The sequence below is a fragment of the Pinus tabuliformis genome, chromosome 5_1, assembly GCF_031772625.1.
Source record: "Pinus tabuliformis cultivar Carrire ecotype Pingquan chromosome 5_1, CPIR1, whole genome shotgun sequence".
Classification (NCBI taxonomy): Eukaryota; Viridiplantae; Streptophyta; class Pinopsida; order Pinales; family Pinaceae; genus Pinus; species Pinus tabuliformis.
The window spans coordinates 251,258,454-251,330,542 of NC_142305.1; the positions used below are offsets into that span (position 1 = coordinate 251,258,454).

A 72,089-nucleotide genomic window follows, 5' to 3' on the forward strand; every position below is an offset into this window, starting at 1 on the left:
AGAACAACGGCGGAGATCGACTTGGAGGAAAATTTCAGGAGGAAAAGGGAACGAACAAACGAGAGCCGTCAGATCACTGGCGGACAGATTCGACAGCGGGGAAGCGATCGCAGTATCGCATCGACGGGAGACAAAAGGGGGAAGCCTTGATACAACTGTCGGATTGGGCGATTTGCGATTTGCGATCAGATCACATCGCGAAATCGCAATCGGCAGAAGACACGGTGAAACTTTAAGACACAGATGGCTGCGATTTGCAATAACGATCATATCGCATCGCATCGCAACGCTACATTGCATCGCAATGCTACATCGCATCGCAATATCGCAGTGCGGAAGACGAGGACGAAGATTTAACATGCCTGGCTACGATATGCGATAGCAATCCGATCGCATCGCAATATCGCAGCGGCGGAAGACATGGACGATAGGAGGCAGCGAGAAAATGTGCGATAGCGTTCAAATAGCACCGCAAAGGGAAGAAAACGGAAATAGCAGGATTATTAAGAGTATAATGGGCATGAAGGAAAAGGAAGAGAAGACCGCTGCGATCTGTCTTTTCTGAGCATAAACACGTGGCCAAGCTGATATTCGATCCTCCCAAAGGCTGAAGTATGTAGCAGAGCTAACACTGGCTCCTTCTGGGGATGAGATCCTCCCTGTGAGGTCTTCAAGAACCTGCAGACCAATGCCTTCGTACAAAACGAACTTAAAAACACTTGCCTAGTGTCCATTGGGCATGGAGTCAACTAAGCATACAACAGAAAACTAAATAAAAACAAAATATTTACAGCCTTTAAGGCCAAAGACCTTAAACAACATAATCTTTCAAAAACCGCCCATTAACTGGGCCATCAAAAACTGTTTCACCTCCCATACTTTTCAGCATGAAGGTGTTGTTCCCTTGAACCTGTGAAATGATGAAAGGCCCTGTCCAGAAAGCATCAAATTTCCCATGATTGCCTTTCTTTTCCTTCAGTGCATCCCATTTTAAGACCAAGTCACCAATTTGAAAACTATTTGTTTTTGCCTTCTTGTCGAAGGCTTCCTTGGTCTTTCTTTGATGTGCTGCAGCCTTTTCAACCAGTTGTTCTCTAATCTGATGCAGCTCTGTTAAATCAGTGATTCTGTTTGCCATATTTTCTTCTTCATTCTGTTCTTCTTGAAGAAATTTTGCCACAGGGAGAGTTAACTGAATTGGGAATATAGCCTTAGTGTTGTATACTAGCTTGAATGGAGAACTCCATGTAGATCTTTTAATGGTCACTCTATCGGCCCATAGTGCATGCTTGAGCTTTGAATCCCAATTCCTTTTATTGTCTTCTAACAATTTTTTAATTATCCTGATCAGGCTTTTATTAGAGGATTCCGCTAGACCATTTCCTTGTGGATACTAAGAGGTGGAATGAACAAGTTTAATGCCAATTGCATCACACATTTCCACCAACTCCTTTGCTCTGAAAGCTGCTGCATTATCTGTGACTAATTTGTGTGGACAACCAAATCTGCTGAAGATATTATCTGTTAAAAACTTCATGACCACATTATGATCAGCCTTCCTTGTAGGGACTGCTTCAATCCATTTTGTAAAATACTCCGTGGCAACTAATATCCACCTGTGTTGGCCACTGGAATGCGGATTGATTTCACCAATGAAGTCCAAGCCCCACTGCTGAAAAGGTCCTTTTGCAATTATTGGCTTCAGGGGCAGGGATTTCAGCTACTGCTTTCCTTCAAATCTTTGGCACCTGTCGCAAGCTTTAACAAAAACCAATACATCAGAAAATAACGTGGGCCAATAGTACCCAGCTCTGAGAATTTTGTGAGCTGTAGTTTTCCAATAATGATGCCCTCCACACTCGCTGGAATGAAACTGCTGCATGACTTCTCTTGACTTCTTTTTGTCCAGACACCTTAGAAATATCCCGGATGGATCCCTCCAGTAGAGCAGGGTATTATTGATGCAATATCTTGCTGCCCTGAGTTTCAACGTTCTAGCTTGACTTGTGCTTAAACCCGAAGGGATTTCTAGTTTCAACAAAAAACTAATTATTGCAGCATACCAATTACATGAGGCCAGATTCTCGACCACCGACTGTTTTTTCCTTGTTTCAATTGCGCTTTCCTCTTCTTGTACTTGACCATCTTGTGCAATCATGCCCAAGAGATCAATGTCTAAATGTCTGCAATTTTCTTCAGCCAACAACTTGGCAAGCCCCTGACCTCTTACCAGCTTGGTGGGCCTCAAGTCTATGTTAAACTCAATCATTTTTGCAATCCACTTAGCCCTTCTTCCATCAGCATCAGGTTGCGTTAGGACGTCTTTAATTGCAGCCGAAGGCACATATGCAATTATCTTTGAATGCAAGATATAAACTCTGAAAGCTTTTAAGGATTTAATAAGAGCATATGCCTGTTTCTCTATAATTTCATACCTTAGTTCGGCATCCCTCAAATTCTTGCTGAAAAATGCCACTGGATGTTCTGAACCTTCTTCATCTTGCTGCAACAGAACGGCTGCAATGGTATCCTCAGAGGCAAATGAAAATAGGTGAAACTCCTTACTATAGTCAGGACTTATTAATGTGGGAGCTTCCATAATAGCCTTCTTGATGGACTCAAAAGATTTTCTTGCTGTCTCAGCCCATTTTACCTCTGCTCCTTTTCTCAACATGGAGGTAACATGCTTTACCAGCTCAACAAAATTAGGAATGAACCTCCTTACAAAGTTAATTTTGCCCAGAAAAGATTGAATATCTTTCTTTGATCTCGGAATGGTCAACGCTTGAATTGCCTTGACTCTTTCTGGGTCAATTTGAACACCTGCAGCAGACACGATATGTCCTAACAGCTTGCCTTCATGCAAATAAAATTGTGATTTCTTCGAATTTACTGAAATCCCAAACTCCCTGCACTTCAAAAACACTTTTTTCAAATGCTGTAAATGATCATGATGGCTGCTGGAATAAACAGTTATATCATCAAGGTAGATGAGGACAAATTTGTCCTTCTCTCCCACAAACGCTATATCCATAGCCCTCTGAAAAGTGGCTCCAACATTCATCAATCCGAATGGCATTTTGGCATACATGAAAGTACCCCAAGGAGTGGTAAATGCAGTCTTTTCTTGATCATCTGGGTGCACAACAATCTGATTAAAACCTGAAAATCCATCTATGAAAGACATGACTTTAGCTCCTGAGACCTTTTGCAGCAAATGCTCCATCTTTGGCAAAGGATAATTGTCTTTTTTTGAGCATTTATTCAAATTTCTAAAATCAATGCACAGTCTGATTTCTCCATTCTTCTTCCTTACCACCACCAAATTAGCTACCCATTTAGAATACCTGAGGGGCACTATGATCTTGGCAGCCAGCAATTTTTTAATTTCCTTTTCAATTAATGGAAGAAGCATTGGGTTTATTGGCCTCAGCTTCTGTTTAAAAGGAACTGAATCTTTCTCAAGAGGGATTTTGTGCTGAATTATGTTCTCGTCATATGTTTTCAGATCACTATATTCCCAAGTAAACACATCAGCAAATTGCCTTATTAATTTACAGTATTTAGAACTTTGGTCAGCTGACAAACGAGTGAACAAATTCACATACCTGGGCTGACCTGGGCTTCCTATATCATGCTTACAAACTGCAGATTGATCTTCTTTTTGGGCAGCTTTGTAAGGCACATCATTTTGGTCAAACAGTCTCTCAAGAGGAATTAAACATTTAGGAATATGGTTACTAGGAAGTTGGACAATGTTGCTTTTGCCAATCTTACTTCTAAGCTGGGATTGGGTATTTTCTAACAAGGCATCATTTTCTTGGTCAATTTGCATTTCAGAAAACTCATCAATGACTTGGAGAAATCCGTTAATCTCACCATCATCATCGAAAATTTTCTGATGCAGGACATTGTCAGGCAGGGATGGTCTATATTTCATTTGTACTTCATACACTAGTTTGGGAGGCATTGGGGGAATAAATAAACTAGCAGAAACAGCAAGAGAATCAGCAAGCTGATTTTGGCTTCTAGGAATATATGAGATACAGAAAAAATTGAAAGAATCTCTCATACTCCATACCTCATCTCTGTATGCTCTTAGCCTTGGGTGCTTTGCTTGAAATGTTCTATTTACTTGCTGGATAATCAAATTAGCATCTCCAAACACCTTCAAGTTATTGATTCCTCTGTCTTTTGCTGCATTGAGGCCTAATAGCAGTGCTTCATATTCTGCTATATTGTTCGTCACTTGAAAAACTAGCTTAAAAGACAGTTGAATGCTTTCTTGTTGTGGAGATACTAGCACCATCCCTGCTCCTGCAGTCTCCTTGGTGCATGCTCCATCAAAGAACATCTCCCAAATTTGACTTCCTTGCTCTTGCTCAGCGTGAACAATTGGTTTCCTGATTTGCATCAAGGCCTTTTGAGATTCCTCTATTTGGAGAATACATTCCAAAATCAATGTCCATTGCATATATAGGATGATTTGCAAGATTCTTCTCATCACTGATGATGTATGCCAATTGTGCTTCTCTATACAACCTCCTGCTTTCTCCTCCAAATACTGTGACAGTTGCATAAGATAGGTCATTCTGTAATGTCCCACCCAGTCTCTTAATCCATCCTCTAGACAACAACATGCCAAACTTAGGAGGGACATCTGCCACCACAATATCCATCATCATACTCTTCATAGGCAGTTGGGTAATGGTAATGGCCAGATCCTTAATTAATCCAAGACATTTCACCTTCCTTGAATCAAAAGAAAATAAATCATGATAGGGTCTAGTGATATCAAGGCCTAACTCTTCCATGACAGTTTTAGGCATTAAATTGTGGCTGGCCCCTGTGTCTAGCAGACAATTGTGGAGGATTTTATCATGGATGGTTAATGAAACATAGAAAGATGGAGAATTATTATCAGCAGGTTGAATCATGGGGCTAAGCACAACAGCAGGCTTGTCATCTTGCAAATTGACTAAGTCAATGGAGATTTGTTTGGTCTCTAGCTCAATGGCTTCAAGGATAGGCTTTCTAAATAATTTACTCTTCACCAACTCAACCAAAGGCATAGATATCTTCAATTTTTGGACCTCTGACTCAAAGCTGAACGAAGAAAATGATTTATCAGCAATTTTTACCTCTTGAACTGGAGCTTTGATGGTGACAGGATCAGCTGATGGTCTTCTTTGCTTGATCCTCTGCGGTTCTACTTGGACGGCAACACTTTATGCAGGATCCTCCTTGGAATTTTTTACATTAGATCTCAGGTTATATCTCTGCTGTTGTTCACTAGATTGCAGCACAACACCCCTGTCCCACATCTGACTGTTTTTCTCTTGCAGCAATGACTCTTCATATTCAGCCAATGTTAAAAATGCAGCGCTGCCTTTATCTTCCATGCAGTGAATTTTATCTTCATCCTCCTCAAATTGTTCCTCCTCCATGACTACATTCTGGAAAGGAGCCTTAACTTTCTGATCTTCTTTTGACTCTTCACCCCTTTGCATTATTTGTAACTGATCATTTACTCTTCTGAATGGATTTGGATTTCTTGGAGCAAATGTGTTCTGCTGCCTTGTTTTGCCTGAATTCTGCTCAACCTTAAGCTTAGAAATTTCAGCGGCCAACGACTCTATTACTTTAGTCATTTTATCTAATTTAGGCTCTGAAGTTGAGGCAGAGGAAGAAGAAGTCTCACTGGCCCTCTTTCTTCTGTCAGCATGACCTTTAAGTTTTTCTGCTGCCATGATATTAGATTCCACCTCTAGGGCTGCATCTTGCATATCAGCCAAGGTAGCACAACGTCTTTCTCTCAACAACAAGCAGAAATCAGCATCAAAAGCATTAGCATATGTGAGTTTGGTAGCTGTGGGAGTAGGCTTTACCTCAGCTGGTATTTTACTATACATCCTATTAAATCTTTTATTAAAGTCAGGAAAAGACTCACCCTTCTCTCTTTTCAAGTTTCCGAACTCAGTATGATAATACAACAAGTCCTTCTTATCTCCCCATTGCTTCAAAAATGCATCATCTAATGCTTCTATATCAGTTATTGATCTCTGGGGTAATTCTCTAAACCACTTCCTAGCCTCCCCATCAAGGCTCTGGACAAAAACTCTCATCCACACATCATTCTCACTTATATCCAAATTGTCAGCATAACTGTAAAAAGATTCTAAATGTTCTTCTGCTGTTACTCCCTCTATTCCAGTGAATTTGGGCATATACTTCTGATATTCTCCCACAGGCATAGGATTTAAAGGCACAGGCAACACCAACGGTCCGTATCTAGTAGCTACAATTCTTTCTATTCTCGTAGGTGCTTGTTGTCCTGCCATGATTGGAGTATTTGGAAGGATGCTAACAGATGGAGGGGAAGGAAGCAATATGATGGATGGTAATGAATACGGGATGTTTTGGATTGAATGGGAAGCTTTCTTTGGACTGAGATTCAAAGGGGAACTAACTGAACAAGGGGCTGAACTAATCTCTGAAGGAACTTGCTTATTAACAGTGCTGATTTTTAAATCTTGAAACTGTAAATCTTCAGCAACAACTTTATCTTTCAGAGAAGAATTAGACTTCTTAGGCTTACCTGATCCTGATGCCCCTTTTTGTGATGATTTCTTTGATTTAACAGTCCTCTCAGGGTCAAGCAACGGTTCAGCTGGAGACTTCTGAGGATTTCTTCGGGTATGTCTCACAAACTGAGCCAGAACTTCAGTGTGGAGTCGCCAAAGGATAGTCTTCCACCAATGGAGTCGCCAGACAAATGATTACAACTGAAATACTGCGTTCAAACCTTGTCTGTCATCAAAGCTTGAAACTATGTCGTTCTCCCAGGGAAGCTGAGCTTCGATTCTCCTCTCCCCGGCAACGGCGCCAATTAATGTTATCACCCCAAGAAACTCACCTAGGTTGTATATCAGTGATGCTCGGGAACATTACAAACTCAACAAATTTTTGTTGGATAAAATGATGGATGAATGGAAGAAATGTTGTACATTCAAGCCAGACAACCACTCCTACTATGATTTACCCCAGACATGGGTGAACACCCCCAAATTACAAGGCTTTTAACCACCAATTACTCACAGCTTAAGAATAAGGTGATAATGGAGAAGACTGACCACACCGGCAGATGCACAGGACCCTCTGATGGTCGGTTGTGACCAGTTAAGAGGTCTGTATATCTATTATCTAATACACAGACAGGATGAAAACTCTCTGGTATTCAACAACAGACATCTGCAAGAAATTTCAATGATACAATTAAATTCTAACACAGAGGTTGGATGATAGCCCCTCTGATGCTAAACATTCATAGACCATCAAATACATGCAAAGCAGACACAGCCTAGAACATAGAAGAAGTGAAAAGTGAGCAAGTAACAGCAAAAGAAGCTTGTATTGGTTGGGAATGAAGACCAGACGCTGCAGGTCATATAGCAGTTACAGTCTCCAAAAGTTGAAACTCACAGCAAACTCGCACTCAACTAACACTCATCAAACTGATTACATCGTTCTTCTCAGTATATATAGAGTTTGTCTACAAAAATCTCTGCTAGAGTATGCGTGGAGGTGTCTTAATGGATGACCAACCACATTTATAATTTGATATGGGTTTTCTAATTCATTCTGATTGTTTTAATGGATGAAGATGGCCTCCTGCTGTTCTACTGTACTTCTCGAGCTGGTGGAGTGGAATTCCATAACTGATACATGTGTTGATCTGCTCGAGGCTGGTCCTTTTTGTCCTTCGACCATTCTGTCTTTAAATGCAGTTGGTGAGGAGTAATGGCGCAGATAGATAACCATCGTTGAAGCACAGAGAACAACGGCGGAGATCGACTTGGAGGAAAATTTCAGGAGGAAAAGGGAACGAACAAACGAGAGTCGTCAGATCACTGGCAGACAGATCCGACAGCGGGGAAGTGATCGAAGTATTGCATTGACGGGAGACAAAAGGGGGAAACCTTGATACAATTGTCGGATTAGGCGATTTGCAATTTGCGATCAGATCGCATCGCGAAATCGCAATCAACAGAAGACACGATGAAACTTTAAGACACAGATGGTTGCGATTTGCGATAGCGATCATATCGCATCGCATCGCAACGCTACATCGCATCGCAATATCACAGTGCGGAAGACGAGGACGAAGATTTAACATACCTGGCTGCGATATGCGATAGCAATCCGATCGCATCGCAATATCGCAGCGGCGGAAGACAAGGACGATAGGAGGTAGCGGGAAAATGTGCGATAGCGATCAAATAGCACCACAAAGGGAAGAAAACGGAAATAATAGGATTATTAAGAGTATAATGGGCATGAAGGAAAAGGAAGAGAAGACCGTTGCGATCTGTCTTTTCTAAGCATAAACACGTGGCCAAGCTGATATTCAATCCTCCCAAAGGCTGAAGTATGTAGAGAGCTAACAGATACAGGGTACACTTTTCCGTCAGCAACACCTATAGATTCGGCTGGTAAGAAGCAATATGAAAAAAATGCAAAGGCTGTCAATACTCTATTAGGATGTCTATCTCAATCAGAATTCATCAAGGTTATGCAATATAAATTCGCAAAAGACATATGGGACAAGATTGTTCTGACCTATGAAGGAGATGAACAGGTAAAACGAGCAAAACTTCAAACCCTCAGAATTCAGTATGAAAATCTCAGAATGCACAATGATGAAAGTGTGGCTAACTATTTCCTTCGTGTAGATGAGATTGTTAATTGTATGAAAAACTTGGGTGAAGAAATAAAAGAGGTTTTTGTGGTTGAAAAAGTTCTAAGATCTTTGTCTCCTAAGTTTGAATCAAAAGTTTCTGCAATAGAAGAAAAGGAGAATCTACGGAATCTTACCGTGTCACAGCTGCACGAAATTCTAATTGCTTACGAAATGAGGAAAGGAGGACCATCAGACAGGAGAGAAGTTGCATTCAAGGCTTCAGGCAGAGGAGATTACTATGAGTCATGACATCTATAAGAATAAGAAGAAGAATCAAATTTTGTCAAGAACCTTCAACGAGGTGCTGGAAGATTCAGAGGTAAGTTACCCTTCAAATGCTTTGCTTGTGGAAGAGTCGGTCACTATATTGCAAAGTGTCCTCATAAAGATAAGCTTGATAAAGGTAAGGAACCTGTCAGATGGAACAAGAAACATAATGTAAATAAGAAAAGTTATTACACTCATGAAGACAGTGATGGACTTTCAAATAGTGACGAAGATGAACAAGGTAACAATTATAGACTCTTAATGGCTTTTGAAGATGATGATTTCATGGATGCTATAGATGAAGAAGGTCTGTATGAAGAGATTTCTAAACTCAAAATTTGTTTAGAAGAGAAAAATATGATTATTGATACTCTGCAATTCCAACTGGCTGAAAAAGAAAAACTTCATGAAAAGTTAGAATGTGAAATTGTTGGTCTTAGAAAAGAGATTGAGAAAACAAAAGCTCTTAATCTTAAATTTGTTAAAGGATTTGAAACTCTGGATGAGATTATCAATGTGCAGCGTTCTCCACTAATCAAGATAGGTCTGGGATATAATGAAGAAGCATCTCAAGCATCCACCTCCAAAATTTATCTTGATGCAGCAAGGAGGAGTGAGCAAAGGCCTAATAGAAATCATCAGGTAAATCAGGGACAGTTTACCTCAAGAATGAACAAAGACTATCAGGTAAATCAGGGGAAATCTACCTTAAGGAAAAACAGAAGCTACAACCAGCCTCAGGTAAAACCTTCTCAATTTGCCTCAAGAATGGATGTCAATAGAAACTACAATCATTTGGCTGGTAGATTTGATAATCACAGGAGTTTCTTCAATGGCCAATGTTTCTCTTGTCATAACTTTGGCCACAAAGCAGCTCAATGTGTTTCCTATAAGACAATCATGACTAAAGAAGCTCAAAAACAAAAGAGCATGACTGGGATCGTGAAAAGAACCTACAATAACTTTTCTTCTCTTGAAAATGAAATAGAATGCTCTATTTGTAACAACTTCAGTCATGAAGATTCTGAATGCAGGAGCAGGTTTCGGCAGACAACTCAGAAGGAGCAAGCCTCAAGTGTCAAAACATGGAGAATGAAGGAACCACAACCAGAGAGATGTGGTATAGCTTTATATGCAGAAGGGCAAGAATATCAATGGTACATTGACAGTGGTTGTTGGAAACACATGACGGGTGATAAGGAAAAACTCCAGTCATATAGTTCCTTAGAGAAGGAGAAGAAGGTCTCTTTTGGTAATGACACCCCTGCGCTCATAAAAGGTAAAGGTTCTATTCAGTTGAAAGAAAAGGTCAAAGATGGAAATGTTATGTATGTTGATGGGTTAAAGCATGATTTATTGAGTGTTAGTCAAATGTGTGATCAAGGAACGGAGGTAATATTTCGATCAAATGGATGTAGTGTTTGTGATCTTGAAACAGGAAAAACAGTGATCAAAGGCATAAGGACTCCAAATAATTTATACATATTCAAAGAAGGACAACATCAATGCTATCTAAGCAAGAACGATGAACATTGGTTATGGCACAGAAGATTGGGGCATATTAGCTTCTCACAGATAAGGAAAGCATGTAAATACTAGGCAGTTCGTGGTCTTCTAGACATCAGAATTCCAGACAATACAATTTGCAAATCGTGTCAATTTGGTAAGCAAACCAGAACTAACTTCCCTAAGAAGGAAGGATCAGCTCGCAGGCCACTTGAACTTGTCCATACTGATGTATGTGGCCCATCTAGGAAAAGGTCACCTCGAGGAGAAGAATATTTCATATTATTCATTGACAACTTTTCCAGGATGTGTTGGATAGGACTTATGAAGCACAAAGACGAAGCCTTTGAAAAGTTCAAATCATTCAAAACCTTGGTGGAGAACGAATCAGATCACAAAATCAAATGCCTCAAGTCTGATAGAGGTGGGGAGTTTACCTCGAATGAATTTTTCGACTTTTGTGAAGAACATGGAATAAGAAGGGAATTCTCTACAGCTAGGACTCCTCAGCAAAATGGAGTAGTGGAAAGGATGAACAGAACGGTTCAACAAATGGCTCGTGCTATGCTTGATGAGTCTGGAACTCCCGCAACCTTCTGGGGTGAAGCCGCATTTTCTGCAGTTGTTATTCTCAACAAGACAAATATTTGGGTGAACAACACTCAAACTCCTCATGAGCTCTAGTATGGTGAGACTCCTTCGGCAAAACATTTCAAAAATTTTGGAAGCAAATGCTATATTAAAAATAATGATGAAAATCTTGGCAAGTTTGAACCTAGAGCAGATGAAGGCATTCTCCTTGGTTATTCTCCTCACAGCAAAGCATACAAATGTTACAATAAAAGGCTTGGAAGAATTGTCGACAGCATTGATGTAGTGGTGGATGAAAAAGACATTCCCAAGCAGGTAAGATCTGAAGACTCCGAAGATGATGAGGGCTATCCATCAACATCAAATCAGATTCATGATGAAGAAGAAACCCATGAGGCACCAGAGGAACAGAAAAGGATAGAAGAAAAGACTCCATCCAGGTATGTTCAAAAGAATCATCTAGAATCTCAAATTTTGGGGCAAAAGGAGGCATGCATACAAACAAGAAGAACAATTGCAGAAGCTTCAAGCTATTTGGCATTACTTCCCTCTACTGAACCACAAAATGTAAGAGAGGCATGCAAAGATGAATGCTGGGTCAAGGCAATGGATGAAGAACTTGAACAGATTGAAAGGAATAACACTTGGGAATTGGTTCCTAGACCAAAAGATAAGAATGTCATAGGGACAAAGTGGATTTTCAAAAATAAACTAAATGAAAATGGAGATGTGGTTATAAACAAGGCAAGACTTGTTTGTAAAGGATATGCGCAACAAGAGGGCATAGACTTTGAAGAAACCTTTGCACCAGTTGCTAGACTTGAGGCTATAAGAATGTTCCTTGCTCTCTCTAGCTTTCAGAAGTTCAAAGTATTTCAGATGGACGTAAAATCTTCCTTTCTGAATGGAGACTTGAATGAAGAAGTGTACATTGAACAACCAGATGGGTTCATCCTTGGAAATGATCCAAATCTTGTATGCAGGCTCAAAAAGGCTCTCTATGGTCTTAAACTAGAGCGTGGTATTATCGGTTGGATAAATATCTTCATCAACAAGGTTAATAAAAGGATCAACTGACAGCAATCTATATATAAAGGTTGAATATGAAAAATTGCTAATACTTGTTATGTATGTAGATGATATCATCTTTGGCAGAAATGAAGAAGACATGAGTCAAAAGTTTGCCTTGGTGATGCAAAAGGAGTTTGAAATGTCCATGCTTGGTGAGCTCACATATTTCCTTGGTTTGCAAGTCCAACAAAACAAAGACGAAATTTTTCTATCACAAACCAAGTATCTCAAGCAGATCTTAAATAATTATGGGATGGAGGATTCGAAACCAGTATGTACTCCTATGGTAACAGGATGCAGCCTCAGCGCGAATGATGAGTCGGCAGCAGTACATCAACCAACCTATAGATCCATGATTGGTAGTCTGCTCTATCTAACAAGTACCCAACCAGACATTATGCATGCAGTGGGAATAGTTGGAAGGTTTCAGGCAAATCCAAAGGAAACTCATCTTCAGGTAGTTAAGAGAATCTTCAAGTATCTTCAAGGAACTCAAAACTATGGCTTATGGTATCCTAATGGTACAGACCTCACACTTCATGCATACACAGATGCGGATTGGGCAGGGAGCGTGGATGACAGGAAAAGCACTAGTGGTGGTGCATTCTTCATGGGTCCTAGATTAGTATCTTGGTTCAGCAAGAAACAAAGCTCTATTGCATTATCTACAGCTGAAGCAGAATATGTAGCTGCTGCATCTTGCTGCACACAACTCCTTTGGATGATGCAAACATTGCAAGACATGCAAATCACTTGTACTCCACCTATCTCCATCTTCTGTGATAATACAAGTGCAATCAGTATTTCAAAGAACCCAGTCATGCACTCAAAGACCAAGCATATACCTATCAAATATCATTTTCTTCGGGAACAAGTGCTAGAACAAAAGGTCAAATTGGAGTATGTTCCCTCTAAGGAACAAGTTGCTGATATACTCACCAAACCGCTGCCCAGGGAGACCTTTGAATACCTCAGGCAAAAGTTGGGGGTAGTTGATGCATCATCCTGCTATTGAATCTTGTCTGTTTCAGAGATTGTTGGTTGTACGCAAGTTTCATATGGGGAATACGCGTACATTCGCTGGTTTATGGATTGGTCAAATACCAAATGGCGCAAGTTCAGGGGGAGCATATATTCTTCTAATAATGCATTGTTGGCATTATTGTAGAAGATCTTGGAGGAGCAAATACCGAAGGAGAACATGGAAGCTGATCTGAATATTGTTGCTAATGTTTTGTCTCTATGTCTTATATTTCTTTTGTCAAGGTCATGTAACGGCCTATGTCTGGGATGAATGATATAATGTACTTGGTTGTCATATGTAAATTTCTGATGTAACCCCACTAGGTTGGGAGGATGATCCCCACTTGATTGGGTGATGAATGTATGTATAGAGTCTTTTGGTGATAGGAAGGTCATTTATGATGCATGGTGGATTATGGTTCTTCTTGAAGAAAATTTCTTTTGCAGATCTGGCCTACAGTCAAGGGGAGCACGATCAGTACAGCAGAGCAGAGTTTTCAGCATGTTCTCAGGGGGAGCATAACCCTTTGCCCTTGATGACAAAGGGGGAGAATGACTTTGAGGATCTTGGGGTTGCCATCAAGTCCAAAGGGGGAGATTGTTGGCATTATGACTCAGGTTTGGCGTTATGGCATAGGTGTTGTCCTTGATGGCAACTCACTCAAGTGGAAAATCATTGTTCAGGCTCTCAAAATCATAGAAAATGAGATACCCGCAGGTGAGCCTAACAAAAGTTGCGGACCCGCAGGTGCCCCGAACAAGAAGTGCGGGCATACCCGCAGGTTCTCTGAACAAAAGGTGCGGGCGTCAAATTCACTCACTTCAATGCAGAGAAGCGTGCACACGTGGGAATTTTTATGATTGATCCATGGTATTTAGTCCCACGTGTTTGATCCTATGGTTTTGGTTCGTGGTATAGCATCTAAAATATTGAACCCCGGTTTTGGGTCCCTTGTATTGGCTTTCTATGGTTTTGATCCATGGTTTGTGTAAGGGCTTACCTATAAAAATGAAAGGAGATCATTTGGCTAGGCACTAATGTGTTGAATATCTTAAGTGGAACAAGATCTGAAATACTTGTAATCGGTTAATACATAAAATTAAACCTGAGCATGAGAAGACTGATCAATTGAGGGGTTGTGATCTCTTTGGCGAATGATCAGATCTGTGGATCTGACAGTCAGGGGTACAATTGAGGACTGATAAAGTGTTTATATACAGAGATCTGCAGGCGAGATACGGCTCAGGTGCGGAGGTGCGCAGTCCAGTAGACGGCGCAGTTGCAGAGGTACGCAGTCTAGTAGATGGCACAGGTGCGGAGGTCCGTAGTGTAGTAGACAGCGCAAGTGTGGAGGTGCGCAGTCCAGTAGACGGCACAGGTGCGGAGGTACGCAATCCAGTAGATGGCGCAGGTGCGGAGGTCCGCAGTGCAGTAGACGGCGCAGGTGCGGAGGTGCACAGTCCGGTAGACGGCGCAGGTGCGGAGGTGCGCAGTCTAGTAGACAGATCAGGTGCGGAGGTGCGCTGTCGAGCAGACAGAGCAGGTGCGGAGCTACGCAGGCTAGACTCAGCAGAAGTGCGGATATCTCGCAGGTTTCTATTGGTGAAGTTGCGGACTTTTCTTGAAATATTTGTTGGCTGCCTTTTGTCTATTGTTGTAGAGTTCTGCATTTATATTACTGGTATTGCTTGAGGCTATTGGTTGATTCATTAGTTGATTGTAAAAGGAGATTAGTTGATTCACATGTACTTGATGATTATTTGATGTTCATGGATCCAGTCTGAAAATTGATGAAACGTGGTCCCTGGAAGAAAAGAAGTAGGTCAACACCTACGTACTAGTAGCTCAGCTAGTACAAGAGCTAAGGGGGTTGTAGCTCCCTTCTATGAGAGTTTGGAAAACGAGAGAGGGTTGTATCTCTCTGCAAGTTGCAGCCTGCCTACTGGTAAAGGACTGCACCAGTACAGAATCATTGTAAAAGAAGTTTCTAATTGAAAGAAGATAGAGACGCATTGCAGCAAGTGGTTTTCACCCACATTGGTTTTCCACCTTATATCTGGTGTTCTTTGGTGTGACTGTCTGTTTTTCTTGTTCCTGTTCATTATTATATGGTACTGATATTCAAATTAATGGTCAACATCTGAAGAATAAATTAAATTATAAATCTAGAGGGAATATTGAAAAGAATTTGATAATACTGATTCACCCCCCCTTTCAGTATTATTTCCAACAGTGCTAGTGAGCACGAGTGGTCCCTTATCCTTTGGCAGGTGTCCTGACTGCTCTTCCTTATACCGCCACTTGTCATGGTGTTATATCCTATTCGTGCTAGTGAGCACGAGTGGTCCCTTATCTTCCACCCCGTCAAGCTAATAGGTTTTCATTTTAATAATAATTTATTTTATTAATAAATTTTTGATAATACTAACCTATTTTAGTGTTGACCCTTAATTAACATTAGAATATTAGTTACTTTGACTATATATCATTTTACTGTTGACCCTTAATTAACATTAGAATATTATTTAGCCATTTTTTATATAGTCGTTAATGGTCGCACTTAGCCGTTTGGAAGATCTGCTCTTCCTATTTAACCCACAGCTATGATCTTACTCAGCTATGATCTTACTCCTCAACTTGTCCTGATGAAGCTATGATCTTACTCCTCAACTTGTCCTGATGATGATCTTACTCCTCAACTTGTCCTGATGATGAACCACACTTGTTGGTTCGAAACACGTAGCTTTTAACTATTAATATTTGTTTCATTATATAGTAAGCCAATAATATTTAGCTATAGTGAGCAACTGTTAAAGATGGAAAAAATGTATTCCATTTTTTTTTTAATTTTAAATATTTAAATTATTATTATTATATTTTTATTTTAATTGGTTTGTTCATTTTGACATAAAGGCATTATAATTTTTATTTAATTATCAATAATTATTAGGTAAATATTAGAAATTTAATCTCTGCCAAATATCCACCAAATTTTTTAATAATAATTATGGATAAAATATTGAGATTTCTTTTAAATATAATAATGCCCCCTTTTCAAAGAGGAAAAACAATCTATCTTTCATTAAATAAAACAAAAATATAATTACATTTTCAACTTGCTAAAGTCCCCAAAATTAATCGCTAAAGGAAAAGATAGTAATGCCCTTTTTACTCTTTCATTTAATTAAAAAATGTTATGTTTAAAAATATTAAATTTTATTTGGTTTTTTTATGACGTTGAATTTTTATGGTTTATTGTTATTCAACTATACATTTTTTTGTTATGTGTTTATTTTATTTTTTTATAAGTAATAATTAAAATAAAATAAAATTATAATTTAATTAATTTTTATGATTTTTTAAAATTTTAATAGTATGAAATGTAACATGAAATAACTGTCATATACCAATTTATATGTTTATCTATATTTATCAGATTATACTGTTTGTTTATTTGTTTGTTTGTTTGTTTGTTTTTTTTTTTTTTTTTGGTGAAACTCACTTTCACTGTATTAAAGTTATTTTGTTAGAGTATGCTGCCCATACACAGAAACCAGAGCAATAACATAGTGACTCTTAAGATTACAAGTTTTCCTTTTCAACAGTTTGGACAACAAAAGGACAACAAAACGAAAACATAATCCATGAATACATACACATGCACAAGAGCAGAACTGTGGGAGTCACAAAGTAAATATGACTAATCTGAAACAAAATTGAGCTACCCATTGACAGTTAAAACACAGAATGTGGGAGTTCTGTTTGACAAAATAAATATGAAGAGAGCCACCACTAAACTGGTTTAGCCGAAGTGAAAGCCATTGGAACATCACCAGCCTCAATTGCACCACCCACAAACCTCTGGTTAACCAAGGAGCACATCCACATTAACAATAAGCAACCACGAAACATGAAGAGTTGTGATGAGAGCCATACCAAGAAAACCCATGATGGAACCATACAAAAGCAGACCATCCACCGACCATATGTCTTTCGAGAGCCCTGACATCAATTGTGAGCCATCATAGAGTTGCCATAGTGCACTCCCACCCCATCAACACTATCCCCAAATCAACGAAGCATGAGCCAAGCAAGCCATGCGCGTAGCAATTCCGGGGATCATGAGTCAGGAGAGACATAGGAGGGAGGCATTCAATTGGCACAATGGATGCAACCGAGCTTATCATATTAGGACCCAAATTCCACAATATCGAGTCCAACCTGCAAGAGTGAGACAAAACCAAACCTGCAATACATGAGGCCATTGCTGGACAATCAGAGAGTTGCTCGTGGGATGAAGGATACTCAAAGCCGCCTGCTCACCGAGAGGAAGCCAAGCCTTTATCGTGAGAGACACACCATTACCATGAGAAGAAGCCACCTGCTCACCGAGAGGAAGCCCAGCCTTCGTCGTGAGAGACACACCATTAACATGAGTCGAATATGACAGGGAAGTCCCCATCTTCCCCATGCACTCTGAGGAGGATGAAAGGTGTAGAGAGCGACGACAATGCTGACACTCCACCTTTGCAAGGACCAGTGCAAACCAACGAAAGGAAGGTAATGAAGGGAGATAATCAAGAATGTGGGCAATGGGCATGGCAAAAGGTAGGCACAAAGATTGCAGAAAGGAGAAATGACTATGATTGATAGCACACCTGATAAAATCTGGTTGGGCCAACTTGTTGATTATTTAAAAGAACATTTATTTATTTGTTTAAAAGAACATTTATTTATAGAGTTCAGGCTTCTATAATCCATATCAAGTTTGTGAGAGATTTTTCAGCGAAAATCACATGGAATACCATTTGTGTTTCGAATCAACTAGTGTGGTTCATCGTCAGGACAAGTTGAAGAAACGGATCCAGCTTAGCGTGTTAAATAGTCTGAGCAGAGCCTCCAACGGCTAACTTGACCAATGGCTAGTTTGACTCTAGGACCGGGGTCAAAATTATTTTATTAATTTAATTAGTAATATTTACAAATATTTTATATATTTTTATATATTTTTAAGAGATTAGGGTATTCCATGTGATTTTCACCTAAAAATCTCTCACAAACATTTATTTGTTTTCGAATTTAAGTTTCTATGATTTATATCTGGATTTTGCAATATTTTGTAAAAATTACATTGCAAAAATTTTGTAAATGCGTTTCAAAACCATTCAGTATGGTGGTAATGTGGTTCATGATGAAACTTGTAGACAAAATTTATGTAAATTTCTACAATGTAATAATTTTTACCGAAAGATATTTCAAAATCAACATCTATTTGCTTAACCTATTCTAAGCTGAAAGATATCTCAAAATCAACATCTATTTGCTTAACTTATTCTAACCTGAATTTTTACCGAAAAATATCTCAAAATCAACATCTATTTGCTTGACTTATTCTAACTTGAATTATTTTTCTATGTAAATCATCACCAGGCAAAAACAAAATTGGGTATATGATAGATTTTTGGGCGAAAATCACATGAGAGACCATTTGTCGACGCGTTTCGAACCAACCAGTGTGGTTCATCGTCAGGACAAGTTGAAGAACAGATCCAGCATACCCTGTTTAAATAGCTAGAGCAGAGACACCAACGGTTACCTGGGCAAAAAGTTGACTTAAGGAACAAGGTCAAATTTAGTTAAATTAGGTATAAAATAAATATATAAATGAAAATTAAGAAAATAAAAATAAATTAAAAATGGTACCATTAGTTAGGTAAAATTAAAGAGAAGAAGTTACCAAACGGAACTTCTCTTTTAATATATAAATATGTAAACAAATTAATGGGTTAATTAGTTAGAAATAATAAATAAATAAATTAGAACCGTAGAATAAAAATTAAATAGTCCAATAAAAGAGGAAATAAGGATTAGAAAATAAAATAAAATAATTATAGTTAGTTATAGGTATTAAAAACTAAAAGGAAAGTGGTTATATAACGGATAAATAAATAAAATTAATTAATAAAATAAAATAAAAATGTAAGAATAATTAAAAGATAAAAATATTAAAAGTAATAAACATATAAATGGGTTATTTGGAAATAATAAATAATAATAATAATAAGAAACATAATAATAATTATAATAATAGAATTAAGTTATAGAAAATAAATAAATAAATAATAATAAAAATAAAAAATAAATAAATAAATAATAATACTGATAAAGATATAAATAAAAATAAAATAAAATAAGAAAAACGATAATAGTATTTCATAATCGTTTATTATATTAGTAATAGTTTGTAAATAAATAAATAATAATTAAAAATATAATAAATAATAATTAAGTTATTAAATAAATAATAATAATAATAATAAATAGAATTAAGTTATTAAAAATAAATAAATAAAAATAAAATAAATAAATAACTAATAATAATAATAAAAATAAAATAAGAGACAAGAAAAACGATTACTAGATAATAGTATTTAGTAATAGTTTATTATATAATAGAATTTAGTAATAGTTTATTATTTGCATTTATAATAGTAACTGTTTAATAAAGTAATTGTTTAATAGTTACTTATTTGTATTTTTAATAGTAATTGTTTAATAAATAATAGTAAAGGATTAATAAATAATAATAATAAAAATATAAATAATAATAAGAGACAAGAAAAACGACTAAGAAGAAAGCGCTGGGACCCAGCACCTACTGATTTTCCATCCATCATCTCTATTGAGATTGTTGGGTCTCTTTTCAATCTCAATAGCTTCCCTAAATTTCCTATGATGGAAATGCGAAACCCTAGCGATAACACTAGCTTCCTCAATGCAAACATGATGATTGGTTTTTTCTACATGTTCAGCTAAAGCGGAAGACTTAGCTCTCCTATGCTTAAGGTCAGCAGTGTGCTCACTAATCCTCTGATTAATGGAGCGACCGGTTTCTCCAATATAAGGGGTCCCACAGGAGCAGGGGATAATATAAAACCCTTTCATATCTTTGGGGTCAATAGGATCCTTAACTGATCTGAGGGACGAATGAATGGTGCTAAGGGGCCTAAAGGTCACGGGGACACTATGCATCCTGAGAATCCTTGCAACCTTATCAGTGGTCCCTTGAACGTAAGGAAGATGGACACCTGGAATCTGTTCCTTAGGTTCCCTTTTTGACAGAGAATTCTTGGCGGCTTTTCGGAAAGCCTTCTGACCCAAGTATCTACTATAACCATTCTCAACAAAGACATCAAGGAGATGGGATTTTTCTTTCTCAAAACTCTTATTATCCGAGATCCTTAGGGCCCGAGTAGCAAGGGTATTGAGAACACCCATCTTTTGAGCTGGGAAATGGTGAGAATTGGCATGAAGATACTGCTCAGTATGAGTTTTCTTTCGAAAAACCTGGTGGGCGATGGAACCACAATCATTCTTCGAAATAAGAATATCAAGGAATGGGAGGCACCCATCAACCTCCTGCTCCTTAGTGAACTTAATGGCAGAGGATTGATTGTTGAGATGCTCAAAGAAAAGATCTAATTCTTTTTGGCCATGAGACCAAATGACATTAGTATCATCCACATATCTTTTCCAGAGCTTAGGCAAGAGACGAGAAGAATTCAGAGCCTTAGACTCAAAATCTTCCATAAAGAGATTGGCAACAACAGGGGACAGGGGGGAACCCATGGCGACACCACAGGTTTGCTCGAAGAACTCCCCCTCAAAACTGAAAAAGGTGGAAGTGAGGCAGATCTCAACCAACTTGGCCGTGTCAGGGTCAGTTAGGCGGTAGATCACCTCCAGGGCCTCCTTAATAGGAATGCAAGTGAACAAGGATACAACATCAAAGCTAACAAGAATGTCCCCAGGGTCAAGCTTAATGTCCTTAAGTTCATCAATAAAGGAAGCAGAGTCTTTAACGAAGGACTCCGTACGACCAACAAGGGGCTTAAGCTTCAACGCAAGAAACTTAGCAAGAAGGTAGGTAGGACCTCCAATAGTGTTGACGATTGGCCTCAAAGGAGCTCCTTCCTTATGAATCTTGGGGAGACCATAGATCCTCGGAGTAATAGGGTTGCTCTCAATGAGTTTATGGTGAAGGGAACTCAACGAACTACTGGATTTAATGGCAAGAGCCACATTCCTAGAAACCTTCTTTAAAGGATTCTTAGGAAGCTTTTTGTAGCAACCACTATTAAGAAGATGATCCAACATTTTGTTGCGGTAATCAGCCCTGTTGAGGATGACAGCAGCACCACCCTTATCAGCCTTAAGAACAATGATATCTTTGTTCTGGTTTAAGGATTTGAGAGCTGTTGACTCTTCCTTGCTAAGGTTGCTCTTAGGGGGTTTAGCCTTTCTTAAGACAACCGCACAGTCTTGCCTAATAGTATCCTTGATCCTATCAGGTAAACCTCTGATCCCAAATTCTATGTCACAAATAATATCATCCACAGGGATCTTCTTAGGGGCTAAGGCAAAATTCAGCCCTTTACTCAAAACATTAAAAACGCCAGGGGGAAAAGAGAAACTGGAAAGATTGATCACCTTGTTATGAGAGGAAGGGGGAAGATTAATACTATTAATACTATGACTATTATATCCTTTTCTAGAATTATTCCTCCTATCTTTCTTAATCTCGACCATCATATTATTATTACTACTAATAATATTTTCTTTGTTAGAATTATTGCCATAAGAACTATGATTACTACTATCCTCATAAATCATATTATTACTGCTAGTATTACTATTATTCCTATAACTATTACTATTAAATAAATTACTAATATTATTAAAATTGTTAATATCTACATTATTATTGTTATCATAATTAATATTATTATCAATACTAAAAACCCTATCCATATTATAATTACTAAAATTATTATTATATTTACAAATATCATTATCAATATCGTTCTCCTTAATATTGATGGGGTTATTAATATTATTACTATATTTAATTCCATTAACAATATTACTATCCACGCAATTCTCATTACTATTAATATTATTATCAATACTAATAACCCTATCATTATCAATATCGTTCTCCTTCTCGCCGTAATTCTCGTTGCGATAATTCTTATTAAAATTAACGAGCCGGGCAAGCTTATTAGACAAACAACAACCAGGGCGGGGAGAAGGGAACGAACCTTGATTGCTCCCATCAACGGAGTCCGCTCCAACAGCGCAGCCTGCCACATCGACTTCTGAGGAATCCATAGGAGAAAATGCAGAACAAACCGCCGGATCAGAGGTTCTAATCGCTGGTCTGGACTCTGGAGCCGGCGCCACGAACTTCTGCACTGGAATCGAGCTATGCTTAACCAGGCTACTGTCCGTTGCAACCAGATTAACAAAAGGAGAAGCGCTGCATTCGATTGGGCAAGCGACAGGAGGAGAGCCCGCAGAAACCACGCCGGCACCTGAAATCGAACCGTGAAGGGCACTGGAAACGCTGCCTTCTTCTGCGCAGAGGGGATAGCGGTCAACATGAGAAGCCAACCCAGAACCGCAGGAGGCACGGGAAACCCTGTCTTCATCTGTGCGGAGGTGGCTACGGTCCCAGATCTCTGCAAAAACAGAACCCAAACCAGATAAGGGAGAGATTGGCTTCGATCCATCAATCACTGGGGAGATATAACCCTCCATGCTGACGCCTTTCACCTTAGAATTCCCCGCAGATCTGTAGTGGGCAAAGGAAGGTCTGCCACCTACTGTGCAGGGGTTACCATGATCAAAACCCGTCGCAGAACCAGAGATCAATGGACCGGTTCCATCCGAGGGAGCTGCGACCTCCAGAGAAGGGGAACCAGAGATCCCACCTGAGCGCTCAGATAACCATTCCTTGAGCGCTGAGATTTGGCCTGAAGAGACACGGCTACGGCAAACCTCACCCAAGGATCTAACAGAATTACCAGCAAGCCTTTGAAACTTAGAAGCCTGATTCAGCTTTCGAATCTCCTCTAACCGAAGGGATTTCAAAGCTGAACATGCATCTATTCTGGCCCAAAGGGAGGCTGAAAATAAGTTCCCAAGATCCAGATGCAAATCTAACAGAAACCGAGAAACCTGATTCAAGGACTTTCTAACCCTGCTGATTTCTACTCGTAATAATGCCAAGCTCGCCTTGAGGAAAACCTGATGGTTTTGAGGAATGTTAAGGCGATGCTTAATCTGGGCAAAGACAGAGATGACAGAGGAGTCTCTACAACGTTTAAGAAAAGCTAGATCAGTCTTCAACCTTGAAACCTGCAAGCGTGCCCGCTCAAATTGATGGACCTTCGTAGCAATGGCTTTTCCGTGCAGGGATTCCGGCTCTGAATTCTTCTCGTCTCTTGCCTAAGCTCTGGAAAAGATATGTGGATGATACTAATGTCATTTGGTCTCATGGCCAAAAAGAATTAGATCTTTTCTTTGAGCATCTCATCAATCAATCCTCTGCCATTAAGTTCACTAAGGAGCAGGAGGTTGATGGGTGCCTCCCATTCCTTGATATTCTTATTTCGAAGAATGATGATGGTTCCATCGCCCACCAGGTTTTTCGAAAGAAAACTCATACTGAGCAGTATCTTCATGCCAATTCTCACCATTTCCCAGCTCAAAAGATGGGTGTTCTCAATACCCTTGCTACTCGGGCCCTAAGGATCTCGGATAATAAGAGTTTTGAGAAAGAAAAATCCCATCTCCTTGATGTCTTTGTTGAGAATGGTTATAGTAGATACTTGGGTCAGAAGGCTTTCCGAAAAGCCGCCAAGAATTCTCTGTCAAAAAGGGAACCTAAGGAACGGATTCCAGGTGTCCATCTTCCTTACGTTCAGGGGACCACTGATAAGGTTGCAAGGATTCTCAGGATGCATAGTGTCCCCGTGACCTTTAGGCCCCTTAGCACCATTCGTTCGTCCCTCAGATCAGTTAAGGATCCTATTGACCCCAAAGATATGAAAGGGATGAAAGGGGTTTATATTATCCCCTGCTCCTGTGGGACCCCTTATATTGGAGAAACCGGTCGCTCCATTAATCAGAGGATTAGTGAGCACACTGCTGACCTTAAGCATAGGAGAGCTAAGTCTTCCGCTTTAGCTGAACATGTAGAAAAAACCAATCATCATGTTTGCATTGAGGAAGCTAGTGTTATCGCTAGGGTTTCGCATTTCCATCATAGGAAATTTAGGGAAGCTATTGAGATTGAAAAGAGACCCAACAATCTCAATAGAGATGATGGATGGAAAATCAGTAGGTGCTGGGTCCCAGCGCTTTCTTCTTAGTCGTTTTTCTTGTCTCTTATTATTATTTATATTCTATTATTATTATTATTATTTATTAATCCATTACTATTATTTATTAAACAATTACTATTAAAAATACAAATAAGTAACTATTAAACAATTACTTTATTAAACAGTTACTATTATAAATGCAAATAATAAACTATTACTAAATTCTATTATATAATAAACGATTACTAAATACTATTATCTAGTAATCGTTTTTCTTGTCTCTTATTTTATTTTTATTATTATTATTAGTTATTTATTTATTTTATTTTTATTTATTTATTTTTAATAACTTAATTCTATTTATTATTATTATTATTATTTATTTAATAACTTAATTATTATTTATTATATTTTTAATTATTATTTATTTATTTACAAACTATTACTAATATAATAAACGATTATGAAATACTATTATCGTTTTTCTTATTTTATTTTATTTTTATTTATATCTTTATCAGTATTATTATTTATTTATTTATTTTTTATTTTTATTATTATTTATTTATTTATTTTCTATAACTTAATTCTATTATTATAATTATTATTATTATGTATCCTATTATTATTATTATTTATTATTTCCAAATAACCCATTTATATGTTTATTACTTTTAATATTTTTATCTTTTAATTATTCTTACATTTTTATTTTATTTTATTAATTAATTTTATTTATTTATCCCTTATATAACCACTTTCCTTTTAGTTTTTAATACCTACTAGCAATTGTCCCAAAAGGTACAAAGAGAGGCCGATAGGATTAGTAAAAGGAGGAAACCTATATAGATAGGCAAGCATATATAAAGCTCAGTAGTGACGAAGGCACTAACCACGATGACCAGCGTGTACCAGCGGAAAAGTAAATTACAGTGTTTTACATGGTAATTGAAAAGCGGGGAATTAGATTTGCAAATATTAAAACAAATCACGTATATTGGTGGTTCACACTATAACTAAAACATTAACTAATTGTAAGTTGCTTTTCATAAAATTCATTTAGTATCATTTATATAGATGAACCAAAAAATAGGTTTGTGCAATTGGATGAGAAAGCGTTCATAGAAGTCTTTTTAAAGAGAGCGAAATAATGGACAAAAAGCCCACTCATTTGATTCCAAAATCCCAACAAAAAAACATAACAAAAACATAAGAGATAAACCCAATCAACTCCAAAAATGTGAATTTGCAGTCCTGCATCTCAAAATTGCAAGGCAGACGTTTGGAAATGCACAAACTCACTACTGATACACTCCTAGATTGACAACAGTATTAGCAGAACAATAATCAACCAACATATACTGGACAAAACAAAAAAACCAGGAAAGGGAGTGTGGCAAGTACTCAATAAAAGGTGATACAATGATGAATCAGCAAGAGAGTTTACCTCAACTTTCTTAATCACTTGGTTGCAAATATTTAAGAAAAGCACACACTGTTGCTTCGTGTGATAACTACGCTTTTTCTAAATATTAACACCATATTTGTGGTTGCTTGATAACTTTTGCTTGGTGTCCTAATTTTCTCTACCACTAGACAAACACGAGCTTTCTAAATCTTATCACCTGACTAATCAGACCCCTAATAATAACCACCTTCATAGCCCAATAAAATTATCCCAGACAAAAGTAGAACTGTTTAGAAATGATAGATGATTATGCAATACACAAAATGATGAGTAGGAACACTGCCAGATGGGTAACAGTTCAATGCCAATTCAATTAACCTTCATGCAACCAAGGAAAACCAACTCACCTTTGCAGTATTGAATGCCACATTCTTGCAATGGGATATATGCTGACAGACCATGCAGGCAAGTCATATGTCAAATTATGAATGGTGGCAGTTATATCAGATCTAAACATCTGTGTTTGACAGACAAGCAACACATAGACCTAGTTTTCTTCCGTAAACATGTGCATGTAGCATCATCCAAGCAACGCTTTTCAATCATGCAAATTCAGACTCTTTGGTAGTGAGCAATGCCTCATCCTTATAAAATGAACTTCAAACAATATTCCAAGTTGAATGAAATTTTTCTAATGTACACATTTTTGTGTTATGCACCTCTCATGAGGCCAACTTACTAATACAAGCATGACAAATATTGAATATCTCTAGAGAAGGACCTAATGAGAAATCCTCAGGTTTTTCGCAAGGGAGGGCATTGCTGCTAATCTCAATTGCCACAAGGATCTTTTTTTCGCAAGGGAGGGCATTGCTGCTAATCTCAATTGCCACAAGGATCTTCTTTCCAATGTTGTGGCTCTTCTTCCTCATCTCCATTAGCGCCACCGTGCTTTCCTGTACAACAATTTTTAACCAAAATTTATAAGAAAAGGCCATAAATATTAAAAATCTTATACATTCATTTAACCACCATCACATTTATAACAGAAAAAGATGAAAGTTTAAGGATAAGAATTACAGTTACTTACAGTTCCTCAGTTTTCTGAATAATTGTTCAGGGCGCATTTTTATGTTATTCTCTTTGCAAAATATTGTTTCCTGTGACTCAAGGTGTAGTTTATTTCTTTATTATGGTGGCTGTAATGATGGTTTCTTATCATTTGTAATCTTGAGATTATTGGACATGGTAAATTGATATTGGAATTGGATTTATGTCCATATCTGCAAATTTCTAAGCAATTGAGAGTTTTCGAAAACAGAGTAATAGCAGTGTGCAACCCATTGTGAGTGTCTGGAGCATCTTCGAAAGCTGAACATCCAAATGATATAAAACTCAAGTTTGTGAATGTGATTTAAGGGTAAAATGCTGACATGTTTTTGTTGTTTAATGTAGAAGGAATCTTGCCATTTGGGCTCTAGAGCCCAACCTGCTCTCTCGTATTGCAAAACACAGATCATTTAACCAACAAAAAACACAGATTAACATTTACGAATGCGGTCTCCATTGATCTATTAAAATAATACAGTGAAGGAAGCAGCTGATGTAAGTAAACCACGAGGAAATTTGATATCCAGGCAACAAAAACTTTCAGATGGCAACCAATGACACCATTTCATTTACCTTTCAGAAAGATGAACAGGACCTAAACTTATCCACATTATAAGCCAGCAACTGTAATCTACAGTAAAGAATGTCGACTGAAAAAACCTGTCCTCCAAAATGAAAATGATATTACTTTTAAAATCCGAGTAAAGGCCCAAGAGCCATATGTAGACAATATGAAACTAAAATAACTCAACTCAGAATACTTGGCACTCTAACATGCATCACCAAGCATGTGAAGAGCTAGATCTATGCTAGTATAATAGAAATACTATTTCCAATGCATTCTATAGCCTGCCATTCCCAATGGCCAATTCAATGATCAGCACACTACAGTTTTGTACCAATAGGCATTATGTTGCTGTAAAATAATATCATTCCCAAAGGCCAATTCAATGATCAAATCATTACAAATTTGAGACAATAGGCTGTGCATATTACATTATTTTTGTGAATTACAGTTTCTTAAAAATATATCAGTTCTCATTGATTTACCTGTTAAAAAATGATACCTTCTAATTGTTAGGCATTTTGTTTTTTCCTAGGCATTTTTTCTTATCAATTTTGTTCAAAATTTGATAAGGATTTCTTGGAATCATAAGTTCCAACTGTATAATCTGCCCCACGAATTTTCCAGTGAGCTGAATCAATCTATTTCTGCCTTAAAAAAACACATTTAAAACAACTAAAATTCACAATTTTACCAAAAATTATATCGACTAAATCCAGCAAAAAAGACAAAAACATTTATTAGACTACTTTATTTAAATGTTTTGTATAATTATATAAATAATTTAGTTATTTATAATCAGTAGTTACAATCACTACATTATGTCTTTAAATTAAACCTGCTAATAGATGCATTATAATGCATGCAAACATAGGGGGCAATAGTTAAATACTCCACAATATCTTTTACAGCATGATTAGAGAGAGACAGAGGACCATGGGTCAGACTCAGCATCCACAATTAGATAGGCACAGCTATTCCAATTCACAATCATAATTTCTCATTGGTACACAATTAGATAGGCACTGCTATTCCAATTCACAATCATAATTTCTCATTGTTTAGCAAATACCAATAGACTTCTAGTCAACCATATTCAGCAACACTTATCCTTTCAAAGAAACAGAAAGAGGCTTTCACAAAAGATTTGTAAATTGCTAAAAAGAAAGGTATACTAGACCCAGATCACTACAGTAAGGAGATTCATGATCTAAAACTAATGTTAAATAAATGAAAAAGTAACCCACAGGTACAGAAAGTCCATAGCTGCCAAGCAGCACCTCATTACTACCAGATTTACAAGACTGCACTTGCTATACACAACTGTTGGCAACTTGAATTTTCCAAGCAGAGAAAATAGTCAAATCATTTTAATTCTCCGAGACCCCAGCTATCCAACCTGAAATATGTGCTGGACAAACCCTTCCAAGCACAATCCTGAAGCTCTACATGTCAATGGCAATGCCACAATCAGCACACGTGACCCATCCAAAGCACATACAAAGAAAACCCACATTGGAGCTGTTCTCACAAAGAAACATTGTGAAATCACCTTTGCAATTGGAAAGCACTTCAAACCATATTTTAATAGGTCATACAAATAAATATACAAACAACATGAGGTCAGTTCCTCAAAGTACAGAGATGGGAAACATTCCCCATGTCAGTTAACAAAAGAGAAAAAGGAAGCAAAAAACCTAGTCTATGTTCATGTTTCAAAGAAAGAAGCCACGCAATATCCGGAATGTGCTTGGAGTCACAAGGCAATGCCTCCAGCACATCCCAAGAGAGAAGACAGGCATTTCTTGTATGCCTTTGAAGAAAACTGCCGAAATAATACAACACAACCATTAAGTCATGATGCATGCAAGAGAATACCTCTCTGGATACTCTTACTGACATTATATTCAAATCGTATTTTACACCCCACCATCAAGAAAAAATTCTTCAATTCCTGATGAAAACTTGCCTACCTTCCCGCACACTTTAAACCACCCCAACCTTCACTGCTGCTAATGGGATCTCCTCCATTTGGGATCCCTTTACTGGAGCTTTCAATCATTTAGTCACTGGGTCACTTGACCCTGTGGCTTCAGAGGATGCCTCGGTGCTGTTCAATACACCAGAAAAATGGTTGGCATCAAGATATATGCAGGTATCAAAACACCATCGCAGTTAAATAAAAATGTATATACCACAGTTTGACAATCTTTGAGTGAAAGAAGCTCTATGAACCCAAACTATAGGCAAAAGAAGCCTTCTAACTGAGACAAGGCAGAAAATGTTAGTACCTAATCCCCGTGCTTCTGAGGTCTTCATGATACGCAGCCTCTTCACTGTACTCACAAACATGCTGGAAAAACACCAAGATTAGATATCAGAACAGCTGGGTATATGAACTGGTATTTCAAGACAATTCCATATCTAATTATACTCACTCCCAAGGTACGTCTCCAACCAGCATACGATCCCCTTCATTATCTTCATAAGTGAGAACATAATCGGTTCCACTTAATAGAGTAGGCTGATCATTTTTAGACGATGGATTGGTAGGTTGTCTCTGCCCACTGCCCTGCACTGGAATGCAGACCAGGAAAGCAAATCAGTTTAAGGCTCAAGAAGTCCAGTTAGTGAGTCTAGAATTATAGCCAAACATCTTAAACATATAATAATGCAAGCTTTCTATATTTTCATTAAGTCAAGTTCCAGAGACCATCAGATAATACTGTGAGTAAAAACAAGGGTTTCTGGAAAGGAGGATTTTCATGAGAGCTCAATTCCTAGAACCAGTCAAAGTGGTGTAAACTGGAGAGACTGATTTCAATGGGACAAGTTTCAGAAAGCCTGTGGTTGCCTACATGAAAACAAAAGAATTAGTAAAAGAGGCAAGAGGGATAAACAGTGGGCGAGAAACACAAACTGATCATGAGACTGCTCAAGTCAATTTGTATTTTCTTAGAGTTTGATAATATCATATCTGGTCGTAATTGTTGTACTTAGTTAACCATGAGTCACAAACCAAGAAAAATACAGCAGGAAATGGAAAATAACATCAATTCTAACGTTATATTTCCATGGAACCAAGATTAAAGGATTAGACAGGCAGAAAAACCATAAGCAGAAAGACCGCAACGATTTAAAATTCGCCAGTGACCAATGTAGACCTCCCAAGTGAAGGTAAGAATGTGGGTGCCTAACGGGCATGGAGTTATGTAAGCCCAAAATCAAATAATTATTTACCCGCGAGCGAAGAATAAGACACCTACCAGATTTTAGATCTGAGGCTTGCCATAAGTGGAGATGAAAGATCTACCTAAAATATGAAATGTAACCGCAAAACAAACACAAACTAACAACGAACGAGAACTGCCCTTAGAAAACCCACATACCTTCTTCTGCGATCTTGCCTTCAACACCTCCATGTCCTTACCACTAAACTGAACCCTCTCGATTCTTTCTCGAGCCCAAGCGTTGGCCTTCTGCTTTTCCTCCTCCGTTAGTTCACATCTCGTATTAGAACCTATTTTCGCATTCTTCCCCCGCGCCTTCTTCTGTTTAACCGCAGAGGCTGGAGCCTTACAGGACTCGACCCCATTCGTAATATCACCGAGAGCAGTTCGAGGTGCAACCCCTGCGCGCCCATTCTCAGCAGAAGAAAATGTCCCACCGAATGCCCCCTTAGTATGATTCTCCGTCTTGCGAGGGGCGATAGGGCTCACCAGTCCAGAACTTCGAGGTTTCAGCGTGTTCGTGATGTAGGCTCAGTAAGTGAGGCGGCATCCATGAATACCTCCGCCCCTGAGGCCGATATGCAGGTAATGGTGTCGTAAAGTCGTTTCCTGAACGAATAGGGGAAAAAATGCCCACTCCGCCAGGTGTCAGATGAGAATAAAGCCAGGTGTCACCGTCAGAATGAGAAGGACGACGAAAGGTCCCTTTCAAAGGAAGGCCTATCGGCCTAATAACTAATTATAATTATTTTATTTTATTTTCTAATCCTTATTTCCTCTTTTATTGGATTATTTAATTTTTATTCTACGGCTCTAATTTATTTATTTATTATTTCTAACTAATTAACCCATTAATTTGTTTACATATTTATATATTAAAAGAGAAGTTCCGTTTGGTAACTTCTTCTCTTTAATTTTACCTAACTAATGGTACCATTTTTAATTTATTTTTATTTTATTAATTTTCATTTATATATTTATATATTTATTTTATACCTAATTTAACTAAATTTGACCTTGTTCCTTAAGTCAACTTTTTGCCCAGGTAACCGTTGGTGTCTCTGCTCTAGCTATTTACTCTGCTCTAGCTAGCTATGCTGGCTCTGTTCTTCAACTTGTCCTGACGATGAACCACACTGGTTGGTTCGAAACGCGTCGACAAATGGTCTCTCATGTGATTTTCAATCTATCATAAACTTGTTATGGATCACAGAAGCCTCAACTCTACAACAAAATTGGGTATTTCCATAATGGATACAATGAGCTTAAACTCAAAAGTAAACTAACAGACCATTGCAGATGCCACATACTTGCACAAAATAAAAAAATGTCAAAAACATTCTGTTACTCTTGCCCATCAATAATCAGGTGAGAACACATGCCACTTTTCATTAATATACAGAAGATTTACGCTGAATTGATTGCAATTAAATGCACCAGATAATCAGACAATCTGGTGTGTGAAGGGAATTTGTAAATTTCCACAACTGTACAAAAAGAAAGAAGAACAACTGAACAAAACTGAATAAGAGGACTGGTATAATGTATGTTTGTAATCAGTCCTCATAAATATTAATTAGCAATAAACAAATTTTACTGTACAGCAAATCCTGAGGGTTCGTTAAATCATTTGATTAAACCCTTAAATTTCGTACATGTTAAGGTAAAGTTCAAACCCTATTGAATCCATCTGGAAAAGATTTCCAGACGAATTCTAAGAACAGAGGCCTCCTTCGAGGAGTAATGTGCTCAGAGGAACAGCTACTACTTGCAATTGATCACTCATTGTGCATGTGATCTGCATAAGAAGGCGACCTTGAGAAAGCCCTTCTGTACATTGAGAGCGTGGAGATCCCTTTTTTTCTTTTGCATTATCAGAGTCGCGGTTCCTGAGGTACTGCTCAGCCAAGACCAATGCGACATCCGCCATTACAGAGATATTGTTATTCCTCTACTGTTGCAAGAAAAAAACCAGACACAACACAGATGGAATCACAGAAAAGAGCAGAAGAAAATCACCCAATAATTTGCTGAAATTTTGCGGAGTCAATGCTCGCAACGGCAAAGATTGAATTGAATTTATAAGGCCATGGATAAGATCAGCTGAAATTTTGCGGAGTCAATGCTCGCACCGGCAAAGATTGAATTGAATTTATAAGGCTATGGATAAGATCAGATTAAAGTTCCTACTTCCGACGCCGTGATTTCCCAGAAGCTTCATAGAAAATCCCTCACTATCCCAGGTCTCTGCACCTGTTGGAGGACAAACTCTCGGCATCGCGTAATTTATTTAATGAGAATTTCCACCGACCAAGAAACGGTCGTACCTTTTCGTTTGAGGTGAAACCGCGGCGCCCCACTTTCGGTTTTCCTCTTCCGCTTTTCCATGTGCGCAGTGAGCTTCACTCGATCCATCGGTTTTGGAGGCAGTTAATTAACGGAGAAGTTCAAACTTCTTTGAAAAGGGTGAAGCAGTGAATTAATGGGTCACATTTGGATTCGTAGCAAGTTATTTTTTTGTTACTGGTGGAAAAATTTATCATAACTCAGTGGTTAAAGCAACAGTGAAGATAGTCCAGTAGTAACAGAGTATTTATTATACCTTTTGAAAGTGTTTTGGTATATTTTTTGGTTTAATTTGCTCGGAATCTGGTAAGCTTTGTTGGAATCACAAATTTAAGTTGTGAACTCTCCACAATTGGAATCACAAATTTAAGTTGTGAACTCTCCACAATCCCAGTGTCCCAAAGGGTTTTTTAAGGTCTCTTTTCCATATATATAGTCAAAAACTGATTTTAAACAACAAACATCAAGATTTCAAAAAAAATATATATAGTCAAAAAGTGATTTTTAACAACAAACATCAAGATTTCACCAAAAAAATTTAGCCTAACTTGTGAAGAGTTCACAATTCAAATTTGTGATTCCAACAAATTCTCGCCGGATTGATAAATTCAATTAGGATATCATAATATCACTTATTTCTCCAAGCGAGTACCTAAAGAGACAATCTAATATTTTCTACATGCGAAATCACCAAGTCTATGTAAAAGGCATACAAAAACTTAAACATTAATGTAAGTCTATGTAAAAGACCTACAAAAACTTAAACATTAATGTGATCCTCTAAATTTAAAATTTCATGTAACTCAATACACTCATATCTCTAATGTCACAATGAACACCCATAGCTACAAATTGATTCATATATGTATCTTTCAAGCATTGTGTTGGCTCAAAGGCAGCGACAATGAAGATATTCATCTTTGTAATTATTAGAAGTGCCATGATGCAAGTCTTTAGTTCTCTGTCCATCTCCCACATCTACAAGTCCCAGAATGGCGAGGCTGATGCTCTTTCCAAATCTGGTTGCAGTGTTGCTCCTAGACATATCCTCTTTCGATCTTTTGTCCAAGGCATTCCTACAGAATCTGGTCACGCTGACATTTGAGCACTTATTTTACAATAGAGCTTTCTTCTACAATTGAGTATTGACATTCGAGCTCTTGAGACCCTTCCCAGATTTCTCATGTGCTCCTCAATGCATCACCTAGAACCAGAAATACTTTGATAGATGACAATCGAAGGAATCTTGTAAACAATGGTGAATTTTGTGATCTCTTCGTCACTGCTTTCAATTCAAATGACAATCGAAGGAACCTTGATGTTTTTCAATGCAAGTATTTTTTATTAAACTGACATTTCTCTGTTTCCCTTTTGTTTTTGTTGCTGTTCTTATAAAGACATAAGACATCTGAAGACGATTTTGAAATGACCTTTGTTCTTGTATTCCAATCAAAATAAGTGGCATGTCAGATATCTGTACTTTCTTAATTCATATTAATGAAAGTGTTTTTTCTATTATAAAAAATGATTAGAAATGGCACTTAATTGTGCCTGGCTCATTAGTGAAACCATGGTCCTCTATAGCTTCATGTAAATGCTTTGTGTCATATTTTGCCAAGTGCATATCTAGTTATTGACTTTCATTATGATAATAACTTACAAGTTGAATGGTGGAAGAGAAGAGTCAACAACAACAAGAATCTCTCCACAAATAAATACAAGTTTTGAAATAATACGTAGAACAAGATTCTAAGTAAACTAGCTCAAGAGATGGAGCGCCTGCAACAACCGTCAGGTTAGGGTTTATTGTTTCTAGGTCTCCCTGCACACCGCCTGCCCCAATCACACTCCCTGCCTGCCCTCCACCGTTCCCATCCTACCCGCTGTGGTTTTCCCGATGAATTCACTGCTTCACTGACTGTCCTAGCAGCTGGCATGGACTTGTCGCGGATTGTCGGTTACGGATTATGGAGATGGATCAGGTGGACTACTCGGAGGATCCATTTGCATCGATTCCCATTTGGACGACCACACCCCCCCAATAACGGATGTGTCATTGTCTTCAATTCCTGCCTCCCTTGACGGCTACCCGCAGGCGGTTTCCCTGCCCTCGCTATCATATCCCGGACCATCATGTCCGGTCGACCATCTGTTTGATGTCCCTCTTACTTAGCTGGATTTTATTACCCCTCCCCCCTATCCGGCATCCCTACATTTCCTAGTCTCCTGCATTGACCCTGATCCCCCTTTTTACCCTCCAGTTTATTCCATTTCCCCCCTGTTAGCATTTCGACCATTCCCCCATCCTCCGTGCTGGAATATAACCCTTTTGATTTACCCTCTGGTCCTCTGAATACCCTCACATCTGCACCCCCCTCTTCCAGCTATTTCGAAGGGACTCCATCTAGTCTGAAGGTAGGCGACACTAACTAGAGAGTAGAATAACAGGATCCCCTACTTGAACCCTCCTTGGAAGTTCGAACTGGAAATCAAGAAAAACAGGGTAAGAAATCCAAGTGTGTTAAAGCAAAGAACCAAGACGTATTTCTCTGATTTGAGGAGGGTATACAAATGGGCGAAGTGGTCGACACTGCGAGCCGGGTCCTGGTTGGCCACATTCGGGGACGCACGTACTCAATAGCCAGGCTACAATAGTAGATCTCGGAGATATGGGGCCGCATTTTGTCTGAACTACCGACTGTCACCACCCTGCCTCGTGGTTGGTTCACCCTATGTTTCCAGAGGATTGACTACACAACATGGGTTCTTTCCAAATACTTTCATATTGAGCTCACCCTAGTGTTGCTCAAGCGATGGAGCCCTATGTTTGATCTAGACTGAGAACAATTAGACGTTGGACCCTTGTGGGTTAGACACCATGGATTGCCTTTATATTTTTGGTCTGATGAAATCTTCAAGCGCATAGGAAACGCTCTGGGCACTTATCTAGAACACGAAAAATCATACATTTCATATGGTAACATGTCCCTGGCCTGGATATTGGTTCATCTCGATACTAGGGAGGGATTAAAGGAACAAATCACTCTCTACTAGAAGCACTTCACTTGCATTCAGATATTGGACTATGAAAGGGTTCCCTTTCGATGTTGTCGTTGTCATAGAGTCCGGCATCTCTTCAAGGAATGTCCTATGGTTAAGCATACTTCTACTGTAGAGCAATAGTCAGTGTAACGGGAGATTGACTCGGTCGCACCTAATTGTCCTGTGCCCTCAGGCACCGCACTAGCCACCTCTGCTATGGCTCATGAGAAGAAGTGCGACACAACACATTTTAGGCCTCCCTCACCTCCTCTAACCATGGCACGAGTGGTGGCAGCAGCTGCGCTCTCTTCGGGTAATTCCAATCTCTGCTCTTTTGTTAATTCCCTTACTTCCTTTGCTTCTGTGTTATTCTCCACTACGTCACATTGTAGTTTTGCTTCAATATCGGCTCCCCCCTCCTTATCTTGCCCCTTGAATAACCCCCCCAATCTTTTCCTATACTCCACCCTCCTTCCTAGAGCACTTCTCATTGGGCACAACCTCGGAGGCATCAGACTCATCTATTCAATCCCACTCCTATAATCTTCAGTTCGTGAATCTCCCTCCGACTCAGGATTCTTATGGTATTGGTTTTATCTCCCCCCTCATGCCATCGAAACCACCCTAAGGTTGCCCCTCCTCTATATCCAAAGCCATAATACAAGTTGGTATTGATGTGGTTGTTGGTTGTCAACTAGCCATTGATCGGGTTCTTAGAGCACAAAACACCCTGGTATCTTCCCCCTTATGAAGTGGCTCTCCTACAATTGTCGAGGGTTAGCTAGTCCTGTCAAAAAATAGCTCTTCGTAGACTCTTGAGCAAGAGAGGGTAGACATAATCTTTTTACAGGAGACACTCGGGCTTGTTGATCACATTATCCCAACCCTTGAATCGCTGATTCCTGGTTGGAAATTTCATGCTTTGGATGTGAATGGGAGATCTGGAGGCATCGCATTGGGATTCAATCCTAAAATGATCAAATTATCCAATATCTGGGGAGGGATTGGATACATTGGGGCGGACATTTATGCATATGATCTATGCTTAGACATTAGGTTGATCAATGTATATGGACCCTGTCATAACCGGGTCACCTTCTGGGAACATCTCCTCCGATCAGGTCCCCTCCAAGCTGATAATATTATATTGGGGGGTGATCTTAATTTTTCAATTGGATATGCTGAATCATGGGGACACAATGCACAGACTGATACCCTATCCGATACATTTGAATCCCTCCTCGAGGAGCATGGGTTAATTGATATCCCCTTGGCTCGACTACAACCGACCTGGAGGAACAGGAGGACTGGGGATGCAATGTTGGCCCGAAGATTGGATCGCTTCCTTATCAAGGAGAGATTATTAGGGAGGTGTTGTAACTACAGACAGTGGGTTGGATCAGGGGGTATGTCAAACCACTCTCCCATATATCTTGAAATCAGTGGCCATGAACACAAGCCCAAAGCACCCTTCAAATTCAATGCAACATGGTTGAAGGATCCTGAATACATTCATCTTGTATCAAACTATTGGAAGGCCAACCCTCCCAGCTCGGGATGGAGCATATCGGAGGGGTTCTCTCATAATCTCATTAGCATAAAGCGAATTTCTATGAATTGGGTCCATAACAAGCGAATGCATGATGATGAATGCCTTCAAAATATTGAATTTCAGATTGCAAGTTTAGAGGATGAGCATGGGAGAGGCTATTTGTCAGATGATTATAAGAAACATCTCACCTCTCTTGTTACTGAGCTGGATAAAATACTGAAGGGCAAGGAAGAATCTTGGAGACTCCGAAGCAAAGCTATATGACTGAAAGAAGGGGATAACAATACAAAATTCTATCATAAATTTTCCAATGGTCGCCGAGCTATAAATACTATTTGGCAGATGACAAATGATCAAGGAATGCGGGTTCATTCATTTCAACATCTGGCCTCTCTTGGAACATCACATTTTCAGAATCTATACAGGGCTCTGCGCAATGCATCATTGGCAGAAATCATAAGAGTGGCTTGTTTATTCCCTTGCTATGTGGATCAGGAGGATGTTGAGGACTTGCTTAAGCCTGTCTCGATGGGGGAGCTAGAGTCCACACTTAAATGGTTCAAGAAGGATAAGAGTTTGGGACTTGATGGATGGCCGGTGGAGTTTTATATGGCCTTTTTTTATATATTTGGGGAGGATCTTCTCAACATTATTGAGGATTGTCTCATTTTAGGTCACATGTATGAGGCATTCAACTCCACCTTTATTTCCCTCATACCGAAGACAAACTGTCCTAAATCTTTCAATGATTTTTGACCAATCTCACTCTGCAACTGTATATACAAAATAATGGCCAAAATCATTGCCAATTGCCTTCGACCCATCCTCTTTGCACACATCTCACTTGAGCAATTTGCATTCCTCAATGATCGCCAGATACATGAAGCAATTGGGACAACACAAGAGGTCCTGCACTCTATCAAGACAAAGAAATTGAAAGGTATGATTTTAAAGGTAGATCTTTCTAAAGCTTTTGATCGTGAAAGCTGGTTATATCTTAGAATGCTTCTAACACATTTGGGTTTTCCTCCAGAGTTTATCAATTGGATTATGTGTTGTATTACTAAGGTATCTTTCAGAGTCCTCATTAATGGCTCAGCTTCTCCATTTTTTCATACGAAAAGGGGACTCAAACAAGGATGTCCCCTCTCCCATCTACTATTTTTGCTTATCATGGAAGGACTTAGCAGATTTATATCTGAAGAGCGTCACACGGGGCGCATACAGGGCATCAAGATCACCAACGACTGCACATTGACTCACCTATTATTTGTAGATGATGTCCTGCTTTTTCTTAACGGCAGTATTGGGGATCTGACTGATTTACATTCAGTTATGTTACTATTCAGTATAACCACTAGCATGGAGATCAATGACAGTAAATCTACCATCACTACATCTGGATGCTCTCCCCATGAGATTCATTTTGCTCTTCACAGATTCCCCTTTACATTACAATCTTTGGATGAAGGACTCAAATACCTTGGGTTTTGTCTAAAGCCTCAGCACTACAGAATTGCAGATTGGATATGGCTAGTAGCTAAGATTGAGCGCAGGCTCAATATCTGGCATCACAAATATCTCTCAAGAGTCGGTCGCCTTGTTCTCATAAAATCTGTTATGGAAGCTACTCCTGTCTATTGGATGTCCTTGGCATGGATCCCAAGGGGCATCCTCTCGAGAATTCAAAAACTATGTCAGATTCCTATGGAAGGGAAGTCAGGAAGGAAGATTATTTGCATGGGTACGTTGGGAGCTGATTTCCCTACCTAAGAAATGGGGAGGGTGGGGCATTAAAAGCCTGTCACATTTCTCCTCTACCCTTGCAGCTAAATTGGGGTGGCAGATTCTCACATCTCGTAGTCTATGGATTGAGGTTGTCCTCCAAAAATACATTCACCCTCTCGGCATTCTGGATTGGATCAGACTACCCTCTTGGAGCAGAACGGGCATATCGATTATATGGAAAGTTGTCCTCAATTATTTAACACATATTCGTGATGGGATTACTTGGCAAATAAAATCAGGCCCCTCTGTCAGAATTAGACTAGACTCGTGGACAGGTAGTGGTAACGCATACAGGTTTCCACAGGACTTGATCACTCATCTATCCAACTCGGGAATCACATATCTTGCACGGATTGTAGACAATGAGAATACAGATCTTTTTTCTCAAGCCTGGACATCAGCAATACAACTAGACATTCCAGAGATTTGGCAGCAAGCTGGGAAAACTACATTAATGCCATCTCTGAATCAAATGTCAGAATCACTACAGGAGACGATGACATGATTTGGGCATTGGCTAAACATGGCAAGTATACACCTAAGGACAGATACCCTATCATCTTCTCTGCTTATCGACCACCAGTCCTTGAGAGGTGTTTTGGGTTGTGTTATATTCTTTCAACGACTAGCCCACGTAGTTAACTAGGGTTAGAAAGGGGGCGAAGTCCCCCCTTCATTGCATCGATTGTGCAGTGGGGGGGTCACAGGGGATTTGAGTGGGGCAGATAGCCCCCCTCTACAAGGTCCGGGGCAGCGCCCTGGGAATTTTTTTTTTGGACCCTATATTAGGTTGGGTGGACCTACCTATGGTTTTGTGCATGATTTTCACACATGGTTTTGGACATGATGGTTTTTGGTCCATGGTTTTGGACGCAATGGTTTTCGGTCCATGTTATTGGATGCTTCGGCATGTATAAATATGTATTGTAACATTGAAAGGAACATAATGAAAAATCAATATGGTAGTCCCAGTTTTGGGATCCAGGGGAAAATATCTCTGTATATGTGTTTTATGTGTTATGCTCTCGCATTGATTATTTTCTGTTCTTAGAATTCATATGTAGGTAATTTTTGTACGGGGTTAAAACCTACATTTGGTATTAGAGCTGTTTTGTCTTCAAGGGGATGCCTTTATTGCTCAGGGGTTGCGCTTGGGCCTATGGTAAACCCTGTTCAGTGGGAGATCTGTGGGATCGATTCTGGTGGTGAAAGAAGATGACGAGCAGTGGAAAGATAGAGATCGAGAAATTTAATGGTTAGAGTTTTGAGTTGTGGAAACTCAAGATGGAGGATCTGTTGGTGGACAAAGATCAATGGATCGCGGTAGATCCAGGTACTAAAATAACGGGAGTATCCAATGAAGAATGGAAGAAGTTGGATCGGAAGGCAAAGAGGACAATACGATTGTGTGTCTCAGATTCAGTATTGTTGAATGTATCAGGGGAAGCTACGACGAAGGCTTTGTGGGACAAGTTAAGGACTTTGTACCAATCTAAGTCTCTAGTCAATAAACTGTTCCTACAAAAAAAGTTGTATAACCTGAGGATGAAAGATGGAGACTCAGTGACAGAGAATTTAAATGCATTTAATACAGTGGCAAGTCAGTTATTATTTGTTGATATTAAAATTTTAGATAAAGATAAGTGCATCAGTTTGTTGTGTTCTCTACCAGATTTGTGGGATAGTCCAGTTATTGTAATAGGTAGTATTGCAATTGCCTTTCAGTTTGATGAAATAGTCTCATCCTTATTGACGGAGGAGATGAGACAGAAAAATATGGAGAGCCAGAATGGTGATGCCTTGTCTGTACGAGGACGGTCCCAGAATAGAAACAAAAATAAGTCATTGAGTGGGAGATCTAAATCTAGAGGGAGATCTAAATCTCTAGGAAAACCTGTAAAGGTGGTGTGCTAGAAATGCGGAAAGTAATGGCACTACAAAAGGGACTGTAAATCTAAAGCTCCCAAAAAAGGAAATGGATTTGATGATGCTCCTTTTGCAGAGGCGAAAACCACCTCAGATGAAGGTGGGGATGTGTACTTGGCTTCTTTAAGTACACATGTAGATCATGAGGCATGGTTGATTGATTCGGGTGCATCCTTTCACTTCACTCTTCATAGAGAGTGGTTCTGCGAGTATGAGAAATATGATGGTGGTGATGTCTTCTTGGGGGATGACAGGGAGACTAGATTTGTTGGTTGTGGAAAAGTAAAGTTGAAGTTGCAAGGTGGAAGGGTTAGAACACTTCTAGGTGTTCTGCATATTCCTGCATTGGCCAGAAATCTGATTTCTGTAAGCAAGCTGGATGATGCAGGTGTAAAAATAGTGTTCGAGAAAGATACCTGCAAGATGGTTCAGGGAGCACTAGTATTGATGTAGGGAGTTTGGATTGGAACTCTGTACAAGGTGCAAGGTAGCACTGTTATTAATGGGTGCAACAACTCTGTGATTCCTGAAAGTGGAGCATAAAATCTAGTGGTCTCTGGAGAAAATACCATGCTATGGCATCAAAGGCTTGGACATATTGGAGAGAAGGGCCTTTGAATACTTCATGGTAAATGTATGGTAGAAGGTATGACTAATATCTCTCTAGATTTTGATTTATGTGAAAATTGTGTATATGGGAAGCAAAATCGGGTGAGTTTCCCCTCTGGTGGTAAGAGGGCGAAACAAATATTATAGCTTGTGCACAGTGATGTGTTTGGACCTGTGAAAGTTCCATCACTGGGTAAGTCTGTGTACTATGTATCATTTATAGATGACTTCTCAAGGAATACATGGATATATTTCCTTAACAAGAAATATGAAGTCTTTGACAAGTTTAAATAATTTAAGGCTTTGGTGGAAAACCAGACAGAGAAGAAGATAAAGGTGTTGAGGACAGATAATGGTGGAGAGTTTTGCAGTAAGGAATTTGAAGAATTCTGTAAGAAGTGTGGTATAGCACGACAGAAGACTACTCCATACACACCTGAACAAAATGGAGTTGCAAAAAGAATGAACAAGACGTTGATGGAAAGGGAAAGAAGCATGCTCAGTGGTGCTGGGTTAGGACAGGAATTTTGGGCAGAGGCGGTGGAGACATCATGTTATCGTTGAAATATGGAAACAAGAATATTCCAATTTAATTTGTCCTTAAATTAAATTGTGAATTAAAATCGAATTTAGTCTTAACAACTACTTGGAAATTAGTTGGAGAAATTCAAGTTAGAAGTCTTTCTGAAGTCATGCAAGAGTTATCCCTTAAATTAAGGAGATAAGATTGAGTTATATTTGAGTTGTAATTAGTTAACGCAGTTTACTGAGTTAAATCCAGTTAAATTAGTTCCAAATTGTTTGAGGAACTAATAGTGATTTAACAATCAGTTGATGCATTAATGCACTCAACTAGTGCTACTCTAGTTAACTGAAGATTCCCTCATCAAAAACTCATGCATGTCTATTTTGAGAAAGATCCAGTTGAGATTAATGTTCAAGGACAGTGTACTATCAGTTGCATGTATTTTCTCATGGATAAAACTCATGCATACAGTCAAGTATTCATCCTTGAGGATTGTGCAATTTTGAAGGCTTGTTTTTCCACTTGGTAATAGGTTAATCATCCACAAGGAACAACGCAAGGAAATAGGAGCTTGGAGGGCAGAGAGGAAGGTTGGAGAGAAGCCAATATTTCCTGTGAGCATCTGTGAGGATTGTACTGAGAGCTGGCTAGATGTGAGAGCTAAGGCTTTGTCTAATTCCTATGTATTTCCACCATGTATGATATATAATAGTGTGGGGTTTTTGTCTGAGACTTTCCCCAAAGTATTTTCATGTGTATTGTGCCATTGATTCTTCTTCTTCTGGTTATATTGTTCAGCTCGATCTTTAAGCTTCCGCAAATTGATAGTAGAAGTAGGTTATAGTATTCTGCTTTGATTTATATTGCATTATCAGGTTAACCTATCACAGATTTTCTACATGGTATCAGAGCTGTGAATAGTATACTGAGAAGAGAATTCAAAGTTTGAAGTTCGGGGTTGCAGGTGCAAATCGAATTCATATCATACTTCAAGGTTCGCCAATGACATTCTATGGCTTGAGAATTGAGTATGCCTTGGAAGGTAGCTCGAATTACATAGCATGGAAAGATAGAATGGAGGTTGTATTAGAAGACAATGGCTTGAAGGAATTCATTGATCAAGAAATCCCAAAGCCAGCTTCAACTAATGCACAAGAGTTGGCTGAGTGGAAGAAGTATGTGGCAAAGGTGAGATGGATCATCCTTGAGGGAGTTCGAGACCATATTGTCTCGAGTCTCCATGGGAAGGATACTCCATTTTCAATGTGGAAGACATTGAAGGACCTCTACCACAAAAATAGCAACCAGAGGAAATTGGCAATCAAGGATAAGCTTCGAAGAATTAAGATGGAGAAGGGCGATACTATTTCCACATATCTGAACAAGCTCACCACCTGCAGAGATGAGCTTGGAAGTGTGTGAATAACTACTGCCGATGATGATATGGTGAGCCTCGCTCTCCTTGGCCTTCCAAAGAGTTGGAATAACTACCAAAACTATGTGAATGGAAGGGAGAAACTGCCGGATTGGTAACGACTATGGTCGGATCTTATGCAGGAGGAGATCAGGACGAGCACACAAGATGGTTCTTCATCCAAGAATGATGATGAAGAAAATCTGACCTTAGCAAGTAAGGCAAGGAAAGGGAAGGGGAAGGCTTCCCATTTCAAATTGAATTCTTCTCATGGAGGGAAGAAGGGTGACATGCGTAAAGTAAGATGCTTTAATTGTCACAAGATGGGACATTATGTGACTAATTTCCCATTGAAGAAGTCCAAGAAGGGATCCTCGGAAGGATCAGAAGGTGAGGCATTAGCCTCTCAGTTCGAAATAGACTTTACCCTCATCGCATGCATGGTGTCATCGATGATGGGTTGTGTCTGGTATCTTGACAGTGGAGCCTCATTCTACATGACCAGTGATAAAAATTTATTCAGTGCCTTGGAGGAGAAAGAGCTCAAGATGCACATAGAGATGGGTGACGACAGAAGGTATAGTGTTTCAAGAGTGGGCACATTTGCTTTTCAGAGGGAGCATGGAGCTCCTCTCACCTTAACATATGTGATGTATGTGCCTGGACTGAAGAAGAACTTGGTATCGGTTGCGATGTTGGAGGATGAAGGCTATGATGTTGTCTTTAGTAAATGAAAGGCGTTCCTAAGACTCATAGCCAAGGGTCAGACCAAGAGGATAGGGATTCGGGTGAAGAATCTCTATAAACTAGAGATAGATGATTGTGCAGCATTAAGTACGAAAGCAGAATTGGTGAAAATCCAAGACATTGGCGAGTTGTGGCACAGGTGGTTGGGCCATTTTCATCATGGGGCTTTGAAGATAATGCAATAGATATATACAGGACTTCCCAAAGGTAAACTTGAGCAAGTTGACACATGCAAAGGTTGTACCTTGGGAAAGTACACCAAGTATTCCTTTCATGATCGAGACAGTCGAGCAGAGGCTATCTTAGAGTGAGTTCATACTGATTTGTGTGGACCATTCTCGACGGCATCCACAACGAAGCAAAGGTATTATGTGATTTTCATTAATGACTATTCTCATAAATGTTGGATTTATTTCATGCAGAAGAAGGACCAAACTTTCACAAAGTTTTGTGAGTTCAAAGCTTTGGTCGAGAAAGAGTCAGGGAAGAAGATCAAGGCCTTGAGAAGCGACAACGGTGGAGAATATGTCTCTCAAGAGTTTAAGGACTTTTGTGATGCGGAAGGAATTAAACGAGAGTTGACGACACCTCATAACCTGCAACAAAATGGGGTGGCCGAGAGGAAGAACAAAATTATTGTAGGGGCATCACGGGCAATGTTGCATGACCAAGGCCTACCACTTCACTTGTGGGCTGAGGCATGCAACACAGTGGTCTATTTGCATAATAGAAGCCCGCATCGCATACTTGGGATTAAGACACTAGAGGAAGCTTTATCCGGTAAGAGACTAGATGTGGGTCACTTCAGGATCTTTGGTTCATCGGTATATTGCCATGTGACAAAAGATGCACGGAAGAAGCTTGAGTTGACTGCAAAGTTGGGGATATTTGTGGGGTACACTGATACACCTCACAACTCTCGGGTCTACTTGCCTACCAATCGGAGGATAGTGATTCGCAGAGATCTCAAGTTTGATGAGCAGAAGGCCATGTGAGTTTCCCTTAAGAGGGAGCTCCAACTACAGGTTGTGGAGGAACTGTTGGTTCCTAAGGAGGAGGAGCCTTAGACTGATGCAAAGAAACTGCATGCAGAGGTTCCAGGAGTGGATACATCCACTCAAGCAGAGTCTTCTAGAGATGGACGGAAGCGCACAAGAGAAGCTGACAGATTGTTGGAGGATGTGAGAGATAATGTGGGAGTATCATCTTCTCAGTGCAGACAGAGGAGATCACTTGAGAGGTACACTGGATACTTGGCCCTTGCTGGGGAATGTGTTGAGACTGAGCCATCTTCCTTTGAAGAAGCAGTGCATCAGCCGATTTGGGTTGATGCTATGGTGGAGAAGTATGACTCCATAGTTCGTAACAGTGTTTGGGACGTGGTTCCGAGACCAGAGAACAAATCAGTTGTGAGTTCTCGTTGGCTTTACAAGGTAAAGCAAGCTGCTGATGGTAGTGTGGAGAAGCATAAGGCAAGATTTGTTGCCCGTGGCTTTTCACAGGTCAAGGGGATTGACTATGATGAGAATTTTTCTCCTGTCGCAAGGTACTCATCTATCAGATCTATGTTGGCACTATCAGCACAGATGGGTTGGAAGATCCATCAAATGGATGTGAATACTGCATTCCTCAATGGCCAGATTGAGGAAGAGGTGTACATAGAGTAGCCGGAAGGTTTTGAGACCTTCGATCGTGAGTTGCATGTGTGCCGACTCAAGAGAGCGTTGTACGGGCTGAAGCAAGCATCTCGTGGTTGCTACACCATGATAGACAACTACTTCACCAGGTTTGGCTTCACAAAAAGTGAAGCGGATGTGAATCTGTACCACATTGTGGTGAAAGGTAAGTTGCTGATCATCGTACTTTATGTTGATGATCTCATATTGACTAGTGATGATCGGTGGATCGTGTCTTGCAAGGAGGACCTTGCTTCGAGATGAAAGACATGGGTTTCATGCATTACCTCCTTGGCATGGAAGTCTGGCAAAAGGATGGGGAGTTGTTTGTGTCTCAGGGCAAGTATGCCAACGAGATACTCAGGAGATTCCACATGGAGAAGTGCAAGCCCATGCAGACTCCTCTAGCAGGTAACTGGAGGAAGGAGGTTGCTACTTCAAAAGAAGTGGTAAAGGCTACCATGTATAGACATCTTGTGGGTTCACTGATGTACTTAATGAACACACGAACAGATTTGTGCTATGCGGTGAACTAGCTTATTCAAGCGATGCTTCAACCTACCAAGATGTTTTAGAAGGCGGAAAAGCATGTATTGAGATACCTTAGAGGCACATCTCAGTATGGATTATGGTACAGATGGACATAGGGAGTGAAGCTACAAGTCTTCACTGATGCAGATTGGGCAGGGAGTCCATCAAATCGAAAGCGCACATTAGGAGGGATTTACAACCATGGGTCAGCGGCAGTTTCTTGGTACAACAAGAAACAGAGGTCAGTTTCACTAAGCTCGACAGAGGCAGAATACATGGCTGCAAGTCAGACAACATGTGAGGCCATCTAGATGCGGAAAATCCTAGTTGGTTTGTTTGATCAGAGGATGGATCCAACTGTGATCTATTTTGATAATCAAAGTTGTATCAAACTCTCTGAGAATCCAGTATTTCATGATAGATTCAAGCACATCGACATACGGTATCATCATCTCAGAGACTATGTAGTGAGGAGGATCATGTTGCTGCAATGTATTTCGACAGAAGAGCAAGACACTGACATTTTGACAAAGGCATTGTCAAAGTGTAAATTCGAGTTCCATAGAGACAGGATCGGGGTGGAAGATAATCCCTTTCTTGTTGAGAGAAAGTGTTGAAATATGGCAACAAGAATATTCCAATTTAATTTGTCCTTGAATTAAATTGTGAATTAAAATCGAATTTAGTATTAACAACTACTTGGAAATAATTAATTAATTAATTTTAAATTAATTAGTTGGAGAAATTCAAGTTAGAAGTCTTTCTGAAGTCATGCAAGAGTTATCCCTTAAATTAAGGAGATAAGATTGAGTTATATTTGAGTTGTAATTAGTTAACTCAGTTTACTAAGTTAAGTCCAGTTAAATTATTTCCAAACTGTTTGAGGAACTAATAGTGAGTTAACAGTCAATTGATGCATTAATGCACTCAACTATTGCTACTCCAGTGAATTGAAGATTCCCTCTTCAGAAACTCATTCATATCTATTCTGAGAAAGACCCAGTTGAGATTAATGTTCAAGGACAGTGTACTATCAGCTGCATGTGTTTTCTCATGGAGAAAACTCATACATACAGTCAAGGATTCATCCTTGAGGATTGTGCAGTTTTGAAGGCTTGTTTTTCCACTTGGTAATAGGATAATCATCCACAAGGAACATCATTAGGAAATAGGAGCTTGGAGGGCAGAGAGGAAGGCTAGAGAGAAGCTAAGATTGCCTATGAGCATCTATGAGGATTGTACTAAGAGCTGGCTAATTGTGAGAGCTAAGGCTTTGTATAATTCCTATGTATTTCTACCATGTATGATATACAATATTGTGGGGTTTTTATTTGAGACTTTCCCCAAAGTATGTTCATGTGTATTGTGCCATTGATTCTTCTTCTTCTGGTTATATTTTTCAGCTCGATCTTTAAGCTTCCGCAAATTGATAGTAGAAGTAGGTTATAGTACTCTGCTTTGATTTACATTGCATTATCGGGTTAACCTATCATAGATTTTCTATAGTTACCTGGTTAATAGATCACCTTCATCAGCATTGGAGGATAAGACTCCATAAGAGGTATGGACTGGTAAGAAACCCTCTCTTTCACATCTGAGGGTATTTGGATGGGATGCATATGTACATGTTCCAAAGGAGAAAATAAGCAAGTTGGATAGTAAATCTGAAAAGTGCATCTTTATTGGGTATAAGGATGGTTTAAAGGTTATAAGCTTTGGAACTAAGTAACAAGGAAGGTTGTGTACAGCCGAGATGTGGTGTTCAGAGAGGTGAATGATGTTATTAAACATGAAGTCCAACCAAAGGAACCTGAGAAGATAGAGTTTGAGCTTAAGGAGGAAGAATCAGAGTCTACAGCAGAGGAGGAATCAGAAGATGAAGAGCCACAAACTTTGGGTGTGAGAATATTAGTTCGAGAAAGAAGGCAGCCGGAAAGGTATAGTCCATCTACTTTCTGTTCAAATTTTTCTTTATCTGTTACTGATGATGATCCCATAACCGTGAAGGAAGCAGTAGATTCAGAGGATGACAAACTTTGGAAAGAGGCCATGGTTGATGAAATGGCATCTTTGCACAAAAATGAGGCTTGGCATCTAGTGGATTTTCTGACTGGAAGGAAACCCTTGGTAGCAAATGGGTTTTCAAGAAGAAGACAAATGCAGAAGGAAAAGTGGAGAAATACAAAGCTCAGTTGTTAGAAAAAGGTTATTCCCAGGTGTCGGGAATTGATTTTGGTGATATTTTTTCTCCTGTTGCCAAGGTAACTTATATTAGATTACTTTTATCTGTTGCTGCTGCTTTTGATTTTGAGGTAGAACAGATGGATGTGAAGACAGCATTTCTTCACGGGGATCTAGAAGAGGAGATCTACATGAAGCAACCTGAAAGCTTCACAGTGACGGGTAAGAAAGCACCGATATGCAAGTTAAAGAAGTCTCTGTATGGGTTAAAACAATCACCAAGGATATGGTATCACAAATTTGATACATTTATACGGAGACTTGGCTTCACCAGAAGCAAAGCAGACCACTGTGTGTATTTTAAATTAATTGGTGACCGTGTTATTTATTTGGTCTTGTATGTGATGATATGTTGCTGGTTGGAAATGACAAAGAAATTATCTAGGATTTGAAGACCCAATTGTCCTCCAAATTCGACATGAAAGATCTTGATGCCGCAAACTATATTTTGGGCATGGAAATTAAAAGAGATCAGACAAAAAGGAAGCTCTGGTTAAACTAGAGGAAGTATGTCGAGACAATAATGCAGAGGTTTAATATGCAGGATAGTAAACCGGTGAAGGTTCCTATTCCTGTAGGTGTGAAGTTATCTGTTGAACATTGTCCCAAGACACAAGAAGAGGAAGAGGACATGTCCCGTGTTCCATATGCAAGTGCAGTGGGTAGCCTAATGTATGCAATGGTCTGTACTAGACCAGACATTGCACATGCAGTGGGAGTATTGAGCAGGTTTATGTCAAAACCAGGGAAGGAGCACTAGACAACAGTGAAGCGGGTTTTCAGGTATTTGCGTGGCACTAGTGATTGTGGCTTGTGCTACCAAGGAAGACCAATATTAGAAAGAGTGTTGGATATTCATGGCTTTGTTGATGCTGACTTGTTGGAGATCTGGAACAGAGAAGATCTACAAGTGGGTATCTGTTTAACCTATTTGGAGGTGCAGTCAGTTGGATGAGTACGAAACAATCTGTAGTGGCACTATCAACTACAGAGGAAAAATGCATGGCATCCACTCATGCAAGCAAGGAAGCAGTTTGGTTGCAGAGATTGGGTTCAAGTATGGGGTTAGTACAGGGAGCTATAAGAATAGACTTTGACAACCAAAATGCAATTTTCTTGGCAAAGAACCCTACTTACCATTCAAAGACAAAGCACATTGATGTTCAGTATCACTTTGTGAGGGATATGATAGAAGACAAAAAGGTGTTGTTGGTAAAGGTGGACACTTTGAAGAATACTATAGATGCATTGACAAAATCTGTGAGCTCTGAGAAGTTCTCTTGGTGTAGAGAAACAATGGTCGTTGCAGGGCTAGATAAATGACTAAGCTTTCCTGTGGCCCCCTGTGGAAAGAAAACAACAAGTGGGAGAATGTTGGGTTGTGTTATATTCTTTCCACGACTAGCCCACGTAGTTAACCGGGGGGATCACAGGGAGGGCGGTAGCCCCTCCTATTTAGGGGGTTTGAGGGGAGCGGGTAGCCCCCCTCTACGGGGTCTGGGGTAGCGCCTTGGGAATTTTTTTTTTGGACCCTATATTAGGTTGAGCGGACCTACCTATGGTTTTGTGCATGATTTTCGCACATGGTTTTGGACACGATGGTTTTCGGTCCATGGTTTTGGATGCAATGGTTTTCGGTCCATGGTATTGGATGCTTTGTATTGTAACATTGAAAGAAACATAATGGAAAATCAATCTGGTAGTCTAGGTTTTAGGGATCTATTTTTAGCAGCTCAGGGTTACATGCAGAAGTTGTTTTAGAAAACCCCCGCCAAGTGTCGTTTTTTCCTAGATTTGTGGCATGCGCGTCATAAGCCTCAATCTTGTCAAAACAATTTATTCGACGCTTCAGAGCTCATTCTTCACTTTGATCTTGGAGCTCTGGCATTCCCATAGCATCTAGGAACCTTCAACACACTTATCTCAATTTTTTTTCGTGTAAGTCCAATTTTCATGTCTTTTGCTTCTTTTCCGTCGTTTTTTGTATTTCGGTTTGTGTGAGTGTTGTTTGTTTGGTTTCATTGAACGTTTGCTATCGTTTTAATGCATGTTAGCTTGTAGAAGCATTGTTTCAAGTTTTCCATTGCACCTCCTTGCTGTCACACGCATGACATTGCTTCTACATTGATGATCGTCGTTGCGGCGACTCACTTCACACACTCAATTGTTTTTCTCGTTTTACTGAATCCCGCACTTACTAATTGCATGCATGTTCATTCACTCATGTCTACACCCAGTTTCGCACATGAATTCTGTCATTAACGTTTTCAGTCGCTCGTCGTTGGATCTGAGTTGCCTTGGCCCAGGCCTTGCCTTGCTTGGCTTGCATTGCGCATTTCTAGGATGGAAGGCCATGCCTTGCTCCTAGGAATTGCGTAGAGCCTGCCTCACACTGGCCTCCCAGAGTGTGCTCTACGCAATTCTGAGAGGCAGAGCCTCGGTTGGCCCCAAAAATTGTGCAATGCAATTTTCCCGGGTCGCAGTCATGCTGACTGAAACTGCACATTACGCAGTTCCAGTCCTCAACAAGCCAACCTGGACCGTGCTCTGCACAGTTTCAACAGTCAGTTAGCTCACTGGCAATACAAACTATTCTCTGTGCGGTCCTGACAGTCAGTCTCCCAACCTCCTAGTGAAAATTGCGCAAATCTTCTAGTTAGCCACCCAAGTGTGTTGCATGTTAGTCCTCAAGTTGTTTTTGGTTTTCAACTGACATTTTGTTTGCCATGAGTGTTGCTATGTCTCTAGGTATCACACGTGTTCATCAGTCTCTCAACAATACAGGTACAATGGCTTCCAAGAGAGCAAGGTCAAAGGACACCATTGAAAGCGCCATTGAAAATGTGGTCGAGTAAGTGTCTATGAACTTGCCCATCTATGAAGACACTAAGTTGTTTACAGACAAGGAGATCAAGATCAAATGGAAGGACATCAATGACATATTTTTAGACACCTTTGAGGAGAATTTGGACTGCTCTTCCTTACACTGCCACTTGTCATGGGGTTATATCCTAGTCATGCTAGTGAGCACGTGTCCAAGATGGAAAAAATGTATAAGGATAATTTTCTGCACATATTTCATGCCTATTCATTGCAAATTAGCATTCCATTTTTTTTTGAATTTTAAATATGTAAATTATTATTATTATTATCATAATAATATTTTTATGTTAATTGGTTTGTTCATTTTGGAATAAAAGTGTTATAAGTTTAATTTAATTATCAATAATTATTAGGTAACTAGGAAAATTTAATCTTTGCCAAATATGCACCAAATATTTTTAGTAATAGTTATAGATAAAATATTGAGATTTATTTTAAATATAATAATACCAATTTTTTCAAAGAAAAAAAAAACAATCTATCTTTCATTAAATAAAACAAAAAGGTATTTACATTTTCAACTTGCTAAAGTCCCCAAAATTAATCACTAAAGGAAAAAATAGTAATACCTTTTTACTCTTTAATTTAATTAAAAAATGTTAGCTTTAGAAATTTTAAATTTTATTTGTTTTTCTTTATGGCATTGAATTTTTATGGTTTATTGTTATTTAAATATTTTTTTAGTTATTTGTGTATTTTAATTTATATATATATATTTTTATAAATAAAAAAAAAATTATAATTTAATTAATTTTTATGATAAGTATCCTATGCAACCTGAAATAAGTATCACACACTTAATTGAGATGATTATACTATTTTTTTGTTTGTTTGTGAAACTCACCTTTACTGCATTAAAGTTTTCCATCATAAAGTTGCCATAGTGCACTCGCCCACCCCATCAACACTATCCCCAAATCAACGAAGCATGAGCCAAGCAAGCCATGCGCGTAGCAATTCCGGGGATTATGAGTTAGGAGAGACATAGGAGGGAGGCATTCAGTTGCCACAATGGATGGAACTGAGCTTATCATATTGGGACCCAAATTCCACAATTGATAGAGTCCAACCTGCAAGATTGAGACAAAACCAAACCTGCAATCATTGCTGGACAACCAGAGATTTGCTCATGGGATGAAGGATGCTTAAAGCCGCCCGCTCACCGAAAGGAAGCCTAGCCTTCGTCGTGAGAGACACACCTTTACCATGCGGCGAATATGCCAGGGAAGTCTCCATATTCCCATGCACTCTGAGGAGGATGAAAGGTGTAGAGAGCGACGACGATGCTGACACTCCACCTTTGCAAGGACCAGTGCAAACCAACGAAAGGACCAACCAATGAATGAAGGGAGATAATCAAGAATGTGGGCATGGCAAAAGGTAGGCACGAAGATTGCAGAAAAGAGAAATGACTATGCTTGATAGAACACCTGGTTTTTAAAATCTGGTTTGTTCAATTTTTTGAAGATCTATTTGTTTTTTGATTTAATATCTATCTGTTTTTTGAGTTATATTTCTTGATTTTGAGATATCTGGTAAAAATCACATTGTAGAAATTTTATATTCGCATTTCAAATCATCCAGTGTAATTCAGTGTGGTTCATGATGAAACCTCTCTAAAAAATTTCTGCAAATTTCTACAGTATAATTTTTACGGAAAAATATCTCAAAATCAACATCTATTTGCTTAACTTATTCTAAGCTGAATAATTTTTCTATGTAAATAATCACCCGTAAAAAACAAAATTGGGTATTTAAACTCACAGAGCATTGCAGATGCTACATACTTGCACAAAATAAGAAATGTCAAAAACATTCTGTTACTCTTCCCCATCAATACTCCGGTGAGAACACATGCCACTTTTCATGAATATACAGAAGACTTACGCTGAATTGATTGCAATTAAATGCACCAGATAATCAGACAATCTGGTGTGTGAAGGGAATTTGTAAATTTCCACAACTGTACAAAAAGAAAGAAGAAGAACCGTACAAAACTGAATAAGAGGACTGGTATAATATATGTTTGTAATCAGTCCTCATAAATATTAATTAGCAATAAACAAATTTGACTGTACAGCAAATCCTGAGGGTTCGTTAAATCATTCGATTAAACCCTTGAATTTTGTACATATTAGGCTCAAGTTCAAACCCTATTGAATCCATCTGGAAAAGATTTCCAGACGAATTCTAAGAAGAGAGGCCTCCTTCGAGGAGAAATGTGCTCAGAGGACCAGCTACTACTTGCAATTGATCGCTCATTGTACCTGTGATCTGCATAAGAAGGCGACCTTGAGAAAGCCCTTCTGTACATTGAGAGCGTGGAGATCCCTTTTTTTCTTTTGCATTATCAGAGTCGCGGTTCCTGAGGTACTGCTCAGCCAAGACCAATGCAATATCGGCCATTACAGAGATATTGTTATTCCTCTACCGTTGCAACCAAAAAACCAGACACAACATTGATGGAATCACAGAAAAGAGCAGAAGAAAATCACCCAAAAATTTGCTGAAATTTTGCGGACTCAATGCTCGCAACGGCAAAGATTGAATTGAATTTATAAGGCTATGGATAAGATCAGCTGAAATTTTGCGGAGTCATTGCTCACAATGGCAAAGATTGAATTGAATTGAATTTATAAGGCTTTGGATAAGATCAGATTAGAGTTCCTACTTCCGACGCCGTGATTTCCCAGAAGCTTCATAGAAAATCCCTCACTATTCCAGGTCTCTGCGCATTTTGGAGGACAAACTCTCGGCATCACGTAATTTATTTAATGAGAATTTCCACCGGACATGAAACGGTCATACCTTCTCGTTTGAGGTTAAACCGCGGCGCCCCTCTTTCGGTTTTCCTCTTCCGCTTTTCCATGTGCGCACTGAGCTTCACTCGATCCATCCGTTTTGGAGGCAGTTCAAACTAGATATTTATGTTTGAAGATTTCAGTGGTTAATGTTGTTGTTTGATTGTAGATCCGGAGAATAATCAACATTGCTCGTCATTATACCTTGACTCTGGTAGCTCTTCCATTGACAATATCTTGATGATGAATTTTCATTTAGATTTGAAATGTGACCTCGAAATGATGAACACGGTGGATTATTCATTGAATTTACAATCAAACAAAGGTTAGAGATCTTGGATTAGAAGCCATTTTTAGAGATCTTGGATTAGAAGCCATTTTCGGTAGAACTCTTGCACAACTAGGTTGAGAAGGAATGAAAGAATTTGCTACAGGAATTTCCCAAGGTCAGTACCCTAACACAAGGTTGGTTCATGCTTAAGTTTAATTGAACAGAATCAGCTAGTTGGGCCCTAAGAAAGACATGGAGTGTAGACTCCACGTCGATATTATTGAAGTGATGGAATCCACTGTTTGATGCACGTGAAAGGATGGAGGTTGCTTCTATTTGGATTAGGCTCCCAAGATTTTCGTTGCAGCTTTGGTCTAAGGATGCTTTTAGAGTTATTGGGAATAAGTTGGGATCCTTCTTAGAGGCCAACATGTTGTTTGAGACCAGCAGAAAGATGGAAACAATGAGGGTTTTGGTAAACTTGGACCCTTGCGATGGATTGTTTCCAGAATTAAACATTTTTTATAGGGGTTATGAGCACAAACAAAAAGTGGACTATAAAACCTTAGCTCAATTTCAAGGTGAAGATTTGAATGCACAAATCTTTGGAAACCTTGCTGGTGCAATACAAGGACATGAGCTACTACAGGCGAAGGTGGAAGCAAAGTGGGGATATATCAATTTGTTAGAAGCGAAAGGGTTTCTCTCTAGGTTATTCAATGAAGGTTTTGACACAAGTCTTGAGAACATTTTGAACCCTATATTGCTTAACAACCCCTCCCAAGGGTCAGGGGAGGACCTTATAAGGGGAATTATCAATATTCCTTTGGTTTTGATTGTGGAAAGGATTGGGTTTGGAGGGAACAAAAAAGGTAAATCTTTGTCGAAAGAAACCTTAGGGGTTCAGGAGGGCTCATTTGAGCAAAATTGTCTTAGTTAAAAGAGAAAAAGTGGAAAATTCCCTAAACTTAAAAATGAAGACCAAAATTTGATAGTGGGAGAGGATATTAAGCTAGGGGAAGTGATGGAAATGGCGAAGAAAGTACTGGTAGGGCGGGCGAGGGGTAGATACTTTTTGGTGGAACTTTTGTGCAACTGGGTTGAGAAGGATGTTGAGAAATCTAGGGCATTCAAAGTCACAAGATTTCTCTGCTTGATAATTGCTTGTGATATACTTTTACTTCTTAACTTATAGTCTTCTCTTTGTTAGCTTATTAATGTGTTCTTTTCATCAAGTCAATTACCAATATGCACAACAAAAGACAAGTGACATAGTATGTAGGCTTCTCATCCAGGGCCAAAAACTCTCACCCCTTAAGAGGAAAACCCGATCAAAATTCTTCTTTTAAATATTCAATTAATAACTTGTACCAACACCATGACACAGACCCTTGACTCTAGTATCCTCCCAAGAACCTTATCACTAACCTTGATGCTCTGCCTCTTCCTTTCTTCGCCTTTCTTCTTGATCTTGAACTGCTCTCCTCGGCTCCTTCTAAAGAACCTCGGTCTCTATCTTTTCATTTCTCCTTCTCGACTTCCCTTAGAGAATTTCATTCTCTAGGTCTTTACTAATTTCCTCTAGAGAAACTCAGTCTCTAGATCTCTACTTCGACCTTTCCAAAAGAATCCCTCCTTGCTTCCCTAGAAGAAACCCTTTCTTTGCTGTCCTAGAATAATAATCCCTCGCTTGCCCAGAAGAATTTTTTTCGCATACCCAGAAGAAACTCCTTTCTTATCCTTCATTCGCACTTCTCTTTGCATCTCCTTCTTCGCACTTCTCTTTTTCTGAAGGCTTGTTGAGTTGCTTGATCGAATTATTTTCCTCTAAGTGAGGTCGAGTAGGCTATATATACACGTCTTCATATGACATTTAGGTCGACATGATAGTTGGAGTTAGGCCGACTTCATCTAGAGAGTTCTTCCATCTTTGTAGGCCAACTTGAAGAGGATAGATGGCAAGTTCTTGGAGAATACTTTACATAGACAAGATTGACCTTTTAAAAAGTGTAACATGACTTCATTACATGACAATGACTAACATTTTATGACTAGATGATAAATAAATCCTAAAGACTCTCAATGGGAGTTTTGACTCAAAACATAATCCCTTGCTCATGAAACCCATGAAGCAAGTCAATATAATCATTTTGTTTTTCTTATTTACATCTCATTACATAAAATCATATTTACATGTCATTATGAAGACCGAACCTAGTTACACTGTTCAACACTCCCTCTTAACTAGGGAGGTATTCATAATGGTACTTGGACTTTATCAATCTGAAGAATCTCTCACAAGAATAATTCGGATTTGTAACTCATTTGTATAGCATCATATCAACCAGCATTGTTACATAGCAAGGCCTTGACTAACAACTCTATCTCTCGACAAGATGAGAACACAATGCTGGCAAGACCAATGATTTATAGACACACTCATCATTGTCTCTCTCGGAACATACCCCACTCGGTTTCTATCAGGATATGCTCCATGAGGACTATTCTTTTCCTGGAATCCCTAGGAATATCGGTCCTCCATGACTACTCTTACTGTTGGATGCCTTATCCCATCCTCAAAGAGCATCGGATGCCAAATGATTACGCAATCCTCCATTTTGTCTTCCCAGGTGAAGACCAAAATGACATGTCTATCTCTCCTTTTTAAACCAGGAGGACATATTCCAATAAAGGAATCTACTCATTCCTATCACAAAGGAATGTACCTAAGCTCTCTACTTAGGAAATTCCAAGTTTCTTCCATGTAAGAAACTTCTTGTGTGGCTCCCTCTTAACCAAGGACCTATCACATCTCCTCATGTGGAGATCCTGAAACACCCAGCTGCTTGAAGAGCTCCTTCCTTCAATGTCATGAATTTATTCTTCGTTAAGGAGTCTTCATCTTTGGGAAATTCTACATAGGGCACAAATCATCCATCACTTTTATCCATTAGTTTAGTCATGTCCTTAACTCATCAGAAAGTGATCTATCAGATTTTGCATCTGGCTTTGCTTAATGTCATTTTTCTTTCATGCCATATTGTTTGGAGGGACATTACATCCTTCTATATGGTCCACTTGGAAGTCATTCACAAATTTCCCTTTGGCGGTCCTACATAAGCCCATCCAAATATTTTTTCAAAATAATCAATGAACACTTCAAATCAAAATTACTTTGTGATGATCTTTCACCATGAAATCTTCCTGTAAGTATCAACATCCTGCATGAAGATTGACACATCTCCCACAGATATCCATTGTCAAGGGTCTCTATCTTTTTCTGACTTCTATCAGAGTCTTCACATCTTTCCGGGAGATCTTCTAGTCAAATCTTCTTGGTCTTTGGATGTTGAATGCATTCTACCTTTGTTGCATATCATCATGATCTCTCCCCATATTTTCACACTTCATTCCCAGGAGCTTCCAATCATAGCTCCTTGATTGTTCCTCATGATTCATATGAGAACATATTATGTTGATTTCATCTAGTGTGACTTATGCCTTTCTGTAATCTTTCGGAAAAGGAGATTCCTTCTTCTCTTGATCATATTTCCCAAGATGGAAATAGTGATCCATATTATTTGCAACCATATGACATGACTTTCATAATATCCATGTAAGCATACATACCTCATCTTTCTTTTGTTATCCAGATTTCCTGTAGCAACTTTATTCGAAAGAACTTTATCCTTTAGATCTGCTTTCCTGCTATGTCATTATACCACCATCCCTTGAATCCCGTGAGTTGGAATTGATGAAACATTTGCTTCCTTTCTAGATTGGTGAATCCTATGACAAGGATTCCATCAAAGAAACTTGAGGATCTTTCATATCCTCACTTGGCAGATGTTTTTCTTTATTGACTATGATGATCCGAGTTGATGATGACCTTTGCTTCTTTCTATAAGTATCAATGAGGTTTCCTAAGAGCTTCTTAAAACAATTTATTCCAGACATACTTTTTGTTTTCATGTCATGAGCTCTTACTGCTAATGCTTCTATCACGATGCTAATTTCTAATCTGATGCATTCTATCTTATTTACTTGCATCCTATCTATAACTTACAAGTGAAAGGTACCTTCTAGTGAAGAAGATCATCTCAGTCATAGTAGAGATCTTTTACTTCTTCATTCTTAAGTTTCTTTGACTTGGGATCTTTCACTTCTTCAATAATGTGGGCTTCTTCCCTATTCCTCTTGTCCTTACTACGGTTAGGACAATCTCTTTTATAGTGCCCAAGTTCTTGACATCCATAGCATCTTACTTTATCCATGTTCCTTCTTTTCTTTTGAGGACCAAACTTTCCAAATTTCCCTTTTCTTCTTGTCATAGCAGCATATGCTTGATTCTGCTCATTTGGTCCAACATCAATCTTTGCCTTCAATCTGGTTTCTTTGATCTTATAGAGTGACCATAGATCTTGAAATGAAGTAGTCTCTTTCTTCCCATATAAACTTGAAGTGAAGTTACCCCATTCTTCCAATAGTGCATTTAGTACCACTGTGGTCATTTCTCTATCAGACATAACTTCTCCTAGGTCTTGTAGTTGATCTCGAATTTCTGATATCCTCATGAAGTATGAGGCTATTCCATGTTCCGTGGATATCTTTAGTTTGTAGAGTTCTTGACTTAATGAGATTATTTCTCATGCAGTGCTTATGAAAAACAACTCTACCAATTTGTCATATATAGCTTTTGCAGTCTCCAACTTTGATACATATGGGATTAGAGTCTTTTATAGATTCTATAAGAATCCATTGGGCTCTCACTTGTCCCTTCATGTATCTAGCATGTGCTTGAGTATCTTCCTTTGGAGGTCGGGTTACCGATCCCTTGATGTGATCCATGACCTCATTTTCAATAAGATTAAGGTCTATCCTTTTCTTCCATGCAAGGTAGTTTACAACCCCAACAAATTTATTGCTTTCCTTGCAAAAATACATTTTGATATTATCAGATATAGTCATAGACTTACTTAAGTGATTGTTGCTAGCTTCCTCCTTAATCTCGATGTTGACAGAGGATTTTCTTCTTCAGTGTTTGACAAGAGAGAGCTTGATTCACGATCCTTGTTTGAATGTTCTAGTCTTTCTTCTTTCTTGAAGAGCTTCCACTCCTTTGATGATGTGATGATCTCTGAAGTGCTTCTAGGGTTTCGGTCTTTCTTCCTGCTTCCTTCTTTCAAGGCTCTTGCTAGAATGTATTTCTTTGATCTAGGGTTTCAGTTTGATGAAGATATATATCTTGTGCTTGGTGTTCTTTGACTTGCTTTGATCTTTCTTTGAAGTTCGATTCTCGTGTGTTTGTTTTCTTTGACTACCCTTTTTTTCTTCAACACCTAAGCTCCGATACCATGTTGAGAAATCTAGGGCATTCAAAGTTACATGCTTTATCTACTTGATAATTGCTTGTGATATACTTTTACTTCTTAAAGCATAATCTTCTCTTTGTGAGCTTATTAATGTGTTCTTTTCATCAAGACAAATACCAATATGCACAATAAAAGACAAGTGACACAGTATATAGGCTTCTCAGCCAGGGCCAAAACCTCTCACCTCTTGAGAGGAAACTCAATCAAAATTCTTCTACTGTATCTTCAATTGATAAGTACTAAGACAATGACACAAACCCTTGAATCTAGTATCCTCCCAAGAACCTTGTCACTAACTTTGATGCTTTACCTCTTCCTTTCTTTGCCTTTCTTCTTGATCTTGAATTGCTCTCCTCGACTCCTTCTAGAGAACCTCGGTCTCTATCTTTTCACCGCTCCTTCTCGACTTCCCTTAGAGAATCTCGTTCTCTAGGTCTTTATTGGTTTCCTCTAGAGAATCAATCTCTAGATCTCTACCTCGACCTTTCCAGAAGAACCCCTCCTTGCTGCCCTAGAAGAAACCCTTTCTTCATTGTCCCATAAGAATACTCCTTCGCTTGCCCAAAAGAATTTTTTTCGCATACCCAAAAGAAACTCCTTTCTTATCCTTCATTCGCACTTCTCTTTGTAGCTCCTTCTTCGCACTTCTCTTTTACCGAAGGCTTGTCGAGTTGCTTGATCAAATTATTTTCCTCTAAGTGAGGTTGAGTAAGCTATATATACACTTCTTCATATGACATTTAGGCCGACATGATAGCTGGAGTTAGGCCAACTTCATCTAGAGAGTTCTTCCATCTTTGTAGGCCAACTTGAAGAGGATAGATGACAAGTTCTTGGAGGATACTTTACATAGACAAGATTGACATTTTACAAAGTGTAACATGACTTCATTACATAACAATGACTCTAACATTTTATGGCTAGATGACAAATAAATCCTAAAGACTCTCAATGGGAGACTTGACTAAAAAAAAATCCCTTGCTCATTAAACCCATGAAGCAAGTCAATATAATAATATTATTTTTCTTATTTACATCTCATTACATAAAATCATATTTACATGTTATTATGAAGACCAAACCTAGTTACACTTTTCAACAAAGGAATGGGGGCAAGTAATACAAGATTTTCCCAAGATCAGTACCCTAACGCGGGATTGGTTCATGCTTAAGTTTAATTTTGTGGAATCAGCTAGATGGGCATTAGGAAAGACATGGAGTGTAGACTCCACGATGATATCGTTGAAGTGATGGAATCCACTGTTTGATGCACGTCGTGAGAAGATGGAGGCCACTCCTACTTGGGTTAGGCTCCTAGGATTGTCATCGCGGCTCTAGTCTAAGGATATTTTTAGATTTATTAGGAATAAGTTGGGATCCTTTTTGGAGGCCAACATGTTGTTTGAGACAAATGGAAAGTTGGCAATAGCGTGGGTTTGGGTAAATGTGGATACTCATGATGGATTGTTTGAGGAATTAAACATTTTCTACAAGGGTTATGAGCACATACAACAAGTGGACTATGAAGGAATTCCTTTAAGATGCCACATGTGTTACAAATATGGACACATCTAGAAGAATTGCCTCTTCCTTTTGTGGGAAAGAAGGAGAGATGGTTATCATCTTTTGGAGGTCTTGATAAGGTTAAAATGATGGTAAATGGCTAAAAAGATGAGGAGATTAATGCACAATCACAAGAAAAGAGCTCTCTAACCCTTGTGTAGACGAATGAGAATGGTGATATACTGATGAAGGTGCCAACTGAACCCGAGATGCAAGATGCTCATGATGATCCTCGCTCCACATTGGGTCCTCTATCTACAAGGAAATAAACTTGGCAGTTTACACCCTTTCTAAAGTAGGCATTCAACAGTTCGTGGTACATGGAAGATCACAGAACGGATAGGGGAAACATCTTATGAATACTTCCGTCGGCCCTTTATAGAGGGTTTGCAACAGTTATGAATACTTCCGTAGGCCCTTTATAAAGGGTTTGCAACAAGAGCATCCATGATCCAAATCTACACTTTTATCTATTTTTTGTCTTTGTCAATATATGGATATTATGATGGACTGTGTATATTGTCATCTTCATGTAATCTTTATAACAACTATATAGCAAACTAGACAAACATGTAAATCAGGTCTGTTTTTTTGGTTTTCCAACATTATGAGGGGATCTTGATGATATCTTATGCATGTACAAGGGTGGTTGACAGACTACTGATACTTTTGTGCTTTTTGGGGGGACCTATATAGTTTTTGAATGCATAGTGGTGCATTTGCAGAATGTAATTTCCATTTTAAATAACAAAAATTAGGAATTTTTTTCTAAGAAAAAAATTATTATTTTTTATTATAATAATATTATTATGTTAATTAATATTAATATTTAATTTAATGAAAAATTTGGAGAAAGTGATCTACATATTTTTTTAAAACAAGATTTCGCTTGAATAGTGATGTTGGTCCATGGACAAAATGAGATTAAAAAAGAAGCATATGCATACTTCCATTCCTCCCTTAGAGCTAGAAATGCTTCTTCCTCACATAAATATATGGACTTCGTTTCCCTATACCCTCAAATGGTTGACCCAAAGGTTTTATCCCTATTGGAATGGCCAATTGACAAAGTTGAAATTCTTCTGGCTCATAAAGAGATAGCCAGGGGTAAGAGCCCTGATCCACATGGTTGGACCATTGAACTATTTCTCCATTTTCAAGAAATTATGATAGATGAAATCACAAACTTAGTGGAGGAGTCTAGAAGACATGGCAGGGTCTGTGGGGCTGTGAATGCAACTTTTATTGCCCTAATCCCAAAGTCCATGGATCCGACCTCCTACTCGGATTTTCGTATGATTTCTCTCTGCAACATGATATATAAACTTATTTCCAAAACAATTGTCATCCAAATCAAACCAATTCTTGCTAGATTCATCTCTCCGGAACAATTTGGCTTCCTTGAGAAGCGCCAGATTCATGATGCAGTGGGCATTGCTCAAGAGTGCATTCATTCCATCAAAACTCGAGATATTGATGCTTGTCTGATGAAGATTGACCTCTCTAACGCATTTGACTGTGTCAATTGGGAATTCTTATGGATGATTTTGACAAAGATTGGCATTGGCCCGATCATGTCAAATTGGATAAGTCATTTATCTCTTCGACCAATTTTTCCATCCTGATCAATGGTAGTCCCACTGATTTCTTTGTTGCATCGAGAGGCCTTTGACAAGGTTGTGCCCTATCTCCTCTTCTTTTCCTTTTGGTTATCAATGACCTGAGCAGAAGCATTCTTGCAGCAAGGATACAAGGCATATGCTCTATCTACAATACAGCATCAAACATCGCACTTTCTCACCTAATGTTTGACGATTTCTTGGCCATCGGAAAAATCAAACATTAGTGAATGGATGGTGTTGCACAACATTCTCCTTAATTTTGGACTGGTAACGAGACTACTCATGAACAAAGATAAATCTGTTTTGATATCACTGGATCACGAGGGGAAAAGAATGCAAGAAATTGCAGCAATGTTTGGAGTTCATTCCATTCTTTTGGATGGGTGTTTCATTTATCTGGTTTTTCCCTAAAACCGCTAGGATATGGGAACAACGACTGGTGTTGGCTGATTGACAAACTGGAGAAGCGACTCTTCTCTTGGTCCCATAAATGGCTTTCCTTAGGTGGAAGGCTCATCCTCATCAAATCAATCTTGCAGAGCACATCAATCTATTGGATGCATATTTATAAAATCCCCAAGGGCGTTATCCATTAGATTAACACCACCATTTTTTCCTAATTCCTTTGGGCTGGATCACGCAGAGACCATAAGAAAATTCATCTTGTTAGGTTGGATATATTGTCTAGGTCGGTTGAGGCTCCAGTTGAAAATAATTAATATTATTTTGTATTAATGGAGAAAATGGTTACATTGTTGTAACGTATTGGATTAGTTCCTAGAGTTTAGGGTATTGGATTAGTTCCTAGAGTTTAGGGGTTCCTAGTGTTGTACTTAAATGATGTAATCTTTCATTGATGTATAATGGAGTGTATGAGAGTGATCTCTCTGTTCTGAGTGTAGTCTCCAGGTGCAGGCCTCACCTGTGAGCTACATCTCCTTCTTTTTCAATTCTGTTCACATTTTATCTTGGTATCAGAGCTCAGGTTGGGTGAGCCTAATCTTGTATCACCTCTTGTGACTGAAGTGCCTTTGTGGCCAGCTTGCCCTTGTGGCAGAATTGCCTGTGTGGTGTGAGGTGCCTCTGTGGCCGCGTGTACACAAGGAGCTTTGTGCTCAATTGAGCAGGTGGACTGCAGAACACCTGGCTCAGACTGGATGTTTTTTTTTAATTTTTTGTGTAGAAGGGAATTGGCGCACTTTTCGCGCTGACAGTAGCGCCAGGAGCGGAATTGGCGCGACTGTTCGTTTATTAATCGTGCCAGAGCACCAAAATACCCGATTGGCGCGGAATTTCACGGATTAATCGCGCCAGCAAATTTTACTCTAACCGATTTTTCCTTGGCGCGGATTTTTCGCTCGGGAACACGCTAATCCACCTTCAAGGAGATCTGCGGGAAGCCTCATCTTCGTTTGGCGATTTGCAAAGGGAGCAGATCAGAGAAGTTGCAGATCTATCCGGGAGAGGCAGATCGGATCAGTTTTTTATCAGATCAATTTTTTGGCTGTATTGAAAAACAACGGATTTTCTCATCGGAGCGCAACTGATTTTGCTGAGTTGTCAGATATTGGCGGATCTGAATCGGTGACAAATCGATTTGACAGGTATCTGTTACTGTTGGGTAGATTCATTTCTTAAATCTGATCATAATGAGTAATACGATGGAATCTTACCTCCACGAGTCTGGCAAACTCGATGGATCTAACTTCACGAACTGGAAGTTTAAGATCCAGACCTTACTTGAGGGAGCGAATGCTTGGTCCATAGTTACAGGAGCAAGACTGGGATAAGTGAGAGAACAAGGTGAAAGTTTTGCTGAAAATGTCCGTGAAGGACAACGTTATCCCGCACATCAGAGATTGTAAAACGTCCGCGGAGATCTGGACGACCATCAAAAATCTGTATCAGACCCAGAACACAAGCCGAGTTATGGCACTTAAAAGCAAGCTATTTTCGATGAGGATGAACGAAAATGAGACTGTCGCTACATTTATTACGCGAATCAAAGATGTGAAAGATGCATTGGGAAACATCGAAGAGGCGATGTCTGACTCTGATCTTGTCTCAATCACACTGAACGAGATGCGAGATGAATTTCAAATGTTCATCACTGGATTGGCGGCAAGGGAGAAAGCGCCCACATTTGATGATCTAACAGGGATCTTGCTGCAAGAGAGGAGCGGCGGCAGAACTTGAACCCCCAGAGTGATGATCTTGCGCTGATGGCGAAACGTCGATCATTCAAAGGGAAGCAGCCACAACAACAATCACAGCAGAAAGGAGGAACATCGCAAAAGCGTTCACATATAGGTATGATTGCAAATGATTCCGTAAAGAAATGTTATTATTGTGGAAAGAAGGGCCATATACAGAGTGTATGCTTTAAGAAGCAGGTTGATGATGCAAAGAGGAAACAGGCAAAGCACAGATGATACTTTATTGAAGAAGATGTTGAAGAAGATAAAGATTTCAGTCATGAATTTCGACTGTTCATAGTCGACCATGCCCTTTCAGCATCTGATGAGGACGATATATGGTATGTTGATTCTGGAGCATCCTCTCACATGACAGGTAAAAAGGAATTTTTTGATAGTCTTGAGGAAAGTACATATGGATCAAAAATCTATTTAGGTGATGATAGTGGATACGAGATTAAAGGTTATGGGGTTATTCCAGTCAAGTTACCAAATGGAAAAATTAGACATCTTCAAAATGTTTTATATGTACCTGGAATTAAGAAAAATCTGATATCTGTATCCATAATAACTGATCAAGATATGCAAGTCAAGTTCTTCAAGACTCACTATGTGATAAATGATTGCAGGAAAGAAATAGTTGCAATAGGCGTGTGTGTTGGAAGCCTATACAGACTAGGTGTAAAGAGTATATCAAAGCGAGCCATGGTTGCAGGAGGATCGACAGCCAAACAACTCTGGTATCAGAGCCAAACATATAGACACTCAGTTCCATTTTGTCAGAGAGAAGATACAGTCAAAAGAAATTACTGTTGAATATTGTAAAACTTGTGACAATATGGCTGACATTTTTACAAAGCCACTTGCACGTGTGAAGTTTGAATTGTTTAGAAGGATGCTAGGAGTCCAGGAGAACCCTTTTTCCATTAGGGGGGGGAGTTGAAAATAATTAATATTATTTTGTATTAATGGAGAAAATGGTTACATTGTTGTAACGTATCTCCCTAGTTTAGGATTAGTTCCTAGAGTTTAGGGGTTTGGTTGCAACTTCCTAATTCCTAGTGTTGTACTTAAATGATGTAATCCTTCATTGATGTATAATAGAGTGTACGAGAGTGATCTCTCTGTTCTGAGTGTAGTCTCCAGGTGCAGGCCTCACCTATGAGCTACATCTCCTTCTTTTTCAATTCTATTCACATTTTATCTGCTCATGTGCCGGCAAAGATATCCCAATCATGGAGAAGTTTGCTCCTTTCAAAACACTAGTTCCTAGCTAATTTGTCTTGGAGTATTGTCAACAGATTTATTACACAAATCAACTTTGACATCTTTTCTGGTATGGATGGTCCCCACTCTCTTTCTTTTCCACCGATTTCTATTCTCCATGGTGTGAATATTCAAGTGCTCAAAGATATAGCAGTCTTTCCAGAGGCATGTTCCTCTACAACGTATTCACTGGATGCCCAATCGCTGAACATTCCGGCACATATATCTCCTACATGGTCAAAGTATATTAACAATTTGCAACTATTTGGGATATCTCTATCACATGAGGAGGACAAACTAGATTGGAAGGGAGGCTTTCACAAACGACAAATCATTGTTAAAGAAGCCTATCAAATCATTGATCAACAATCAGAGTTGGCCCCGTCCTTTTTATGGCTTCCTAGGTCTTGGCACTGACAGGTGCCCCTAAAGCTCAAATGCTTCCTATGCTTGTTGGCTCATAATCGAATATTAACTTGGGATAACCTTTGTAAAAGGGGTTTCCTGGGTCCTGGACGTTGTTGCCTTCGCAAGGATCATGGTGAGGAGGCCTCACACCTTTTCCGTTGCCCATTCACTAGATCGGTTTGGCTAGAAGTGCTCAGTGTCAATCATTCCACTGTTGTCCCAGTCTGGACTCACATCCCTGATTGCCTTCATCATTGGTTTGTTGTGCATAAAACCCTCAAGCCCCTTCCCTTTTTTTTTTATCTTGTAGGGCATCTAGAGAGCCCGTAATGCAATTATCTTTGATTCTTTTCAGCCACCAGTCTTCAGAATAAGGTCTTCGATTGTGGTTTACTTTAAAGAATTCCCATCTGAGCCCTCCTCTTCTCCATGCTCTCTCCCTCTTTTTTTTTTGATCTTTGGACCTCCTTTCAAGTTGGCTTCTTTCAAGTTGGCATCTAGAGAGCCCGTAATGCAATTATCTTTGATTCTATTCAGCCACCAGTCTTCAGAATAAGGTCTTCGATTGTGGTTTACTTTAAAGAATTCCCACCTGAGCCCTCCTCTTCTCCATGCTCTCTCCCTTTGGACCTCCTTTCAAGTTGGCTTCTTGGATGGAGCCAATTCCTTCGGGTTATGTGGCTGTGGTATGATCATATACCTGGACTCTGTTCATCACTTCAGTTTCTTCTGGTTCGGTGGAAAGGGTTTGAATACCAGGGCCAAGCTTCTGGCATTATGAGGCTCTCTTTTGTGCTTCGTGGATTGGCTCGACAAACATTGCTATTTTTGGGGACTCTAAAATTATTATTGATTGGGTCAACCACCGATGTAATCTTCAGACTCCGACTCTTCTCACTTGGCAACAAAGAATCAGAGCTTTGACACAATCATTTCAGCACATCTCCTACACCCACATCTATCATGAACAAAACAAGGAAGTTGATGTTTTGTCTAAACATGGATGTTCTACTTCCCCGGGCTCGATCCACTTCCAGGAATTCATCTCAGATTCCCTTCTTCGCTCGAGTCAGATAGCCTTATAATTCTTCTTCTGCTCCATTTTCAAGCTGGGTCTCATGTTCTCTGGCTCTCCGCGTTTTTTTATTTGATGGGGTTGTCTCTTTCTACTGTTCTCTGCCTCATGTTTCCTGCCGGCTTTGTTCCTTCATATTCCGATTTTTGATGTGGAGTTGGTTTTTCATTGACACAATAGCTCTGCTGCTTTGGATCTGTTATTAGTCTCTGTTTTATTTTCTGCTATAAGCAACGGTTTTTGGGATTTTTTGTTAGCTTCCCTTGGGAATCTCTTTGACACGAGATGTTTCTGACGTAATGCCTCGTCCATCTTTCTATTTGCTTAACTTGTTTTGACCTGAATTTAATAGTTATTATCCTGTGCAAAGTCATCACAGGCAAAAATAAAATTGGGTTTTTCCATAATGCGGACAAGGAGCTTTAAACTAAAAATTAAACTAACAAGCCATGGCAAATTCCAGATACTTCTACAAAACTAAAAAAAGTCAAAAACATTCGGTTACCCTCGCCAATCAATAAACAAAAACTCATGCCATTTTTCATGAATATACAAAAGATTTAGCTGAATTGATTGCTCACCGAGAGGAAGCCTAGCCTCCGCCGTGAGAGACACACACCATTACCATGAGGCGAATAGGCTAGGGAAGTCCCCATATACCCCTTGCACTCTGAGGAGGATGAAAGGTGTAGAGAGCGACGACAAAGTTGACACTCCACCTTTGCCAGGACCAGTGCAAACCAACGAAAGGACCAACCAATGAATGAAGGACATAATCAAGAAAGTGGGCATGGCAAAAGGTAGGTACAAAGATTGCAGAAAAGAGAAATGATTATGCTGGATAGCACACATGGTTTGTAAATGGACGTGAGGAAATGTGCTTTGAGAAAATCGGGTTTGGCCGATTCCTTGATTGTTTAAGAGAACATTTATTTGTGCTTTGAGAAAATCGGGTTTGGTGGATTCTTTGATGGTTTAGAAGAATATTTATTTGTTTTTAGGTTTCTATGATTTATATTTTGAGATATTATATTTTGATTTTGAGATATCTTTGGGTAAAAATTACATTGAACCAAAATTAGATTGCAGAAATCATATCGCAGAAATTTTGTTAAAGGGTTTAGGACACTGACCATGAATCATGAATCACATTGAATGGTTTAGAACATTGATCATGAATCACACTGAATGGTTCAAAACGCCAACTATAAACCACACTGAACAGTTCAAAATGCTGACTATAAACCACATTAAATAATTCAAAACCACACTGAATAATTCAAAACACTGACTATAAACCAGACTAAATAATTCAAAACACTGACTATAAACCACACTAAGTAGTTCAAAACAAACAATGTGATTTTTACCAGAAAAATAATAATAATAATAATTCAAAATTAACATCTAACCTCCACCGTAAACCATCACCGCGCACAAACAAAATTAGGTATTTCCATAATGGAGACATTACCTCACCGGGCAAAAACAAAATTGGGTATTTCTATAATGGAGACAAGGAGCTTAAACTCAAAAGTAAACTAACAGACCATTGCAAATGCCACATACACAATAAAAAATGTCAAAAACATTCTGTTACTCTTCCCCATCAATACTCAGGTGAGAACACATGCCACTTTTCATGAATATACAGAAGATTTATGCTGAATTGATTGCAATTAAATGCACCAGATAATCAGACAATCTGGTGTGGGAAGGGAATTTATAAATTTTCACAACTGTACAAAAAGAAAGAAGAACAACAGTATAAAACTGAATAAGAGGACTGGTATAATGTATGTTTGTAAACAGTCCTCACACACATTAATTAGCAATAAACAAATTTGACTGTACAGCAAATCCTGAGGGTTCGTTAAATCATTTGATTAAACCCTTAAATTTTGTACATGTTAGGGTCAAGTTCAAACCCTATTAAATCCATCTGGAAAAGATTTCCAGACGAATTCTAAGAAGAGAGGCCTCCTTCGAGGAGCAATGTGCTCAAAGGAACAGCTACTACTTGCAATTGATCACTCATTGTACATGTGATCTGCATAAGAAGGCGACCTTGAGAAAGCTCTTCTGTACATTGAGAGCGTGGAGATCCCTTTTTTTTCTTTTGCATTATCAGAGTCGCGGTTCCTGAGGTACTGCTCAGCCAAGACCAATGCAATATCCGCCATTACAGAGATATTGTTATTCCTCTACTGTTGCAACAAAAAAACCAGACACAACACAGATGGAATCACAGAAAAGAGCAGAAGAAAATCACCCAAAAATTGCTGAAAGTTTGCGGAGTCAATGCTCGCAACGCCAAAGATTGAATTTAATTTATAAGGCCATGGATAAGATCAGCTGAAATTTTGCGGAGTCAATGCTCGCAACGGCAAAGATTGAATTGAATTTATAAGGCTATGGATAAGATCAGATTAAAGTTCCTACTTCCGACGCCGTGATTTCCCAGAACTTCATAGAAAATCCCTCACTATTCCAGGTCTCTGCACCTGTTGGAGGACAAACTCTCGGCATCGCGTAATTTATTTAATGAGAATTTCCAGCGACCAAGAAACGGTCATACCTTTTCGTTGGAGGTGAAACCGCGGCCCCGCACTTTCAGTTTTCCTCTTCCGCTTTTCCATGTGCGGATTGAGCTTCACTCGATCCATTGGTTTTGGAGGCAGTTAATTAACGGAGAAGTTCAAACTCTTTCGAAATGGGTGAAGCAGTAAATTAATGGGTCATATTTGGATTGGCAGCAAGTTATTTTTATCATAACTCAGTTATCAAAGCAGAAATGAAGATAGTCATTTCTCCGTAATAATAGACTATCTATTATACCTTTTGAAAGTTTTTTGGTATATTTTTTGGTTTAATTTGTTCAATTTGTTTGGAATCTGGTAAGATTTGTTGGAATCACAAATTTAAGTTGTGAACTCTCCACAATCTGAGTATCCCAAAAGGTTTTTTAAGATCTCAAATCCATATATATAGTCAAAAACTGATTTTAAACAACAAACATCAAGATTTCACAAAAAGAAATATAGTCAAACACTGATTTTAAGCAACAAACATCAAGATTTCACCAAAAAACATATAGTCAAAAAGTGATTTTTAACAACAAACATCAAGATTTCACCAAAAAAAATTCGCCTAACTCCAACATATGTAACATTTAAGCAAATACCTTTGGATTGTGAAGAGTTCACAATTCAAATTTGTGATTCTAACAAATTCTTGCTGGATTGATAAATTAAATTAGAATATCATAATATCACTTATTTCTCCAAGCAAGTACCTAAAGAAACAATCTAATAGTTTTCTACATGCTAAGGCCTACAAAAACTTAAACATTAATGTGATCCTCTAAATTTATCAAAATTTCATCTGTGTAACTCAATACACTCATATCTCTAATGTCACAACGAACACCCATATCTCAGTACACACATAGCTGCAAATTGATGCATATATGTATCTTTCAAGCATTGTGTTGGCTCAAAGGCAACAACAATGAACATATTCATCACTGTAATTATTAGAAGTGCCTTGATGCAA

General features: G+C 38.9%; 1 long non-coding RNA gene across 2 annotated transcripts; it reads right to left on the reverse strand.

Moving 5' to 3' along the window:
• Window positions 1-26,497: 26,497 nt before the first annotated feature.
• On the reverse strand, window positions 26,498-30,855 carry LOC149164350 (uncharacterized). Of its 2 annotated transcripts, XR_016260692.1 has the most exons (5): window positions 30,840-30,855; window positions 29,889-30,027; window positions 29,742-29,803; window positions 27,459-29,560; window positions 26,498-26,731 (listed from the first exon to the last, which is right to left on the reverse strand). It is a non-coding gene; the product is annotated as an uncharacterized LOC149164350 (long non-coding RNA). The 2 variants fall into 2 exon arrangements; XR_016260691.1 differs by lacking the exon at window positions 30,840-30,855 and having other exon boundaries at window positions 29,889-30,682.
• Between the last annotated feature and the right edge of the window lie 41,234 nt (window positions 30,856-72,089).